The sequence below is a fragment of the Sander lucioperca genome, chromosome 9 (assembly GCF_008315115.2).
Source record: "Sander lucioperca isolate FBNREF2018 chromosome 9, SLUC_FBN_1.2, whole genome shotgun sequence".
NCBI lineage: Eukaryota > Metazoa > Chordata > Actinopteri > Perciformes > Percidae > Sander > Sander lucioperca.
Genome location: NC_050181.1, coordinates 42,047,808 through 42,102,807, shown reverse-complemented (window position 1 = coordinate 42,102,807; position 55,000 = coordinate 42,047,808). Strand labels below are relative to the sequence as shown.

Below are 55,000 nucleotides of genomic sequence, written 5' to 3'. Positions count from 1 at the left end.
ATCTAATATATGTCAGTAAATGTATTTTTTAAAGAGTATAACTTTAATTATATTGTTTAAGATAATTAATAAGTGATTTTTAAAGGCAATTGTATTTTATATGATGGTACATTTGTCTTTTAGTGGAAGATATATTTATACATGAAGACACAGAGATACTGAATATATTACAATAAATATAACTTATGCATAATAATAACAGCACAAACATATATTTATATGTATCTCAGCGTACTTTAAATATAAATAGTATTTGATGATTAACATAATCTGAACATTTTATTGTAATTGTTTATAAAAGGTAAAATTGTTGTGAAAAAATGATGAAATTACTGATATATTGATTTGTTTCTTAAGCAATTAGAGTAAAATATAAGGTGGTAAATATATATATTGTATGTAGCCTATTGTAGTAATTAAAATGATAATTGTATTTTATGAAAGATAAATATGTAATTTATTTTAATATGTAAGTTAACTCTACAACACATTTCCTTTGTGTGAAGGAACATTTTATAATTATTATGTTAATTTACAATCAGGGATCAAGATAGTCCGTTTATTATATTGCAGTTTTTATTTAAATTTGATATATCATAAAAACAACCCGTTCTCACTCCGAACTCGTAAAATAAGGACGTTTGGACAGTGGCTGTCAGCGTCTGAAGAGACGCTAAAAGCTCCTTCAGCGTGTTTGTAGAGAGCACCAGGGAGAGCAGCAGCTACATGGAGCTTGAATATGACTTAGCATTAAGAGAGACTACGGTAGAGAGTAGTATGAAAGACTGAAAATCTGCATAGGGAGGTTGGTTGGGGGGGGTGGATGGGTCAGACCACACAGGACTTTCACCCAGGAGACCGGGGATCGTGTCCCGCGTGTCACGTTTCCTAAACCCAACCGTCCCGTTCTTGTCCCGCGTGTCCTGGAAACGTAAGCCCACCCACCATCTTTTCCTAAACCTAACTGGTCAAAAATGGGCCGCATAGTCCCGACCCAGCACGTTTAGATAAAACACGTTTAGATCTGACACTAAAGGAGACTTTTATCATCAATAACAACGCCAAAGGAACCTGACCAAGCGTCTGGATTTTAGGAGATGGGAGTGAGAATCTGTTGAATAAAAATCATTCACGGTTTAATGTTAAGAATTTTTTTGATGTAAAAATGATTTCTACTCGTTCAAAGTCAATCTTTATTGGCTCCTATACAAATAGTTTTTCATTAGTGGTTATCAAATAAGGACAAAGACTCAAATAAATAGTTATATTTGATCTTTATATAAAATGTATAAACACATCATGAACAGAGTCATAGATGAGTTAAAGTTCATACTGAAAGTGGAGGCTGTTATTTAAAATAAAAACTATCAAATCTAATAACAATTACTTAACTTACCAGAGAGACAGTGATTTCTATCTGTTTTTGACCACATACATTTAAAATATAAATTATTTAAATCTTTTTTGTTGTTGTTATATTTACTTGCCCCGGGCCATGGGGCAACACTTATTGTTGAACATTTTATTGTAGTTGTGTATAAACGTGAACATTGTTGTTAAAAATGATATGACATTTTTTATGAATTGTGTAGTTTCAATATATATTAAAATATATTTTATAAATTGTAATAATTCAAAATTGCTCAAGTATTAAATGTGAAAGTAAATGTTATTTATTATAATATAGAAATATAATTAAAGGAAAATGTCATCACTATATTATGTTAGTAATAATAATTATAGTGAATAGACTTTGTACATTAATCCATAATGTGTGTCCATAATTGTCTTTAGTCTCCATATAAGACGTGCTGACATGAGATGATCCGTGTGTTTGATATGAAGGTGAATACAGTATATGTAGTGAACTTTGTGCTGTATTGATGAGTAGTTTAGTGATCAGAGTCCATGTAGTTTCCAGGATCAGACTGAATGCAGTGCTGTAAGCTGCTGTTGACTGTGTGAATGTGTGTCTGTGCTGCTTGTTGCTGCTGTCAAACTTCAGATGAGCCGGTAGTGAAGCCCGTGGTGAGCGTGTACCCAGCAGCATCCAGAGCCCACCTGGAGGGGAAGAGCTCCCTGCTGTGTCTGGCCTCAGCCATGTTTCCTCCTCTGGTCCAGTTCTCCTGGAAAAGACGAAAGGAGAATGGTCCTCTGGAGGATCTGCTCCCTGATGAGGGAGAGCAGCTGGAGATCAGAGAGTCAGGACGCACCGCCTCCATCTTGCTGATCCATCAGCAAGTTAACAGCACATATAAATACCACTGTGAGGTCCAACATGAGGGGGGACCAGTGGAGGCCCAAACAGAACAAGGTTTGGTGACTGTGTTCAGTACTGATTACGTTTAAATGAACAGAATACAAAAGAATTCTTTATTGTCATTGTACAGGATACAATTAAATTGGATGGAATTCCTCTTGGTGCTTTGCAAAGAAATAAAATAGAATTTAAAAACATTAAAAAAAATAAGAATATACAAGCAATATAGTGTGCAGCTGTTCCTAAAAATATCCTAAAAGACAATATTCTGACTAATCTGTTTACATAGCTAAATAAAGAGAATATTCCACTAATATTCCCGTTTACATGCAGCCGTGCAAAATAGGATTTTTGTTCCAGCGGTGGTGGACTTGTTGGATTATGTGAACACAGCCTCCCTCTTTCATTCCTTTAACCAGCTTCTTGAAAAAGTCGGCATCTCTACAGCAGCCTTGCAAACAGGCCTCAAAATTAACTTTTTCGTTCACCAGCCAAATGGCTAGTGAACGTTCAAGTATTACCAGCCACTCAATAGATTACCATCAGGTTTTTTGGCTGGTGAGTGAAGCAAATCTACCAGCCACTTGCATTTTTCACCAGCATTTGGCTGGTAAACGGTGCTAATTTTGAACCCTGCTTGCAAACTGTTGTTTTTGTACAACAACCATAGCAACGCACAGAGCTGACCCTAATGAAGGCTTGGTGACTGTGTTCAGCAGTGATTCAGCTTCATGTGGAGATGCTGTCAAAGAGAGCAGAGGAGTAGATGACTGACATTTGTCACTGCAACTCCAAACATTTCACTGCTTTTCTGTTTCAGAGGTTCCAGCTCCAGCAGCCTCCTGTCCTCCAGAGAGAGATCCACCAGACCAGCTAGCTCTGGAGGAAGCTGACTGTAAGATCACCTGCTCACTCTCCTTCAATAACCTTTTACACTTCAGCTTCTGTTTTCAATGTCAACACTTACAGTCACTGTCCTGGCTCCATAACTGAAAAGCTTGGTAGAGATTTGACTTGTTTGTTTTTAATAGGGGCCTTTGAACTTTCATGTAAATTGTAGCCGACCCCCGTCTTTATGTGAAGGTGGTTGTCCCGTCTGGAAACGTCCAAGTTATACTGATGAAAATCTGAAGATGTTCTGATGAAAAATATATAGTAGAACATACTGAAACTGTGTGTGTGTGTGTGTGTGTGTGTGTGTGTGTGTGTGTGTGTGTGTGTGTGTGTCAGTGTCCTTCCAGTTTCAGTGCAGGGTGAAGTTGTTCTGTCTGCTGTACACACAGCTGATAGTGAAGAGTCTGGTGTACTGCTGTGGACTCTCTCTGCTGATGATCCTCAGAAACAAGGGACCGTCCACCAACTGAACACATGCTGACTGACTGTTTTCTGCTCGACTTTTCTCACCATCAAATCTCATCAATTCATCTCATTTATCACTTTAATCACTATTCACAAATATCAATTATGACGTGTTGTAGTTGTCATCCTAACCGTATAAATACATATATATCTTAACAGTTACTAAGTTTAAATTCTGTTGTGTTGATACTTGAGTTTATTTCTACTTTTAATTATGACTTGTATAATGATAGATCAGCCGTCTGGTAGATATTTCATAGTTCATAGTATTTTTTCTGTTCTTGTGTTTCTCTTTAATACATTATTCAGAGTGTGGCAGCTTTTTCATTTTTTTCAGTGTAACATTCTTAATGAACGTAAATGAGCATAAATAAAAGTTTCTGTTTTTTTCATCCTTGTTTTTTGGATTTCATTCAAATAATTAGAATCAGAATCATTGTCATTGGACAGCTAACCAAAGATAACAAATATATGTAACCAGTTGTTGTTTACTAATCAGTAGGTGTGGTTGTTCCACACTGGAGTCTTCTCGAGGAAAAGATAGAAATAGCAGATAGAAAACATTTATATTACTACACTGTGTTTATTTGTGCCTGTAGATTTCTCCTAAATTCAGAAAAAGTTAACATTAGATGATGCCTTGTTTGCATATTTAAACATTCAATTTCATAAAACTTGTAATACAAAAACTAATCATCTTAATGTAGGTAATCAACTGGGGAGGTTTCATGGTGATATCTGTTAGTTAAAATATTAACACTTATTTACCTGTAGAGTCTTTCAAATGTCTTCATTTTATAATCCATATCTTTAAAGGTTTTGTTCTCAGACGCTGAGCCAGAAATCTCCACTTCAGTAGAACTTACATAAACCAAACTTTACACTTTCATTCCTATCTTTATTCCAACATTTTTTTACGCAGGGCTTTGTTCAGATATCATTAAGTCTGACTTGTACAACATTGTATGTATGCAAATAAGCACATATTTAATAAGAAGATGCCTTATTTGCATTGCAGACATTAACCACTGAGACATCAGATCAGGAAACACTCATGTGAGTTGTTTGTCATGTTTGTATGAGGACTTTCATCAAATCCAAGTGTAAACTGTAAAGTTCACCTCTGATGGCTAAAATCCCCATAAATAAAGTCCATGGACGTGACCTCCAGGTGGGTCATCATTGTTGCTCTCTGGGCTCAGTTAAACTGTGTGTGGGTAGAGGGCTCAGTGGAAAAAAGGCTTCCAGACCACAAGAGAAAAGACACACAGCTGCAGAGAGGAAGAGGAGTTCCTGAGTGTTTCCAGCAGCAGCAGATATGAATCTGTTCTCAGTGGTTATTAGAAATCATAAAAAACTGTTGACAGCGAATCACCACTTCCTTTCCTGCAGCAGACGGGCTGTGTGGGTTTCTGCTCTGCAGCCTTTCTCACATTAACAACACAATGACAGTTACAACCATCCACTCTGGTTAAAGGATCATTCCAGGAACTTGAGTTTGAGTTCAGCTCTCAGTATTCACTCTCTCAGCTTGGATCTGTTATTAATCTGAGAAAGAAACAGCTCAAATCAAAAACAAAAATAAAATGTAGTGAATAAAAAACAACCATGTGCAGTATATACAAAACCACAAACATCACATGAATTATATTTCTGTTTATTTTTAAGAATAAAGCACAGAAAAGCTAAAATAAAAATGGGAATAAAAGTTTACAAGTCTTTTTCTTATTTTCCCCTTAAATCATGAATAATTGTAAACTAAAACTCTGATTCCTAAAACAGTGGATATTATGAATAAGAATGTGTAGTAATACATCATTATTATACATACACATAAACGTTTAAGAAGTCGACCGCAGTATTTTCCAAAAATAAGCGGTACATCTGTTATCATTGATCAGAGCGACAGAACACAAACCACAGAGACAAACAAGTCATCTTGTTGTTTCACCCCCTCAAAAAAACATCTGCATCTCTAACAGCAGAACTAGAGCGTCCATGTTAACATGTTAACATCAAACAACCTATCGCTGCACCGCCGTAACTCAAGCTTCTGAAAACACAATCATAATTTACATAACCAACCATACAGGTTGATTTCATCTTAAAGGAGCTTGCACACTGCTCCAACAAATACCAACAAACTCCAACATTCTAAAGTTGGTCGCTGTTGGCAACTAGAATGTTGGTAGTCTTTAGAATGTTCATGAACCAACTGCCAGTCCACACGGCCCAGACAGTAACAGACAAGACTGACTTTGGTCACCTAGTCCTACCTTTTCTTATTTGAGTTTTAGTGTAATATAACATGGATGAAATGGAGATCTTGTTGAATGTGGCTGAAGTAGTTCTGGTCTACCTGGCCTGTAAAGCTGCTAGCCGTGTACAGGAGAGACGGCAACCAAGACGAGCCAGGAGGAGACTGTGGTGTAAACCTTGGATATTGTGACATGTGAAACAGGGTGTCTATCCTAACTTGTGTCAAGAACTTCGCTCAGAAGATACTCCAGCTTTTGGGAATTTTGCCTGTTTTGCACCTCAAGGTTTTGAGGAATTACTCACTATGGTTACTCCACTAATTGCCAGAAAAAACACCCATTTTAGAGACAGCATTTCCAGCTGTTTGAATGTTGCCGTTTGTTGTAAAATGGGCGACATTGGTCCGACTTTCTCCAACTCCACCAGACCAGACTGGACATAAACTCTAACGACTCCATCCAACAAACGCCAACAAACACAGACGGCCGGCCCACACTGACCCAACTGTTGGAGTTTGTTGGAGTTTGTTGGAGCAGTGTGCAGGCTCCTTAAGGGGAGAAAATGTAACTAATAGATATCACCATGAACTTTCCCCATTTGATTACATTATTTAGGAAATTAATATTTGTATTACACGTTTTCTGAAATTTCAGAAATATCTTTTGGTAGATTTAGGAGAAATCTACAGACACAAATAAACAAAGTGTAGAAAAATAAATGTTTTCTTTCCACTAATCTGAAAGAAGACATGTTAACACATTTTAGATTGTCCTCATGTCATTTTGAATACATTTGCCATATTTTTCTTTTCTTATTTTATTTTGTTGTAATAAATATCCGTTCGTCTTTGTGAGCTACCTATGTTAACTCTTAACCTCTGTGTTATGTTGTGTAATGTAATTTAGTTTTTCAGATTATTTTTTGGGGGGTTCTTTCCTTGATATACTCACCCATGTCCCTGTGTGTTCCTCTCTGTATACGTGTTTACTGCTGTCTGGGTTGTATTAAAATTGTATTTTATGTCATTTAAACTGTATGTATGTCTAATGTATTCATGTTCTAGCCCTCTTTCCCTTTCCCTAAGTGGCTTAGCCACTTGTCAGGCCTCCATTGTTAATAAGAACCTGTTCTTAATGACTTACCTAAAAAAATAAAGATAACATGCAAAAAATAAAAAGGTATGTTGTTTTATACTTGTTAGAGTTTGTTATGTTTCCTTCCTTTTCCTGTATCTGTCATAAAATATTTTAATATTGTCTGAATTATAGTTTTTTTGGACCCCAGGAAGACTAGCTGGTTGTCTAGGTGACAGCTAATGGGGCTCCTTATAATAACCAATAAAATGATGATGACCTCTGTCTCCTCCTGTTGTTACTTTGACACTGCTGTCCTCTGGTGGCTGCAGAGACTCACTGCTTCAAACTACAGGTCTTGTGTTTCTTTATTTGTGTTTTTCTTGTCTCTTTTTGTTGTTTCTTGTATGCAGTGTTGCAGAAAGTATTCTGATCCTTTACTGCAGTAAAAGTAATGTACAAATACACTGTTACAGTAAAAGTCCTGCATTGAAAATGTTCCTTCAGTGAAAGTCTGTGAGTATAATAGTAAAGTTAGTTAGTTAGCTAATGGACATTTTGAGCCTCACTAGTTAACTAGATGATGATAAAGAGTAAATAGTGAGAGGTGTTGTTCAACTAGTGAGACGAGATGTCTAACTAGTGCTGACAAAGACTGAAATCGTTGAGGAAACTGACGTCTGATATCAAGAATATGAAATAAATGCTTGAGTGCATTTATTTAATATTTTTACCCTTGGTGTTGAAATGGTACAAATGTGTTCTCTCTTTTATGTTGTATCCTTAAATTAGTGGAAAGGTACAGTTCTGGCCTCCTAAATAACAATATTGTACTGTTAGGGGAACATTTTAAATAGTAAACCTGTAAGTACAGAAATGTTCTTGTCTTGTATCTCCATTTCTGAGTGTGTTTAAGAGGCCTAGTGTCAGGATTTGTGCAGGCTTGGACCCAAAAATGAAGAGAGTTAAGACGAGGAGGCAGAGTAAGGTTTCGAAGGTTTATTAAATTAAAATAGCGACAACAAAAAGTGAAGCAAGCAGGTCTAAAACTGGCAAAAAGAAAATCACAAAACACTAGGAACAAAACTACAGACACAGGAAAAGACACGTAATGACAATGATCAGACAAAGAGAGCACAGAGACTAAATACACAAGATAACGAGGGTAGTAACAAGGTACAGGTGACATGAGGGATCATGAACAGGTGGACAGACAATCACAAAGGAGGTAAAACACACAAGGCAGGAAGTAGAACAAGACATGACACAGGATGCCCGTTGGTGCATGCGCGAGCGGCGACACGGTCTTCTGCACGTCCTGTCAGCTGTGTTTTGTTTGTTTATATAATTGTTTTACAATCCGTCGGAATATCGACGATTAAATTAAGTTTTTAGACAGATGATCGTTTAGGGTTCAGAATGAAGCTGAACCCAGCCATCCTGCTGGTGATCTTGATCACTTTTTTAACCAATCATGCCAAACAAGCCGCCGGTTACAACTACCTGGAAGCCTGAATCACCTACACACGAGACTTTCTGTTAAATCTTAAATCCCCTGCAACGCGTTTTCATCCCAACGACACATCATTGCTTCCATCTGACTGTGTCAGGGGCAACAACCCCAAAGCAAGGAAACGCGGCAGAAAAGGAGGAATCCGGGAACGAGTGAAAAGACAACAACAGACAATCACTTCCATCTGTTATGCTCGGCAATGTCCAAAGCCTAAGGAATAAGGCAGAGGAGTTGCGGGCCTGCACTCAGCACCTCAGCGACTACCGGCAATCCTGCCTTATTTGCTTGACAGAAAGCTGGCTCACTGAGGTGGACCCTGACTCGTTGGTCGATCTAGAGGGCTATACGCTGGTGAGGATGGACCGCAACCTGAACTCCGGGAAAAGGAAAGGTTGAGGTGTGTGTGTGTGTGTTTATCAACAATAAATATTGTAATCCTGGTCATATTACGATGAAGCATCAGATCTGCACGAAGGACATTGAACTACTAACGCTCTGCCTAAGGCCTTATCACCTGCCTAGGGAAATACACCAAATCAGACTGTTGTTGTGTATATTGCGCCCTCCGCCGACTCATCAGCCGCTGCCACTACGATTCAGGAACTTGTAGCTGAAGCGGAGGAGGAGGCCCCCGACGCAGCCAATTTTGTGATGGGTGACTTCAATTTATGCAGTCTAAAGGAACATTTACCTACGTACCAACAATATGTCACCTGTTCTACGCGTAATGAAGCTTGCCTAGACCATTGCTATGGAAACATCCTTTTATTCTAAGGCTTTGCCTGGTTTAGGGAATTCGGACCATAATATGATTAAGCTGATGCCTTCCTATGTGTCCCAACTACGGTGTGAGAAAGCAACAAAGGTGGAGGTCAAATGCTGGTCTGCTGCTGCGACTGAGTCTCTTCAGGACTGCCTGGAGTGCACAGACTGGAATGTAGATACTGACGGGACTGACAACATCAATGATGCAGCGTTCGCTATTTCGGGGTATGTACAATTCTGTGAGGACACAATCATCCCCCGAAAGACTATTAAGATGTTTCCAAATAACAAGCCCTGGGTCGTTAGAGAAAAAAAACATCTGTTTAAATCAGGAGGAAGTAGAGAAGAGAAAAAGATTAAAAGCAAGATCAATGACTGCAAAGCAGAATACAAACATAAGTTAGAAAGCTTTTTCAAAAATGATGTTAGGAGAGCCTGGCAGGGAGTCCAATCTATTACAGGATACAAGCCCAAGAAGCACCTTATGGTAACAGAGAATGACTTTAACATGGCAAATCAATTAAACGATTTGTATTGTAGATCTGACACATATGATTTTAAAGCAGAACAGAATGAGGCCATCACAGCAGGAAGAGGCATGAAGGGTGTGGATATTGACATCTCTATGGATGATGTCAAATCTTATTTTAGACGTGTAAATTCTCGTAAAACTTGTGGACCTGATGGAATCAGCTGTCGGACATTAAAGGTGTGTGCTGATCAGCTGGCACAGCCCTTCCATAGGTTGTTTCAGCTGTCACTAGATACTGGTGTTGTTCCCAGTTTATGGAAAAAAATCCCTAATAGTTCCTGTGCCTAAAAACAACAGACCTAAGGAACTCAATGATCTGCACCCTGTTGGAAAAATTGGAAAATTGGTGCATTTGGGAGTAAATCCCCAATTGATCTCTCATTATAACTTCTTGACGGACCGCAGTCAGATTTAACTCGTGTATATCATCCTTAAAAACTATAAACACATGGGCCACCACAAGGGTGCGTTCTGTCGCCTATTTTATACACATTGTACACCAATAATTGTCAAGCCTCCTCTTCAGCCCACACTTATTTTAAATATGCTGGTGACACAGCACTGGTTGGCTTTTTAAAATCTGACATTTCTTCTGTGAATAAATTCCAGAGGAATTACAGGGTTTCACTCAGTGGTGTTCTGATAATTTTCTTGAAATAAATGTGAAGAAAACAAAAGAGATGGTTATAGATTTTAGCAAAAATAGAACTAAGATCAATGGTGAACTACTAGAGAGAGTCTCAACCTACAAATATTTGGGAGTTGAAATTGACTCTAAATTAACTTTTAATGAATGTGCACTGAATAAAACTAAGAAAATGCACCAGCGGATGTTTTTCCTTAGGAAACTAAACACTTTTAGATTAGACAGACACATCCTTGTAATGTTTTATGAAAGTATCCTCCAGAGTGTTCTGTCTTTTGGCCTCATCTGTGTGCTTGGTAACATGCATGTTAAGGACCAAAAGAGATTGCAGCGAATGATCAAGATGGCCAGTAGGATCATCGGTATTCACCAGGTGTCGGCAGCTCAGCTGTACAACGAGCTTATCTTAAAAAAGACTGACCAAATCCTTAATGACCCCACTCACCCTCTTCACCATAAATTTATGAGAAGCAATAGGTCAGCTGGTAGAATTGTACAACAGAGAATTAGAACAGAAAGGTGCAGTAAATCATTTGTTCCTACAGCGATCAGACTGTATAATGACCAAGAACATCGCAGGCACTTTAATCCCACACTGGCACTTTAACTGGATGGTAGATCTCAATTATTTTGATAATCACTCCTAGTTATTATTTTTAAAAATTTTTAGCTACCTGATAATATTAGTCTTTTTCTTTGCGTATCATAAACGTCAGATGTCGGATTGTCTTTTTGTAGTATTGTTTATTTTATTTTTGTATTGTTATTGTTGACTTCTGTCATTGTCATTTCTGTAGTGTTGTTATTCTCTTCTCTATACATGCTTATTGGCTTGTCTGTGGTGTCTATATGTTTAGAGAATATGTTGTGACGAGGACGCGTAATGAATGAGCACATGAATTTCCCCTTGTGGGATAATGAAGTTTACCTTGATCAGGAGAAACAGACATGATGAAGTAAAACAGGAAACTGAAGCATGAAAACATACACAAGGATGGAAGTAGGAAAACAAAAGAGAGAACACAGAAAGAACACGGGGAAAACATAACCATGAACAAATAACAAGGAAACAGGAACACAGGGAATGAATTAACAAAATAAAACAGGAAAAACACAACTATGACACCTAGTCTGAAGCAGTTGTGTGTTTTTACAAAGTCAGAGTCAAAGTTTGATTCCTGACAGCAGCAGCAGCAATATTTGGTCCATTAATTGACTAGTCAATCAATAGAAAATCAATCTGCAACTATTTTCAAAATCAATTGATTGCTTTAGTAATTTTCAAGCACAAATGCAAAACAAAGTCTCAAATTTGAGTTTGTTTTACAGTAAACTGAATAAACAGAATATTTTAAGTCATGGAGACATCTTTCTCTTTTCATCTGATGGTTTATAGACCAAATCAGCAGATTAATTGATAAAGAAAGTAATCTTTGCTTTGTCACATGTGATGGTCAGGGCCACGCTGAATCTGCAGACGCAGAGTTCTGCTGATTTTTCACAGATTTTAACCCTTGTGTTGTCTTCCCCCGTCGACTACTACTGAAAAAATTCCAACGTTTTGGTCGTCTTTTGCAACACCTTTGTCACTTTTTTTTCGAACTTTATATTAATATTTTTATGTGCTTTTTTGACATTTTTTTTTAAACTCTTCCTATTTTTTTGCCACTTTTACCGATGTTCTTGTTATTTTTTTCGAAGTTTTTGTCACTTTTCGGGACGTTTTTGTCACGTTTTACTGTGCTTTTTTTAAATTCTTCTCATACGGTTTTCAACCTTCTATTATCAATGTTTCTTTAAATGCTATAAAATTGAATAAAACACCCAAATTCAGTTAAAGTAGTGAACTGATCATTTATTTAACTCGTGAAGAACGGTGTATGGAACCATCCAGGTTATTTTGTTTTAAAATTTGGTTGAAAGAAACCCACATTTCTGATATAGAAACTTTTTGAAAATGGGTCAAATTTGACCCGAGAACAACAGGAGAGTTAAACACATTAAAGAAAATAAAATAAAACTCAGAATGTTATCACATCTCCAACACAAGCAGAAAAACTGAAAAAATAAATAAGTAAAAATCCACAGATTGTGTTTGGGTCTGCTGATGGTAAACTGAATCTAGTTTAGATTTATTTTACTGCATTCTTACATCCTATAAAATAATTGAATGGAAACAGATGAAGTTAAGAATCAGAATCAGAAGGAGATTAATTGCCAGGTAAGACAAAATATTCAAATATTAATATGAAATAAACAAACAATAAATACAGAAACAAATAAAACATAAATATAACTATATAACATTAAGTCAGTGAGTGTCAGCCCATAAGTAGAAAGAACTATCAGTATTAGGAGCAGCAGCAGCCACAGTAGTAGTAGTAATACCTGGTAATAGTAGTATTTGGGATAGGTCTCAGGTTGGTAAATTGTCTCCACGTTTCCTTCACCTGCTTTCCTTCCTTCCCATCACACGGAGGAAACATGGGAGAGATGAGAGGAGAGAGAGAACAAGGAAATGTGTTTTAGAGGGATGAGACGTCCTTTCCTCTAAAGAGTAACGTGAATTTGTCAGCTGTTTGGGTGGAGTTAGCAGCGACTTTCAGCTGCACGGCTTCCAGGAAGGCTGCTCTCTGTATCATCGCTCATAGCTCCACGATGATCCCTCCTCGATGCTCGCTCCTCAGGGCAGAAATAAGAGCTTTGAGACGGTCTTCATGAAGGAGAACCAGAACAACTTCTGGTTCCAGCGAGGAGCGAGGAGATATCAAATAAGAGACTTGGGATTCACCCTTACAGTAAAGGCTGTGTGTGTGAATCAGTTTGTTGTTGCAGACACTAGGGGGCAGCAGTGTGAAGGAAATGTTCTACTCAGTAACAACAGTAGTTTCATTCAGATACTTTACTGCAGTAAAAGTACTGATACCACACAGTACAAATACTCTGTTACAGTAAAAGTCCTGCATTGAAAATGTTCCTTCAGTGAAAGTCTGTAAGTATCATCAGTGAAATGTAGTTTTGAAAGTTAAAATGTCCCCTGTGACTGTTTTAATATTATATATTAGATTATTGATACTCAGCATTAATGTAAAAGCAGGATTTTACTGTTGGAGTTGGTTGAGCTGGAGCTCATTCTGAACTTTTAACTGATGATTATTTTCATTCTGGATTCATCTGCTGATTATTTTCTTCATTAATTGATTGATTGGTTTGTAAAAATAGTGAGAAATGTTCATCAGAAATTACCCAGAACCCAAAGTGACTCCTTCACAATGTTTGTTCTGTCAAACCAACAGTCCAGACCTCACAATTATTACTGATACATTAACAGTATTAACTATAATTAACTATATCAAAATAAATCAAAGTTAAACATAAATTAAAAAAATAGTTAAACTAAGTAAGAAATAAATTCAAATTATTTAAAATAATCGAATTATGAAATAAATAAAATTGTTAATGAAATCAATTATACATAAATTAATAAACATATTTGAATTGTTCATCCTGAAATTTAACATTTTTACTAATATGTTAACTTTATTAACATTAATAAAAGGTTTTTAAATGAAAAATCAGATGAAATGCTCCACCTGTTGTTAAACTCAGACAGCAGCCTTATCTGTCTGCTGCAGGGGCTGATGGGAGATGTGAGGAGCTGTTAGAAACCACGTGGTCCTCGTCTGATCTCACAGCTCGTCCTTGTTTGGCCTCAGCTGCATCAGAGCTCCACTTCTCCCCAGGTTCACCAGAGGAAACACCACTGAACTAAATGCTTTTCCTCCCAGCTGCTGCTCTGTGCTGTCTGTGTTCAGGTGAGTGTTTCCAGCCAATCAGGAGCCAACAAACTCCACCTTTAACAAACACTGGCTCACACTCACCTTCATCTACCTGTCTGTTTCTCTACAGCGCTGGCTGCCATGGCAACACAGCTGATTCAGGATGATTTAACATTGACCAGGAGAGTTGGTGGAAACGTCTCCTTCAGCTGTCGAGGCACTGAGCAGTGTGACTATAATGATTATATATTCTGGTACCAGAAGAGAGACACAGAAACATTCACATTGATTCTTGCTATCCATAGACGTGATGGTACTGTTTATTCAGGTTTCAATCATCCTCAGAAAGATGATTTCTCAGCTGTGAATAACCAGAACGGCTGTGAGTTGCAGATCCAGAAAGTTAAACTCGATCATTCAGCCACCTACTACTGCTCCTGTTGGAAGGTTGTTCCCCACAGTGAGAAAGTCTCCCTGCAGCCTGAACAAAAACCTCCAGATGAACAGATGTCAAACAGTGTTTGTGACAGGAAGAGATCAGTAAACCACAGCCCAGGTTCACATATTTCACCTCCATCTCAGCCAGAGTCACAAACAGTGTTGGGCAGTAACGCATTACTAAGTAATCTATTACTGTTATATTATTAGGATACTTTCCCCAGTAATGAGTAGTGTAAGGGATTACAATTTCCAAAACAGTAATTATATTACAGTTATTAATCCAGTTAGAAAGTAATATAGTAATATAACAACAACAAACAATAACTAATTAGTTTTGATACTAAGTAATATGTAAGGTAATATTACTTTTTTAAGTAGTAATAAGTAACAAGTAACTGATTCCACTTCCTGAGTAAGTTGTCTAACACTGGTCACAAACACACTGAACTGAGCTGAACTTTCTTTTCTTAACGCTCAGAAACCTAAGGTCATTTTTACAGTTCATTATCCGTCTGGTTTTTTTTTCTAAAAAACCTTGTAAAACATCAACCCTGTTGTCTACACTCAATTTATGAATACAATTTTTTTTCTGGGCTGGGCTATTAGAATATTTGTGCTGCAGTGAGGTCACTTGAATGTAAAAAAAGGTTGTATGACCTTAAAGTGCCCATATTATGAAAAAAAACACTTTTTTTGGGAATTAGGGTGTTCTTTTGTGTCTCTGGTGCTTCATACAAACTTTGAAAAAAATCCACCCATGCTGTTTAGAGTGAGATACGGTTTCTGAATGTGTCCTGCCTTCAGTCTCTGGGTGAGCTGTTCAAAATCGGCACGGCTTGTGATGTCACAAGCCGAAACGAGCAGGCTAACCGCAACCATTAGCTCGTAGCGTTAGCATTAGCATGCTAACGCTAGCATGCTACCTCGTTCTCAATAGCAAAGCACTGCTACTACACACACAAGTTCACCATAATCTACAAAAGAACTACTTACATGTGCGCCCTCATTTAGAAGTCTCCCAGCTAATCCTGCCTTGTAACTGACCAAAGTTGTAGAAACAGCCTTTCTTTTACTGTCTATGGAGCTAGCTAGCTGACATGATCTACATCTGAGCTACTGCACATGTGCAGTGCAATCAAAGATAGTACAGAAGAAGAAGAAGAAAAGAGGTCTCACTCTGTAGCTAAAACAGAGACCAGCTGAAAAGAGGATCTGCAGCAGTGAGAGAGAGCGGTGCAGTACAACAACAATATGGTGTTTTTTGAAAATTAAACCATGTAAACCTATTCTGGTACAACCTTAAAATACAATCATGAACCTGAAAATGAGCATAATATGGCTGCTTTAAAGACAAATAAATAAATAAAACGGAACATGAATCTCACAGATATATATTGATATCACAGCCAATCTCCTGTCTACATCAGTTCCCATATGTATTAGGAGTCACACTGTGAAGAAATAAACATTATAACTTATACAGTTGACTAAATATATACATTTTTTCAAAAAAAGTCCAGATGCTTTTGCCCTCATGACATTCACTTATGCCAATAATCAAATAATAATGTCATATTTATTGAAATCACACACAGCAATGTTCTAAAACAGTTCTCCTATATATTTGGAGTCATGCAGTGCAAAAATAACCATAATGAACATTATAACTCATGTAAGAGGACAAACTATTTACTTTTCTTCAAAAAAGGCCCAAATTTATGCCAAATCTCAAAACAATCTTCCCTGTAGAACGGTAATTAGACTGGAGTGATCCATCTTTCACTCTATAGTCTTTGTTCTCGCTCGGATTCGCTGGAGCGATCTATCTTTCATCTCCATATACTCTTTGTATGACGGACCTGCCTTCCCATTGGTTGAAAGACGTCAACACAATCTCGCAAAGCATCATGGGATATTCAAAATGGCAGCTAGCATCGAGCTAGCGGCAAAAATGACGGAAAATTGATAAATTATGGACATCAAGTGGATAAATCTTGGATATAAGAGTTTGGATTTATTGCTGAACAACGAAAAGAGGCACAACTTCCAGGCTGGATAGAAAACCTTCTGTAAAGGCTACAAAGACTCCAAAGACACCCCCGTGATGGCTAACTCCTTAGCTTTTAGCAGCAAAAATCGCTAAGTTTCTACATTAAACCGTAATCAAATTATCTAAATATTAATCAGAGGTGCCGTTTTGTGTCGTCTACGACGCGGTCGGGTTCTGAGGGTTTTAAGTTCAGCAATTATTTAAAAAGTAGGATGATCACAACCATAGGCGCCGACACCGTGGAGCACCCAGGGAAAATACTGAGCACCCAGTGCCAGACTGCCAGTAGGCTATATTCATTTAAAATTAAACATTGCAGTTGGTGCTAAGTGGAGCGTCTGTCATAGTGTGCCTAGGCTACTAGACAGGTGGCATTGATTCTTAATTCACCACGAAGCTGATCACGGTTACGTGTCAGTTAAACTTCTCATCTCCAATCCTATCTGTATCTGTGAGAAGTGGAGCTGTCCTGAGATGAAAGTCTACTTTACAGCTTCATTATCGACTTAATATTCCAGTCCATTTCTAAGGTTCTGAAATGCAAACATTTTTTGACTACTTTTTTTTTAAAGGGCGTGCGCCCGTGAGCACCCACGGAGGAAAACATAAATCGGCGCCTATGCCCACAACTCTTTCTACTTCAGATAAAAACAGACTACATTACAGTACACAGACATTATAAATGTATAGTAATGGATGTTAGGCGCTCCCCCCCCTGCTCTCTTTTTCCTCTGTTCATCTCAGATGTTCCTGATGTCTGAGTGAGGGTGGCCCCTCCCCTGGATATAAGAGAGGCTGGGAGACAGAAATCTGTCTCTGACACTGGAGCAGCTGATCACCGTTGGTTTCTCTTCTCTTCTTTTGGGTTTCTTTGCTTTGAGGATGGAGGTCTGGTAGTCTAGTTTTCTCAGCTTTGTTTCTGTTAGTTAGTTACTACTTTTTAGTTTGGGGGGGGGGTTCTGGGTCTGACGGCCCTTGATGGGTTTAATCAATAATAGTTAATTTGTGAATACATCTTAATTTACTTTAACTAATCCTCAGGTTTGGTGTTATTCGATATGTTGACGGTCACATTTAAGTTGTGTTTGTTTGCTGTGGCCGTAACATATTTGGGGGCTCGTCAAACGGTCAGGTGTGTAGATCTCTAGAGTGTGGTTGTGATTTGGTGAATACCTTGGTTGTGGCGTTGTGTGATGAGGCCTTCCTGAAGGGTGTGTTGTCAGTAACTACACTGCAAGACACAGACATTATACATTTATAGTAATGGAGAATATAAAAATGTGAGCTGATGATGTTACTGGATAAAAACGTATCAAAGTCAGTAGGATTCATCCTCTGAGGAACATGAACGTCTGAACCAACGATCCACAGAGACACTCTGCTAGTGGGTCTAAAAAGGACATAAAAGAAGAGACAGTCATGAGTGGATTTGGTGAAAGTCCTATTTCAGCAGGCAGTCCTTTTTACATCATTTGAAGTTGGAAAAAAAGGTAATAAATTGTAATATATCGCAGAATATTGCAATATGTTAAAACTACAATAACATTGTATCGTGACATAAGTCATATCATGAGGTGATTGCCACCCCTACTAGTTAATACATAGAACATTAATCAGCAACTATTTAGCTTATTTATTTCAATCAGTTAACTCAAAAGGTTTATGAACATATTTGTTATCGTGTTTAACATGTTTTATTGTGATTTTCTGCCACCATAAAAACCAACGATCAGCAGAACCATCAATGAGGTTAATTTGTGATTCTTTGCTCATTTAGTCCAAACTTATTAATTTAATTCCACTTGAATTCTTGTCATGGAAATGTATCTGTACCAAACTCTTGCATAGTAAACTGGGTTTGGACATCATATGTTTTTAGAAACATATAAAGAGGATGGATGAATTACAAAAAATTGTTAAACATGAATTTAAGTTTTTCTTAACGTTGCTGCTTTCTGATTAAGTCAGTAAAGCTTTATTTAAAGAACATTTCTGACAGATATAATCATAATGTGCTTTACATAAAAACATACAAGATAATACATATTAAAAACTAAGAAACACAAAACAAAGTGAAGTACAAGTAAAAAAGTAATTCATAAAGTGCAGACAGACAGTTTAACTGCTGTACTTCCCCAGATGTTGTCTTTATAATCATTTTTTTGTTTGTCAAAGAGGACACTATGCTGCGAGATCTAATGGATCGATACCCACATTGTTGAGTGTATGAACAGAGATTGATGTCTGAGAGAATCTATTGATTGCATTAAACAAAAGTCATTTTATCACTTGGCTTGTTTTTTATTGGCATTCGAAATCTGCAGAAACCTAAACAATTGTGGAAGACAAATCAAAACGATAGATGGGCTCAAATGTTTATATCGACATGTGATTTATTGGCACAAATTATTCATGTTTGGTCTGTAGTGTGTGTGATGGTGAACAGACTGAACTTTAATTTCAGCATCTGATCTTTTGCATCTGTTTCTGTCCACAGGAGAGACTCTCAGTCCTGCAGAGGACACAGAGACACTGAGGAACCAAAGGGGACCCTAAACCCAGGATAAAGAGGTTGAGTGAATGTGGTGTTGAAGGTGTGGAGGTGGCTCAGTGAGTCAGAGGAGACTGTGTAGAAGGACAGAGAGCCAGCAGGACAGTCCACATACACTGCTACTCTGTTAGAGACAGAAGAGGGAGTGAGGGCTGTTCTTCTGTTATTGTGCCAGACAGAGTAATTATCACCATCAGAGCACCTCAGACTCCAGGACTGATCGTTCCATCCAAACCCACAGTCTTCACTGTCTCCTCTCCTTCTGATTCCTCTGTAACTCACTGATATATGAACCCATCCTCTAATCTCGACCTCCCAGTAACAGCGACCAGTCAGACCATTTCTACACAGCAGCTGTTCCCAGGAGTCAAATCTGTCTGGATGATCAGGATATGACTGATCCTCTCCAACATATGTCACCTTCCTGTTGTTGTCAGACAGTTTGAGGTTTTTGTATAGTGTGTTTGTGTCCAGTTCCAGTTCACAGACATCTGATGGAGGGAACAAGACACAATACAGCTGCAGGTTATCATCTGTTGATTTATTAACAACTTTAATGACAATTACTGAAATAAATCCTTTCAACTGTCATTTCTTATTCAGCTGTGAATGATGTTTAATAAACTTTATCTTCAACAATCCAGTTATAAGAATTCATTCAGTTTATAAAGACATCTGATGGTGATATACAGATTTACTAGCCTGGAAATCCAGACCCAAATCCAAAAGATTAAGGGTATGGCACTGAGTAATGAAAATGGCCCAACTCGAGGGGCGGCACCAAGCATGCATTGAAAATCTCACTGCATGCAATTGGATAACACTACGACCAATCACAACAATACACGCAGTGACGTATCCAAAGCCCCATACGCTTAGCTACCAGAGGAGCTAACTGGTAGATTAAACTGTCGCCTCTGGCCCACCTATATCAAATACACCGATGTGATTGTCGCAGCACAACTACCAGGGCATAGTTAATGACCATCATTACTGAATGCCAGAGTGACTCGCTGATCAAATTCAAATTGTGCTCTCGCGAGAACTCTGGATTTCCAGGGTACAGATTTACAGAAGCTGGCTTGACTGTAAAATAATAAAATATATGTATTAGATTACTTTGTTTAGTTTGTTGTGTTTGTGAATTTAAAATTGATTGATTAAATTCTAAAAGCTTTCCAGCCACACTGACAAAAAACAGATCCTGACTGAAACTCTGGAGAAATTCATCATCATACTTCAGTCAAGAAAATGTAAAAATCTAGTGTAACATGCAGCTGAGTTCTCATGAATCAAACTTTAAACACACTCACACTTCCTCAGACCAGGTCTCAACCACTGCAGTCCACCATGGTCCGTCCTGCAGGAAGAAACAAAGTCAGAATCAACTTCATACACCTTCACTCAGATCCTCCATTAAACATGTACCAGAGTTCATCAGTTAGTGACAAAGAAACAGTGTGAGAGCTGCTGTGGTCTGTCCACCTGTCCATACCTGAGAGTGTCCAGTCTCCAGTTTGGATCCTTAAGTCCAGCTGACAGTAGCTTCACTCCTGAGTCTCCTGGATTATTGTAGCTCAGGTCCAGCACTCTCAGATGGGAGGGGTTGGAGAACAGCGCTGAGGCTATAGAAGTAGAGCCTTCCTCTGAGACCAGACAGCCTGAAAGACTATACATACATGCAATCACGCACACAGTCATTTTAAACTTTCTAGATTAAAACAATTAATGTTAGTCATTCACATCCGTCCAACCGTAACTCCTGCATAGTACATTCAACATAGCTGTGAATACTCACTATGTTGAAGCTGAGAGTCTGCAGTGTAAGCATGTAATCATTGTTTGAGTTCAAATCCAGAGCCAACATATAATGTTGTCATTGTCCAAATACATTCTGACCTAACTGTATATCCAAGTCGTTGAAATGTTTTATAAAAATATTGATAGTTCTGTGATATTATATCCAAACACCACAAAAAGATTTCCTGTACTGAGATCAGTTCGCCAGGGCTGCCCTATTTCACCGTTCTTGTTCCTACTGGTGGTTGAATTACTGTCATTACATATTCGACATAATCCTATTATTAAAGGTTTGTCTATTTTTGGTAAGGAAATTAGAATTACTCAACTAGCGGATGATACGGCTCTCTTTTTGAGTGACAAACATCAGATTGAATATGCTATATCCCTAATTGACCAATTTTCAGCTGCTTCGGGTTTAACACTTAACAAGTCTAAATGTGAAATTTTATGTCTGTATCAGACTGAAGAGGATAAAATGAAGAGGATAAAATGTTTAATATACCTGTTAAGAAATGTGTATAATATTTAGGTATTCATATCAGCAAGGACCACAAGGAACGTCAACAACTAAATTTTTCGTCTAAACTGAAGAAAACTAAAACAATACTGAATTTATGGCTTCAAAGAGACATTTCTATTCTAGGAAGGATTCTTTGGACTAAAGCAGAAGGGATTTCAAGATTTGTCTACCCTGCCCTCTCTCTCAATGTCCATGATTCAACATGTAAAGATATAAATTCCATATTTACGAATTTTGTATGGAAAAACAGACACCATCATTTAAAAAAAGCGGTGCTCTCTGGCTGTAAGGATGAAGGTGGATTTGAACTTCTGGACTTTTTGGACTTGAATTACACCTTTAAGGTGAAATGGCTGAAGGAATGTTTGAGAGCACCAGAGTCTTTATGGTATTTTATCCCCAATAACATTTTTAATAGTGTAGGAGGTCTTAAATTTGTATTGAAATGTAACTACAATATTACAAGATTGCCGTTAAAACTATCCCAATTTTATCAACAAGCTCTTTTGGCCTGGAAACTGTGTCCTTCTCACAACTTTTCTCCACACAAGTCTATCTTATGGAATAATGAATGCATCACTAAAGGGAACAAGTCACTCTATTTGCAAAAATGGATCAATAGAGATATTATCTTCATAAAAGATCTTTTTGATTGTAATGGTCAATTACTTAATTAAGAATCTTTTCTCAGAGAGAAAGCATTCCCAATAACGTTCAAGGAATATAATTCAGTTTTCAAATCTATACCTAATGGCATATTAGAATGAATGAAAAGTTATAAAAAACAAAATGAAGTTACTGGATTTAATTTTACTCTTTATATAAACGGTATGGATATTATGAGCAGCACTTGTACTAATAAGCACATTAGAAAATGCTTTCTAAATTTAAAGAAAATAACACCTCGTGGGAAATGTTTCTGGAATTCTCATTTTACTGATGTTAACTGGCTTGTTCCCTTTAGATATTGTATCACAAACAAAGTTAGGGAATTACATTTGAAAATATTACATAATATATACCCTACAAACCTATTTGTCTCGAAATTCATGCCTGTTGATAATTATTGTAGTTTTTGTAAAACAGAAGAAGAGTCGTTAACCCATCTTTTTTATGGTTGTTCATTTTGTATTGCATTTTGGAAAAGCTTTGAAGATTATATGGTATCTAAAACAAAACATTCAATCACACTTGAAGGGAAACATATTATTACCTATTTTGAAAGTAAAGATAGAAAGTTATGTAATATTGTAAATCTCTTTATTTTACTAGGTAAGTTTCATATTCATAAGGCTAAATCTTCTAGTTCAAAACCATGCTTCAAATTATTCCAGGTTGAATTTGAGATGTACTTTGAGTCTCTTAAGTTGGTGTCCAATAAGAAATCTATATTAATATCTGATGTTTAAATACTCCTGCTGTCTACACTATTGATTTTTGGAAGTCTGTCCTCTTTGTACTTTTATTTCCTTTTGTTTAATTTATTATTTTCATTTTTACTTCGATATTATAATTTGTATATATTTTTGTATTTTATTTGTATATACATTGCAATGACTGAACCTTTGTAATCTACATTTTGAAATAAAGTTTAAATAAATAAAAAAAATAAATAAAAAAAACTGTATATCCAAGTCAAGTTTATGTACTGTGAACCAATACATTACAATGTTTACAAGCTCCTGATTTGGCTCTCTCAGACTAGAGGACTTCTAAACCTGATTGACTCTTTTAATATTGTTTAGTCAGTCCACTAAATAATTAACATACAAAGAAAATAACATCTCAGAATAACTGAACACTAACCTAAGAGTTTCCAGTCTGCAGTGTGGACTCTTCAGTCCAGCCGACAGCAGCTTCACTCCTGAATCCTGCAGCTCGTTGTTGCTCAGGTCCAGCTCTCTCAGACTAGAGGACTGGGAGCTGAGAACTGAGGACAGAGCTTCACAGCTTCTCTCTGACAGGTTACAGCCACTCAGTCTGAAGAGGAATCAGCAATACAATTACAAACTAAAGTATTTTTTTCTTAATAAAGAAAAGCTCCATTTAATCTGGATACTTGTGTGTGCACGTACAGAGCTTTGTTGGAGGCTTTGACCACTGGCAGCAGCCTCAGAAGAGCCTCCTCTGAAGCAGAGTATTTCTTCAGGTCAAACACGTCCAGATCTTTTTCTGATGACAGTAAGATGAAGACCAGAGCTGACCACTGAGCAGGAGACAGTTTATCTATTGAGAGACTTCCTGTACTCAGGGACTTTTGGATCTGCTCCACTAGAGAACGATCATTCAGTTCATTCAGACAGTGGAACAGATTGATGCTTCTCTCTGCAGACAGATTCTCACTGATCTTTTTCTTGATGTACTCAACTGTTTTCTGATTGGTCTGTGAGCAACTTTCTGTCTGTGTTAGCAGACCTCGTAGGAGAGTCTGATTGGTCTGCAGTGAAAGACCCAGGAGGAAGCGGAGGAACAAGTCCAGGTGTCCATTTGGACTCTGTAAGGCCTTGTCCACAGCACTCTGGTAAAAACATGTTGATTTGTCTCTGAACACTTCAGACCACTGGATGGTTGTTTGTTCTTCTGACAGCAGGTTGACTCCAGAGTTGGTGAATGTCAGATGGACATGAAGAGCAGCCAGAAACTCCTGAACACTCAGATGGACGAAGCAGAACACCTTGTCCTGGTACAGTCCTCTCTCCTCTTTAAAGATCTGTGTGAACACTCCTGAGTACTTTGAGGCTGCTGTGATATCGATCCCACACTCTGTCAGGTCTGATTCATAGAAGATCAAGTTGCCTTTCTGCAGCTGCTCAAAAGCCAGTTTTCCCAGAGACTCGATCATCTTCCTGCTCTCTGGACTCCAGTGTGGATCTGTCTCAGCTCCTCCGTCATACTTGATGTTCTTCACTTTGGACTGAACCACCAGGAAGTGGATGTACATCTCAGTCAGGGTCTTGGGCAGCTCTCCTCCCTCTCTGGTCTTCAACACGTCCTCCAGAACTGTAGCAGTGATCCAGCAGAAGATTGGGATGTGGCACATGATGTGGAGGCTTCGTGATGTCCTGATGTGGGAGATGATTCTGCTGGCCTGCTCCTCATCTCTGAATCTCTTTCTGAAGTACTCCTCCTTCTGTTGGTCAGTGAACCCTCTGACCTCTGTTACCATGTCAACACACTCAGGAGGGATCTGATTGGCTGCTGCAGGTCGTGTGGTTATCCAGAGACGAGCAGAGGGAAGCAGTTTCCCCCTGATGAGGTTTGTCAGCAGCACATCCACTGAGGTGGACTCTGTAACATCAGTCAGGATCTTAGTGTTGTGGAAGTCCAGAGGAAGTCGATACTCATCCAGACCGTCAAAGATGAACACAACCTCTTCAAACCTGCTGATTCCTGCTTCTTTGGTTTCACTAAAGAAGCGATCAACAAGTTCCACCAAGCTGTACTTTTCCTCTTTCAGCACATTCAGCTCTCTGAAAGTGAATGGAAATGTGAACTGGATGTCCTGGTTGGCTTTGTCTTCAGCCCAGTCCAGAGTGAACTTCTGTGTTAAGACTGTTTTCCCGATGCCAGCCACTCCCTTTGTCATCACTGTTCTGATTGGTTCATCTCTTCCAGGTGGGGGTTTGAAGATGTCTTCTTGTCTGATTGTTGTTTCTGGTCTGTCTGGTTTCCTGGATGCTGTTTCAATCTGTCTGACCTCATGTTCATCATTGACCCCTGCAGTCCCTCCCTTTGTGATGTAGATCTCTGTGAACATCTCATTCAGAAGGGTTGGGTTTCCTGCTTTAGCAATCCCCTCAAACACACACTGGAACTTCTTCTGCAGCTTAGATTTGAGTTTACGTTTACCACCTGCAGCAGGATTTACTAAATAAACACAAAGAACAACAACAAAGAAGATCAATATGTCAAAGAACATATTTAAACATTTCCCCAGAGAATGAGTATATGAATATATTTTGGTCCATCTCTGGAGACATTAGTAAACGTCCCATTTATTCAGCATGTTAAATCTTTAGAGAAATCCTCTTACTGCTCTGCAGACGGTCAGCCAGCTCCTCCTGCTTCATTCTCCTCAGGAAGTGCAGTGTGATCTTCAGAAATGCCTCTCTGCTACTCCTCCTCTGCTCTTCATCCTCATCGTCCAACACCTCCTCATCCTCCCTCTGACTCTCTGAGCATTCTTGGTAATCTGGACTCAGAACCTTCTGGATCTTCTTCAGCTCGTTCTTCACAAAAGCGATGATGTCCTTCTCCAGCAGCTGGAACAGAAGATTATATGAATGACAAATCAAACTGAAATCATGGAAGCAAACATCAGATCCATGTTGGAGAGACTGACAATCCAATGGTCTAAAAAGAGCAGCATGGAGATGATTGTGAACAGAATAGATGTAAAAGTAGTAGTTGTACATGTACAGACCATAAATATGGAGTCCAGGTGTGTTTGATGCTGCTGGGCAGACAGACCACTGGGAACCTCTGAGCTCTCCTGGTCCACTCTGTGGAGGAATTAGGAAGAATTAACTCACATTATGTCTGTCCACACAGAGACAAACACAAGGTAAAGGTCCATGAAGTGATGTTTGGGTGTTGCACAGTGAATAAGAGGACTCCATGTAGTGGTAAACATTTACTAGTCCTGCTGATTATCAGTTTGAAATCCTCACCTTTGGTCAAAAGAGTGGCTTCCATCTTTGAAGACTAGAGGTTCACCCATAGACTCATCACTCTTCATGGTCACACAGCTGGGTTCAGGTTCTTCCAGATTCCTCCTGATAGAAACACAAAATAAATTCTGCACTTCACCCACAACACACGGAGACAAAACCTGTCAGTGGTTTAATACATCGTCTGTACAGTATATTTGTATCCAGGTAGTTCTTGTTAACATTGTCTATGCTCTATGATCAATATTTCATTGAGACATTTTTTAAAGCTGTATTCAGTGCAGTGTGCAGCACAGGCTTGAATATGATGCTGTGGGGTGACTATAATGGTGGAATAATAATGCTAATGTCTAATAAGGATAATATATGCGAGGACTTCCAGATGCACGTTTACCGTGAAGCAATAAAATAATAAACGTTTTCAGACTCCCTCCAGTTGTGTTTAAACAAATATGTATAAAAAGAAAATCAAAGACATAAAATAGGGCAGTTAAGGTAAAATATAGTATATATTGTAGAAGACAGGTGTACACAAAAAAATAAACAACGTGAATAAACTGTAATTTTACATTTTACTATTTGTTGTAAACTTTGAGACTGAGACTGAGTTAAAGTGATTTGACAGGACACATGCCGTCACCGTCCATTAAAAGACTTTTTAAAAACATCTAAAACCCGGAGATCTCACAATAAATAAAAACACATCATTTTGTTTTCATCATCAGTTTGAAATCCTCACCTTTGATCAACAGAGTGGCGTCCATCTTTGAAGACTAGAGGTTCACCCATAGACTCGTCACTCTTCAAGGACACACAGCTTGGTCCAGGGATATGTCCAGGTCCAGGTCCAGGTCCAGGTTCAGGTCCAGGTCTGTGCTGCTTCTCTGGGCTGAAACACAACACACACAGAGCTTTGAGTGTGAATAATGATGGTGGAGTGATCTGAGTGGTGGACAGTTAGAGATGGTCCTCTCACCTCTGAGCTTTGGTCTGACTGTCATGTTCCCCACACAGAGTGGCTTTAGAGGGAGGGACTCCCTCCTCTCTGTCCTCACACTGACTCATAGCAGAGTCCACACCTTCACCTGGAGAGGAAACACTGAGAGCAGCAGTCCAATCATTCATCAGCACATCATCACTCATTTATCCCTCACATCATTTCTCCTGGAAAAAAAGCCAAATATCAGCAGCTGGTCCTCTGATTGGCTGCTTCTCTCTGTTTCATATCAGTGTCAGTTGAATCCTTTTAGCTTGTTGGACTGTTGCTCAGACTAAAGAAGCAGTTAGAAAACATGACTGAACTCTGGGAACTACTGAGGGCCTTTTCTCATCACTTTATCACATTTCATTCACTCAACACAGAGAACTGATCAACACATGGATCAATAGTGGTTTGTTACAGACCCTTTGCACGTGACGTCGCGCTCCACTTGCACGAATTATGAACCCCATGATGGACGGCGGAAGAGCTATGCTGTAGACGGACGGCAAGCTAAACGCGTACGTTTTCGTTCAGCCTGGTCGCACAGAATTCTGCAAATCTTAACATAGGCTACAGCGAATATAATAACAGATAAGAAGATGGCTAGATGTTAAAATTATGTGTGGTTACTACTGATCATAGACACTCCGTGATTTACTGCATGGATGAACGTGTGATATATAATTAATGACTGCACTTTCCAGAGCTGGGATGTGTTCAGGCATCCATCAAGAAGTTGCATCAGCACACCCAGTGAACAATGGTATGTGTGTAGCCACGACCGACCATGTCCTCTAAAAACATGGGCTACGTGTTATTAAATCTTTACTTAAGTAAAGAATAGATGTTAATACAAAATAAACCCTAGACTGATGTCTTATCTTTGCCATTATGAGGTACCTCCCCCCACCGTTAGCGTAGCATCGCGTACCTCTAACCCAGCCAGCTACAAAGAACTGGTTAGCATCCACACTTTTAAAAGCTTTGAGATCAGCACCAGTATATGGGGATACCCCGTTTAACACATAGTGGTCCAGATCGTGTGGACTGAAGTTGGGCAGACTCAGCGATTTAATGAGGTCCGTGAAAGCGGAGGGATGAAGAATTGAGGGTTGGTATCCAATCTTGCTATCTCCAACTTCTCCAAATACTGCTCTTTGTGAGCACCTACCAGATGCCCTACCTCGACCAATAACAGCACGACAACTTGTTGTTCAATAGAAGAAGCCATGAAGCCATAAATACAGTTTATTTAATGTTATGTATTTCAAACTAATTGAAACTATGAAACTTTCAGCACGTCTACTACACTGTTAAGCTGTTGTAGCAGACGTTTTTATAAAAATAGGCTAACGATTGGGTCATAACCACGAGACTTACTGTCTCATAGTAGAGGAATTACCGTATAGTACAGGAGAAGCTCTCAGGCAGTTTGGACTTCCATTAGCTGTTGAAGTTTAATTACTAATGTTAACTAGCATTTTAGTTAGCAATAATTAGCCTGTGTCTATGTTATCTCCTTACATATACCTACGCTCTCCGTCTCTGCTAGATTGGGAATGATTGAGATTTCTCTTGGCGCAGCTACCAGAAGACTTTCAGACAGGTTGCTCACGTCACATTTAAGTTGGTTCTCTCAGTTGCAGTAACGCTCAGCGCTCACCGGAAAAGTGCTTCTAATATCCTTCACTGGTCTCTGTCCAGAACAACGGGACCTGTTGGTCCAGTTTATATACTGTCTATGGTGATTACCGATGAGTTTGCCGTCCATCATGGCATCATCACGTGGTCGTGGTCACGTGTTTGCAAAGGGTCTATAAGATAAGATGCTGCTGGTTCTCATTGGTTAGTGGTGAGGACGAACCAGAGCAGAGGAAGCCGCCATCAGCTGCTGTACTTCTATCAGTCCACTAGATGGCCTCATGGAGCTGTTTGGAGGATTTTATTGCTTCATAGAAATCAGAGCTGAATGTCACTTTGTGTGGCCAAAGTCAAAAAAATTACCTCCTATGTCCTTTCCTAACCACTTCTCCTTAACCCCAATAGTAAACATCATGAGGTCAAGGAACGATGTGAAGCAGAATTCAAAAGGAATTAGGAAAAGACAACGGCGGAGCTGAGAGAATCTGACTGCCCTGACACAGCTACGTAACTATATTACTGACGTGGGTCTGCCGGTAAAACTACACTGTTCCAAAGATGGACACAGAAAGCACATCTGGATACTTCACCCCGTGTGTTCTCACCATGTTGTTTCATGCTGGCTCTATAAATGTGGACAACACCGTGGAAATATTACTTTATCTCTGTTTTTAATTTTACATGTTATTCTGCATTAATTATGTCTTTTAATGTGAAACACTCACTGCATGTCATTTACTTATTATAAAGCATGGAGCTGGGCCTGCCTCTAGCTCACCAAGTAAGAGCGTTCGCCCCATGTTGGCTGAGTCCTGCAGCCGCCTGGGTTCGAATCCGACCTGTGGCCCTTTGCTGCGTGTCATCCCCCATCTCTCTCCCCCTTTCACATCTATCCACTGTCACTAAATAAAGGGAAAAGCCCCAAAAAATAATCTTTAAAATAAAAAAAAAAATAAAGCATGGAGCTGTAGGCTGTTTCTTGTATGAAAGGTGTTCTGCAAATAGTTTATTATCACGCTCACCCTCCTGTCTGCTCATATTTATCCACATGAATCCTGATTAGTATGATTGTATGAAAACAGAAAATTCAAACAGCTCTTATCATGGCAGCCACTTAACTACTTCCAGGTCATTTCACTCCGTTAGGAACCTTCCTAAACAAAAAGGACTATTGGACCGCAGCCCTGGATGATTCAAAAGACGAAACCAGAGAAGCTGCAGAAATCAGCTGGAGGAGGTGGAGTTACTCACTGGGACCACTGGAGGTCCTCCCTCCAACTATTCTACTCCTGTCTGATACGCTTTTCCTTCTCTCTTTTCTTCCTTATCTCTTTCTCTCCTCGTCCCCTCCTCCCTCATTTCCCCTCCCTCCCTTCTGTAAACTGGTTTTCCTTCGTTCCACCACTGACTAAAGTCAACTCACCTTTAGACTTTAATTTAGACTTGAGTTGTTTTTACAGTGAAGACTGGAAGCACACAAGGGAACATGTTTTAACATGTCATCTCTCCTGCTCAGCTCCTCTTTAACACAGAAAAACCTGAAGAGAAAAGTACAACAGAAAAAGTGTCGCTGATTAGTGTGCACCGTAAAAAGATCATGTTAAAAAACAAGTTCCCATTAAATTACAGTAACATCTAAAACATTCTTCTACAGATAGTGGGTGTGGAGAAATCTACAGACGGATAAAGTGTAATAAAATAAATGTTTTCTTTCCAATAGTCTCAAAGAAGACATGTTATGGAAGATAAATAGCACAACATCTATAGATTGAAAAACTGGTTTTGCCTGAAGTGTAAAACAAACTTGACTTTAACAAGAGGTCAGAAGAGATGATTTTACATGCTGATCCTATAAAGTGATCCCTGCTGAGTCCTAGTGCTCGCCCGCCTGCTACCTTCCCCTCCACATCAATAAGAGTCCTGACAGACGAGATTGCTTTCCCCTCCTCCGTCTCTCCTCTCTTCCCTCTTTCCTCTCCACCCACACTCTCTCTCTCCCCTCCCCTCATCTCCCCCTCCCTCCCTTCTGTAAACTGGTTTTCCTTTGTTCTACCACTGACTGAAGTCAACTCACCTTTATACTGTAATTTGGACCTCTGGGTCCGTTTCAGAAAGCAGATTTAGTGAAAACTCTGAGTTTGTTAACTCTGAGATGAGGGAAACTCTGGGTTTTCTGTTAATCAAACCTGAGAGAGAAGGGTAACTCCAGCCCGTTTCAGAAAGAGAGGTAACTTAACCTCAGAGTCAGTTACTATGGTAACTGACTCTGTGAACCTAGGTCGGGAGCAGGTTTTCTTCTCTCAGTTTCCTCCCTCTGACACAGCGCGCATTCATTTCCTCATTCATTCATTCAGTCTGTATCAGGCGCATGTTAGTTTGTTATCTGCATGAATAAAAAAAACAGTGTTGGTTTATTAACCGTGTTATTTCCTTTTGTCGACGATCCCGTTGATGAAGAAGCTGTATTACTTTGCAGGGAGTTAAACATACGTCGGGAGATGATATAGAGGACCCGACTATAGATGCATTTTCGTTTCCAGATAACTACCTGTTTGAGCCGTATCGCTTTTCTTCCCAGTCTATCAGTTATGTAGCCTACATAAACCTTATCCGTCCTCATATCACTAACGTCCCCCATCGTGGACATGCTCTACATCCCATTCTTTGTGTCACATAACATTTTTTTTCAAACGGCAGTTTTCTTTACAACATTGGTGATGCGGAACATTTTAGTAAAGCTACTGTAGCAAAGTGCCATCAGAAGAGTGTGAGTCGCTCTGAAACGTGTTTTAAACGTTTTTGTAGTGTTCCCTGGACACAAACCAGTAAGAGCCATTAAAAAGGAGTTCCCCAGTACTGCAGGTGAATGATGTAAACCCTTTGAAATATAAGATTATGAATTATAATCCTGTTAATGATGGTGCTGCAGCCTCAGAATGGGATTAGTAGGCGTAGTACTTTTATAGATTATAGGTTCAATACCATTTCACCAGTAATATTATACTTATGATTAAATATGATATTAATACACTATGTTGGAACTTACACATTTACTCTAGCAGCAATTTTCTCCCACGCAAATTCGCTCTCTTTTCCTGCAGCCGCTGTGTTGCTTTTTTAACGAAATATAAATTGAAACTCGCTGTATGTGCGCATGAGTATTTCCGCCGACCAGTTTGTTTGTGGTTGTTACCATGGTGAATCGTAGTATCATGGCTCCATTCATGCTGCCTTTTTATAGTGGGGGTGCATGCGCTTACCTCTCAGTGAACCTACTCTGAGTTGATTGAACCAACTCAAATCAGGGTTAGACTCAGAGTTTGTTAAACCTGAAATGGGCCCCAGTTGTTTTTACAGCAAAGACTCAAAGCACAGAAGGAAACATGTTTTAAAATGTCGTCTGACATGTTATGGAAGATAGTCTAAAATCTATAGCTCTAAAAAACTGTTTTGCCTGAAGTGTCTGTCTTTCAGCAATCACACGTTCACCATCAATTCAACCACAACAATCAAAGACGTCATCTCAACCAATCACAGCTCCACTTACTGAACTTTCAGCCATGAACTTCATCAGTGTGCAGCTCTCTTCTGTCCTCAGCAGGTCTGTGTAGAAAAGGAGTGACGCAGTTTCTTATCATTAACCAGAGTGTGTGTGTGTGTGTGTGTGTGTGTGTGTGTCCTCACTTCACTATGAAAGTATGCATTCTGACTGGTTGGACCACTAGTGGAGCCAGAAAAAAGTAATGTGGGTGTGCATCAGAAAAACTGGGTGTGTCACATTTGATAACGTGTCCACCTGCAGGAGGAATCAACGAGCCACGTCCTCACTGGCCATCCAAAAGGAAACACCAAGATTTATTTTGATCCTGTTTGAATTGAGCCAGCTGCAGGTAATTACTGACAATTACTGAAAGAAAATCATTTAAACTTTCATTTCATATTCAGCTGTGAATGATGTTTAACAAACTTTAACTTCAACAATCCAGTTATAACAATTCATTCAGTTTATAAATATATCTGATGGTGATTTACAGATTCACAGCTGTGTAGACTGAAAACACACAATCACAACAAACAATGTTTTATTATTAAGAGTCTGTCTCTCAGCCCGTTTTCCATTTCCACCAGAGGCCTGTACTACGAATCAAGATCAACATGTCCTGGATTTCTTTCAGTGATCCGGCTTCACCTAACCTAACAACCGTGGTCCCGCATAACCTGTATCACGACGCTGGTTATCAACTAGTTCAGTCAACCCAGGTTTTTCCAATCTAGAGACGTGCGCGTTCACATAAAAGAGGCGTGTTTGCGCAGCATGACCAATCGCAAACATCTACCAGAGCTGCATCTTTTAAACAAGAAGAACAAACTATAATTCTACATAAATATGAAGAACACAGACACGGTTTTACAGGCAAAACACAGGAAGGAAAGCTGGCAAAAAAGCCAACGCTGTTATGCGTAAATCACAACGCTTAGCTTATCAATATCCAGTGGTGTAGTCTACGTGATAGTAAGCTCCAGGATTTCCATATACCCACTTAAAAATGCCCAATGACACGTAACAACATACTTTCCATTATATGTTTGATATATTTGGAATTGTCATCTGTGCTTTTTTCTTCACATAGGCTCAATGGAGGTATTTCACCATAAATTGGTGCATAAAAGTATCTGAATGCAGGAAATGAAGTCGTTGATGCTTAAAACTTCCCTGGGGGAGGACACCCAGACCCCCCACTATGATATGCCCCCCTCCTCCCCCAATGGCAGATTCTGGCCAATATACAGTACAGTACACCCACTACAATACATTAGACTAAACTGGTCACTTCCCCATCAGTCAGGCACAAGATCTGACCATATATAATTACACTTTTGCTTTCCATAAACTGTCGTTGCTTTAGGCTTTTATTTCAGTTGCAACCCCAGCAGTGGTGCGCGATCGTGAGAGAAAATTAAAAAAAACATAAAAACATAATTTAAACCGATGTGCGCATTGGCAACACACGGCTAAAGAAGGCAACAAATAGCCTATACGTAAATCCCTCCGCTGAAAATCTATATCTTTCATAAAAAATACCCATCAGGGAATGTTAACGGGGTGTCGGTCTCTAAATGTTTTAACTTTTATGAGCGCACCTCTCTCTCTCTCTCTCTCTCTCTCTCTCTCCGCCCACCGAGCTCCAGCTGATCTTCTAAGAACGGTGACGCCGTTATCAGTCGAGTATTGATTGGTCAGTAGGCGGTGCTTTAACACCGGTTGATCTCTAATCTCCAACATAACCTGCTCCCGACCAGGTTAGGTGTTCAGCATAAGTTACCACAGCGATTGAACCCGATCACAAGTGATCCACCTTCGTAGTACAGAAAACCCTGGGTTGATCCTGAAGTTAGCTCGTTAACGCCAAATCTCGCTTCGTAGTCCAGGCCTCAGGTCACCTACCCTGGAAATCCAGAGTGGTTGCGAAAGCACAATCTGGCATTCAGTAATGATGCTCATTAAAGGGGGGGTTCAGAATTTTGGACATATGACCTCATTTCCAAGTTAGCCAGTGTGTTATTTATCAGTGGAGACTGTTTTCAACACTTTTCATCCAGTCCTTCCAGTTGCAAAGTTCGCTGGTGCTAGGCTAGCGCAAGTCAACAGACTCCACAGTACACCCTAGGCAAATAAATTATAACGCCAGGCTATCGATGTAAATGTCTGTTGACAGAATAATGATAGAATTAAAACTACCCTTGCATCGCATTGCAATAGTTATACTTTGTTCCCTGTAGTTGGTAGCATAGGCTACAGCAGCGGCGGAGTGATATTACCTAGGCTACCGAGAAAGCCGGTTTACATGACAAAGTTTATTTACCTGCCGCTGTGAGCTCCAACTAATCCACTCTGCCAGGCTATAGCCTGTGGAACATAACGTTACCGGTACATGAAAGCACACGGGCTAGCAATTTGCATGGAAACTGTCCGAGCTTACATGACGTTTCTGTCAGCAATTACCTAAAGTTAGCGGTTAGCCCAGCCAGGTATCTACCAAGAGTGTAGCTATACCATTAGCTAACGTTGTCACTCTCCACAATGCATTCAACAGTAACGTTATCTCCACTAACGTTGTCAGTCTCAATCTATCAGTAGCAGCTAGGCTAACGTTATGAAAGGGGCTAGCTTTATTAGCTAGAGTAGCCTACTGAAAGTTATTACCTGTTCATCAGTAGCTGTTGGTGCATCTAGAAAGACGGATGGAACCGCATTCGTTGTCAGTGACTTGTGGTCCTTTAGATTGCGGGGGTTTTCAAAGTTGTCTGGTCTAAAATGATCACTACACATTTGCCACTTGAGTAGGGGCTTGATGTCCAAGCCAGCAGCTACTAGGGGCGTTTCCCAATACCAAGAATGCAAAGAACGGACTTGTGTTCTTGGGGAGAACGTTCTTGCTAGTTGTACCTGGAAGAATGAACTTGCAAGTTCACAAGCACAGAAAACACTGTTAAGAGTTTGAGACGATGCGTACTTCCTGTTATTGCTCAACCCCCCCAGCACAGAGGCTACCAGCAGGGCTCCAAAATAACAGCTAGAAATAAAAACCACAACAATATAACCACTTTATATTAAAACAATCTCCGGACAAGAAAACCTCACAATGTTACAACTATTGCAATAATATTGAAAAATAAATCTTATTGAGCTTTAATTTTATTGTTTATGGTTTAGCTCAAACACTCCTTACTTATTCAAAAGAGTGGAACGTGATCCCTACTATTATTAGTGTATAAGTTTAAGTCAGTTTAAATTAAAAAATAAGTAGGCATGCACTGGTGTGTCCTATGTGTTCATGATCGACGCGTATATCTCTCTCCCCCTTGTGTGTGTGTGTGTGTGTGTGTGTGTGTGTGTGTGTGTGTGTGTGTGTGTGTGTGTGTGTGTGTGTGTGTGTGTGTGTGTGCTTGTGGAGTTTAACTCTGAAAAGACAGTTAACCACAGGTTCCCATTAATCTTATGATGGACATGTGTTGTGATATTTAAACAAACGATCCGTCAACGGCGAAATAAAAGCCTCTTATTTACGGGACCGGTCTAAAAGACCTCCGGCTTCCAGCGGGGTCTCTGAGCGTGACTGGCTGAGCGATGAGCTAGAGGCCGGGGCAGGCGCAAGCTGGCGGCCGCCTCACTTCACGGAGCTCCAAAAACTCCGAAAACCTTGGAGCAAATTGTCAATTCGGCAAAGATTTTCGCAAGACTGCCTATATTCGAAATCTAAACCGTTCATTTTTCGCCTAAAATGTGGTCAGAAGTTAATTTGGTGATGAATAAGATGGCGAAAATTGTTAAAATTGTCCCGTTTTTGGGCTGTCTATGTACCGGAAACCCGACCATCATTGAATGCCGAAATGAATGTTGGGATACGGGTGCAGCGAAGTTCATACAAGTTACCAACCAATGCATCCTCGGTAAAATGGGCGTGTCAAGAACATTTCCAGGAATCTTAACTGTTCTTGGTGAAATGCGAACTTGTGTATTGGGACAGTACTTGGACAACACGAGATGACGTTTCACAGGGACACAAGAACACAAGTCAATAGAAGAACACAGATTGAGAAACGCCCTAGGTTTCCCGACTGGAGTGCGCTTCTCTGTTTACTTTTTGGCGCAGTACTACTAACCGGAGCTTAGTAAAATTCCGCTGCTGCTGAGAAACTAGTCCCTCAAAATGTAATGCGATCATTGAGATGCAAGGGTAGTTTTATTTCTAACATTATTTTATCAACAGACATTTACATCGATAGTCTGGCATTATAATTTATTTGCCTCGGGTGTACTGTGGAGTGTGTAAGACTGCTTTTAATGGCAGGCTAGCAGATACTGTTGACTTGCGCTAGCCTAGCACCAGTGAATTCTGCAACTGTAAGGACTGGATGAAAAGTGTTGAAAACTGTCTCCACTGATAAATAACACAGCAGCTAACTTGGAAATGAGGTCCTATGTCCAAAATTCTGAACCACCCCTTTAACTATGCCGAGCTGCACCAATCACATCGGTGTATCTGATATAGGCGGGCCAGAAGCGAGCTAAACAGATGACGACAGTTTAATCTACCAGTTAGCTCCTCTGGTAGCTAAGAGATTAATCTACCAGTTAGCTCCTCTGGTAGCTAAGCCTATGGGGCTCTGGATATGTCACCCTGTGTATTGTTGTGATTTGTCGTACTGTTATCCAATTGTGTGCAGTGAGATTTTCAAATGCATGCTTGGTGTCGCCCCTCGAGTTGGGCCAGTTTCATTACTCAGTGCCAGACCCTTAATCTTTTGGATTTGGGTCTGGATTTCCACGCTACTGATCACCTGCAGCTGGCTCTAAAACCATGTGTAGGCTGGTCTGAAGTCAGTGTGACGTACCAGTTTATGTGTGAAAGTATTTGTGGTATTTGCGCATATGTGTTGTACATCTGGTCCAGGGCTCCATTCAGGGAGGAACTGGAAGGTATATCCACCTCAACACACTTTATTCTACATCTTTTAGATATCAACTATGTCATGTTGTGTTTATGGCTAGTAGTTGAACAATGATTTATTAAAAACATCTGGAGAAGAAAACTGAAGGAACACATCAATTTATATCTGTCAGACTTGTGAAGTACAAGTTTACAAGCAGCACTTGAAGATAAACATTTAGTGCTAGAAATTCAATGGCTTTTCGATTTCAAAATCCGATGAAACAGATTTACTTCCATAGCGAACGGCCGGGGGATTTATTATGCTATCAAGGCTGCTGCTCTGCACTTGTGTACTGATATCACGAGATACTCTTTACCTCGACCAGAAATATCTTAATCTTGCGTAATCTCGTATGTAACGATTTCCCGGTCAAACAAACCAACAACATGAATACTAAGGAATATAGCCACTAATAAAGGTTATTTCTATATTATTATTATTAAACACTATCTTTTAAAGAAAGACCTCTGAGACAAAGCCACATGTCCCCACGTGTGCCTAGGATCACTTCTCAGACAAAGGGATGAGGCCACAGGCCTGAAGCCTTTCTCAAACAAAGAGAATTAGGCCTGCATGGAACTGTGAAAGCCTGGGGGGGGTCACACCTCTATGAGAGAAAATGGCTGGCGGTCTTAAAACTACAGACGTGTAGTTTCACACCTTCAAGAACTCTGATTTCCCATTGGCCGGGGGACCCTGAACGCAACAGGGGTCTGCGACCAGGTGACCTGAGCTATAAATACCCTGAGCACCCAAAAACCTTTGCCATCCACTGTGAGCTAACGCCAATACAGGGTGCTCTTCCCCGTCTTCCGCTGCTGGCTAACGCTGCTACAGGGTGCACGCAAATGTTTGCACTCTAACTAAATTGTTTTATTTCCCCGAAGAGTGAACAATTTCAGTGTTCTGGAAACACCCTGGATTCTGAAGAAAACACGCATCGGCGTGTCATCTCATCAGAAGAGGAAACAACGCTTTTCTTCTCAAGTCGACTGAACTTGTTCTCACTAGTGATGGGCGAATGAAGCCTTGTGAAGCCTCTGAAGCTTCTTCCTGATTGTATCGCAAAATGATCCGAAGCATCAAAGCATCAAAAACAACAGAGTGACATCTGGTGGTCAGTCAGAAATGACAGCGGCTATGACCTCGACACATTCGAACAAAGCTACAACATGAACACAGGAGAGACAGAATGGACACATGCATATGGCATGACACGACTGAACTTGAATTAAATTACATGAACATGACATGACTGAATTAAAAATATAAAGCCTATGTTTGAATATAACATAATATAATAATATAAATTACTGTGATTAGGATTTGAATGTAAGTATGTTTAATTAGGCTAAATATGGATTCAATAAACTGCAGCAACAATTCCATCTTCTACCGCTACGTAGAATTATGTACAGGTGTATGTAAGTAGGCTAATTTCCATTAAAAGGCTAATCAAATAAATTGTAAGCCACACTCATAAACCCCGCGATGTTCCAGTGAATTGTAACGGGCCGTTGGTAAGCACCAGCGACATGAATCCATGAATCCAGCCAACCCTTCTGGAGTTTCAGTGATGTTTGAAGCTTCGGACGTCATCAGTCACGTGCTTATTTCAATTCGATACGAGCTCCAACACTGCTTCCAACCAGTGTGCTTTGCGGGAGTGATACAAGCTTCGGTGCCTCGGTGTCAAACGTCCCATCACTAGTTCTCACTGCCAGTAAAGGGAAACAAGTTTACCCGCGACTCACTGACGAGTGAACCGGACCCGTTTGTTTACTGTGGAGAATTTATGGACAAAACGAACAAGAACACACAGTAAGTGGCTTAAGTTTCTGGGCAAAGAAATATAGGTGTGTTTATTAACGTTAGTAACTGCTAATGCTGCAACTGTGTTACGACATTGAATGTGATTGATTAATAAGTGCTACTGGTGCACATCCGATTATTTCTGGATCTGATTGTGACCATAAGTCCAATTCATTGCTGTGAAAGTACTACTGATCATGGTACATTGTTGACATTGTGTTAAATACTGTAGCTTATTGAAACTGTGATGCTACATTGCTATATCCCGCCACGGAGAACTTAGTTACTGTACTAAGCGAGATAATGAACCTTCTGTTTGTCATTTGGAGCATAGCACCGCGACACAACGAGACCGCTGCCCTGTGTCTATGTAGACATAGGGACCTGTTATTATCTCTGCGAACAGTCAGCTGTTAGCAGACCAGAGGCCATATAATAAACATTTCCCCTTGTCAGACAACTTCTCAGACCCCTGCCATAACGTCACGTTAGGCCAGAGTCATAAGTGAAAGAGAGGAGTGATTATTATTAAAACCTCAGAAATCAAGATCCCAAGTGTTTTTCTTTCTCTACACTACTCATTACTGGGGAAAGTATCCTAATAATATAACAGTAATAGATTACTTAGTAATGCGTTACTGCCCAACACTGTTTGTGACTCTGGCTGAGATGGAGGTGAAATATGTGAACCTGGGCTGTGGTTTACTGATCTCTTCCTGTCACAAACACTGTTTGACATCTGTTCATCTGGAGGTTTTTGTTCAGGCTGCAGGGAGACTTTCTCACTGTGGAGATCAACCTTCACACAGGAGCAGTAGTAGGTGGCTGAATGATCGAGTTTAACTTTCTGGATCTGCAACTCCCAGCTGTTCGTTTCATTCACAGCTGAGAAATCATCTTTCTGAGTATGATTGTAACTCTCTTTCTCTATGACACCATTATCCCTCCTAATATACAGAATCAGTGTGAATGTTTCTGTGTCTCTCTTCTGGTACCAGAATACTTCATTATAGTCACACTGCTCAGTGCCTCGACAGCTGAAGGAGACGTTTCCACCAACTCTCCTGGTCAATGTTAAATCATCCTGAATCAGCTGTGTTGCCATGGCAGCCAGCGCTGTAGAGAAACAGACAGGTAGATGAAGGTGAGTGTGAGCCAGTGTTTGTTAAAGGTGGAGTTTGTTGGCTCCTGATTGGCTGGAAACACTCACCTGAACACAGACAGCACAGAGCAGCAGCTGGGAGGAAAAGCATTTAGTTCAGTGGTGTTTCCTCTGGTGAACCTGGGGAGAAGTGGAGCTCTGATGCAGCTGAGGCCAAACAAGGACGAGCTGTGAGATCAGACGAGGACCACGTGGTTTCTAACAGCTCCTCACATCTCCCATCAGCCCCTGCAGCAGACAGATAAGGCTGCTGTCTGAGTTTAACAACAGGTGGAGCATTTTATCTGATAAAATTATAAAAAATTCAGAAAATGAATGTGAAACTATTTTGATGGTTGAAGTCATTTTTACTATAAAACCCTTTTATTAATGTCAATAGAGTTAATGTAATAGTAGAAATGTTCAAATATGTTTATTAATTTCTTTTTATTAATTTGAATTAGTTTTTTTTTTTTAATAAATTGAATTTATATCTTAATTTATATTTTTGTATTTTCTTGTCATAATTTCAATATTTTTTGGGGTCAATTTTAACTTAATTTTAATATTTTTTTTAATTTATGTCTAGTATCTTTGATTTATTTTGATATAGTTAATAATAGTTAATACTGTTAATGTATCAGTAATAATTGTGAGGTCTGGACTGTTGGTTTGACAGAACAAACATTGTGAAGGAGTCACTATGGCTACGTTCACACCACAAGTCTTAATGCTTAATTTGGATTCTTTGCTCAGATCTGATTTTTTGTTTGGCTGTTCACATGACCTTTTAAAATGTGGCCTATATCAGATTCCAGTGTGAACTGTTTGTGGTGTTTGTGTAATGGCAGCCGTAACATTAATGAGCAGGAGCTGAGGAGGAGAAGGATGAAGAGAAAGAGAGACAAACTGGATATTAATTATAGTAAAAGTCACATCAAATCCGCCTTGGTTGTTCACACTGTGGCCGCATTGAAAGAAATCAGACCTGGGTCAGATTCAGGACCACATATGGAAGTGGTCTAAATCTGATTTGAAAGAATCAGATCTGGGTAAGATTTGAGTGTTCACACTACTTCTGAAGAAGTCTGACCTGGTCACATGACCCCTAAAAAAATCAGATTTGGGCCACTTTTGCCTGCAGTCTGAACGTAGCCTTTGGGCTCTGGGTAATTTGTGATGAACACTATTACTACAAACCAATTAATCAATTAATGAAGAAAATAATCAGCAGATGAATCCAGAATGAAAATAATCATCAGTTAAAAGTTCAGAATGAGCTCCAGCTCAACCAACTCCAACAGTAAAATCCTGCTTTTACATTAATGCTGAGTATCAATAATCTAATATATAATATTAAAACAGTCACAGGGGACATTTTAACTTTCAAAACTACATTTCACTGATGATACTTACAGACTTTCACTGAAGGAACATTTTCAATGCAGGACTTTTACTGTAACAGAGTATTTGTACTGTGTGGTATCAGTACTTTTACTGCAGTAAAGTATCTGAATGAAACTACTGTTGTTACTGTCAACAGTTTTTTATGATTTCTAATAACCACTGAGAACAGATTCATATCTGCTGCTGCTGGAAACACTCAGGAACTCCTCTTCCTCTCTGCAGCTGTGTGTCTTTTCTCTTGTGGTCTGGAAGCCTTTTTTCCACTGAGCCCTCTACCCACACACAGTTTAACTGAGCCCAGAGAGCAACAATGATGACCCACCTGGAGGTCACGTCCATGGACTTTATTTATGAGGATTTTAGCCATCAAAGGTGAACTTTACAGTTTACACTTGGATTTGATGAAAGTCCTCATACAAACATGTCGAACAACTCCAAAACAACTCATTGAGTGTTTTCATATCTGATGTCTCATTGGTTAATGTCTGCAATGCAAATAAGGCATCTTCTTATTAAGTAATTTATTTTCATACTGTACGTACAATGTTGTACAAGTCAGACTCTGAATGATATCTGAACAAAGCCCGGTGTAAAACAAACTTCAGGATACAGATAGGAATGAAAGTGTAAAGTTTGGTTTATGTAAGTTCTACTGAAGTGGAGATTTCTGAGTATTAGAACAAAACCTTTAAAGATAAGGATTTAAAAATGTTGACATGTTGATTACTCTACAGATAAATAAGTGTTAATATTTTAACTAATAGATATGACCATGAAACCTCCCCAGCTGATTATCGACATTAAGACAATTAGTTTTTTGTAATAATAGTTTTCTGAAATTTAGTGTTTAAATATGCAAAGAAGACATTATGTAATGTTAACTTTTGCTGATTTTAGGAGAATTCTACTGTCACAAATAAACAAAGTGTAGTAAAATAAACAATTTCTTTCTGCTAGTCTTGAAGAAGACATGTTACGGAAGATAAAAAGCCCAAAATCCAGTTGTAGCTTCAAAACAGCTCGCCCTGCTGTTTGTTCATGAGTTAAAACAACAGTGTCATCAGCGTAGAGCTTTACTCTAGATTTTTTTAAGATAATTTAAAAGCCAGTAAAAATCTCTATGGACATTTCTTGTGCCTCACACATGCACGACCTCAGTGACTGTTAAGGCCTTTTTTTTTTTTAAATGTTATGATTACAAAAACCTGTGTCCCATACACCGCACGACCGTAGGTGTTACGAAGAAACTCAACAGAACAGATGTGTCCTCGAGAAGACTCCAGCATGGAACACCCACACCTCCTGATTTGTGTATAACAACTTTGTGCATATTTATTTGTTATCTTCGGTTTGCTGCTTCTATTCATATCTTCCAACTCACTAATAGGTCCAATAATGTTGATTGTGATTCTGATTATTTAAATGAAATCCATAAAACAAGGATGTTTATATAACACAGAAACTTTTATTTGTTTATTTACGTTAATTATGAGTGTTACATTGAAAGAATTTGACATAGCTGCCAAACTCTGCATAGTAATTAACTTTCACTGAAGGAACATTTTCAATGCAGGACTTTTAGTGTAACAGAGTAGTTGTACTGTGTGGTATCAGTGAATGAAACTACTTTTGTTACTGAGTAGAACATTTCCTTCACACTGCTGCCCCCTAGTGTCTGCAGCAACAAACTGATTCACACACACAGCCTTTACTGTAAGGGTGAATCCCAAGTCTCTTATTTGATATCTCCTCGCTCCTCGCTGGAACCAGAAGTTGTTCTGGTTCTCCTTCATGAAGACCGTCTCAAAGCTCTTATTTCTGCCCAGAGGAGCGAAGATGGAGGAGGGATCTCTGAGGAGCTATATGTAAGAATACTAAGGCTGCATCGAGACCCTTATTTGATATCTCCTTGCTCCTCAGCTGAACTGGAAGATGTTCTGTCCGTCCTCAATGAAGGCCGTCTCAAAGCTCTTATTTCTGCCCTGAGGAGCGAGCATCGAGGAGGGATCATCGTGGAGCTATGAGCGATGATACAGAGAGCAGTCTTCCTGGAAGCCGTGCAGCTGAAAGTCGCTGCTAACTCCACCCAAACAGCTGACAAATTCACGTTACTCTTTAGAGGAAAGGACGTCTCATCCCTCTAAAACACATTTCCTTGTTCTCTCTCTCCTCTCATCTCTCCCATGTTTCCTCCGTGTGATGGGCAGGAAGGAAAGCAGGTGAAGGAAACGTGGAGACAATTTACCAACCTGAGACCTATCCCAAATACTACTATTACCAGGCATTACTACTACTACTGTGGCTGCTGCTGCTCCTAATACTGATAGTTCTTTCTACTTATGGGCTGACACTCACTGACTTAATGTTATATAGTTATATGTACGTTTTATTTGTTTCTGTATTTATAGTTTGTTTATTTCATATTAATATTTGAACATGTTTTTATATACGCACCATCAACCAAAATAAATTCCTAGTAAGTGCTACTTACCTGCCAATTAATCTCCTTCTGATTGTGATTCTTAACTTCATCTGTTTCCATTCAATTATTTTATAGGATGTAAGAATGCAGTAAAATAAATCTGAACTAGATTCAGTTTACCATCAGCAGACCCAAACACATGGAATTTTTCTTGTCTTTTTTACTGTTTATTTTCTGCTTGGGTTGGAGATGTGATAACATTCTGAGTTTTATTTTCTTTTCTTTAATGTGTTTAAAATCTGTTAAAAATCAGCAGAACTCTGCATCTGCAGATTCAGCGTGGCCCTGACGATCACATGTGACAAAGCAAAGATTACTTTCTTCATCAATTAATCTGCTGATTTGGTCTATAAACCATCAGATGAAAAGAGAAAGATGTCTCCATGACTTAAAATATTCTGTTTATTCAGTTTATTGTAAAACAAATTTGTTGCTGAGGCCAAACAAGGACGAGCTATGAGATCAGACGAGGACCACGTGGTTTCTAACAGCTCCTCACATCTCCCATCAGCCCCTGCAGCAGACAGATAAGGCTGCTGTCTGACAACAGGCCTTTTTCACTGCAGACATTTTGACTTCATTTGTCATAGAAGGAAAAGCACAAGTGTAACATGAAGGATGGCTCTGTTGTGTTCAAGTGTTCCCGTAAACCATGATGGTGAGACAGCCAACAGGAACAATACAGGACCCTGAAACTGAAGCAGATAAATGGAATTCAGACATTTATTATTCACACTAATAACATGTCAAAATGTCTTGTATATAATAACAATAATAAGAAGGATTGGACAAAGAAAAAATGCAAACAACAAGGTTAAAGCAATAAAATCAATTATTAAAACAATGAGCAATACAAAATAAATATATAAAATGGAGAGAACATCACATTAAAGTTAGTCTGTGAAGTTTGTGTTTTAAGAAGGGATTTAAAAGACTTTACTGATTCTGATTCTGTGAGCTTTGTCTCCTTAAGGCTGATTTATGCTTCTGCGTCGAATCGACGGCGTACCCTCGCAGACCCCTCTGCGTCACCGCGAACATCCCTTCGAGACCTTCGCCGTAGCGCGACGTGCACCTCCAAAAATGTGTAACTTTGCGTCGAGGCGACGCAGACCGCAAGGGCTGTGATTGGTCAACTGGTCCTGTGTGTTGATAGTCAGTGTTTCCAGCAGCCTACTGTGGGGAGTAGCAACATGCTAGTTCACTGACATAAGGTTTGCAAATAAACTCAGACATATTTTCTGGTTTCAGTAACTAGGTCAATGGATTTTACTGGGTCTATTTCTCGATACTTTTTACAAAATCTAAGGGACCGTTGGGTATTTATGGAATGGACCACCGGAGGAAAATAGGGGAGGGTCATGTCTTTTTATTTTCTGCTGAGGGGAGGGTCATCCAGCATTTTTTAGTCTTTTTAGTCTTTTTTATTCATGAAAGGAGCAAAATTTCAAAGTGGCTTGTTTGGTGCATATTTATCCATGTAGCCCTCAGTCTCGGCCCCCTAGCAGATGGTCTGACCCCATACGAGGAGTTTGCTGGGGGGGCAGGAGGAGCACTGCCCCCTGGTGTCTGAGACGGGTAATTGCATTGTTTAAAAAATTAGTGGAATAATGATGTCTGGCATGACCAGATATTAAATAAATATCTTAAATAACACAAAACAACTAACTGGTGGTAGGTAATACATCTGATTTCATATACTGCTTTAGTAAAAAAATATGACCTGGCTGACGATGGGAGCAGCAGGACGCAAAAAACAAAACTTACTGTTGCACTAGTCTGGACATCTTGCCGTGCCAACCTTGTAATACAGGTTCCCTAAATGCCATGTATATACATGTGATGTCAGCTTACTAATTGATTGCGGGTTTTGTGTAGATTTGGACTTTTATAAGTTTATTCCACTTTGTTTAAACGGTGAAGTGGAGAGGCCTCGTTCACCTGTTTGGAGCTGGCTGGTGAATGTGACGCTCGTCTCGGCCTTGCTGGATCCACCGGGACTCTGGTTGTGGATCTACTGATCGCTGTGGATTACTTTTTTTTTGTGTCATTGGATTACGGCAAAATACGGATCTTTTTTCTCAACGTGTTTTAACGTTTTATGGTGAGACTGCGCTTGGTTTCTGTGTTTGGAGATCATCTCAACAGACTGGAGGTCCAACACTGATTGTTTATTGTTACATTTTAGTTGAATTTAAGCGTCTGTCTATTGCGTTCCAAAACAGCCGTGCCGCTGGATTTCATAAGGGCGAATTGTTAAATTGTTAAATTGTTACTGTTACGGCCCCTCCTCAGCATTGCAGGGGAGGTTCCTCCTGCAGGCAGAGGAGGGTCGTTAGTGATTGGAGCCACCTGGGCTCAGGGTATTTAAACTGCTTCTAACCACTCTTCTCTCTCTCTGCTCCTCCAGGTATGATCCTGTTTTGTTTGTTCTTTTATAGTTTTACTTAGTTTTCACTCAGTCATTTTCATACACACACACACACACACACACACAACCACACAGATTTACTCATTCATGCACTTGACATACACCTGACATTATGACGTTCTCATACTTCATTCCTTTTTCTTTGTTTAAAGTTAATAGTTTAAAATATCTTGTTTGGCCTATACTTGTTGTTGGTGTCTCCTCATTCTTTGCCACAGGCTGTGAGCCGGCTTGTGACAGTTACAATGTAACTTAAAAACTTTAAAAATAAAAATATGTGTTTTGGAATATAATGTTCAGCTTCGGCAGCTTTACCTATGTGCTAAAATATACAATGACGAAGCCTAGTGACGAGTCCATAGCAACCAGTGTTGAATTGGTTATTTCCCAGCGTCCTTTGCTGAATGGTCTCAATGTTTTATTGTTTTATTTCATATGAATACTAGTTTACTAGATGAGTAACTTAGTATTTGAAGTAATGCAGTAATGCATGAAGTGTGCATTTAGTTTCCATGCTTATTAAGTTTTCACAACAATGTTAGTGAGTAAATCTACTGAAATGGCCACCACACCATAACAGAGGAGTGGGATGTGTAAGATGAGAATGTAGAGGTTAACTCCTGTATGTCATGGCTGTATAAATCAAATGGTGTCTGTACTTCTTTGATAAGAGCAAACTTGCACGTGAGGGGGGGGTTATTCATCTTTTTCAAGTCATTTTGGAGGGTCATAGGATATTATTACTGACGAGGAGAGGGTCACGTGTTTTTAGGTTAGAGGCCACAAAACTCTTCTGGTGGCACCTTAATTAAATAAACAACAGTCCTTAAGCAAGAAAAGGCCAAACAAATAAGATTAATATTTTATCATGACAGTCTATGGGGTTTGCCATTCTGAGTACTATTTCGGTGGTGAGCGACACAGACACAGGCGACACCGCCCCCCCCCCCCTAGCATTATGGTGGTGAAATGCACCACGATGCAAAGCAACCCCGACGCAGAACTCCAAAAGGGTCTCAACTCCGTAGGAGCGACGGCGTAGCGACGGCGTGGAGTTGATGCAGAATCATAAAACAGCCTTTAGGAAGGTCGTTCCAAAGTGGAGGGGTCCTGAAGGTCAAAGGTCACCTTTAGATTCAAGTCTGGACTTTGGAGCGACCACAAGGGAGACCTGAGGATCTCAGGCTGGAAACTGGCTCTTATGGGGTCAACATCTCCGCTGTATAGCTTGGAGCCAGACCCAGACCAGCTTTAAAAGTGATCAGTTCAATCTTAAAATCAATTCTAAATCAAACAGGAAGCAAACAGACAGAAGCCAGATTGTAGTGATGTGATGTCTGTTATAACCAGTGAGAAGATTATGTGTAATAAAAATGTCTTTCTGTAGTCTGACCTGAATTATTAGTATATTCTTGGTATACAGTGCTGCTCATAAGTTTAGGAACCCATGCTAAAGTTGACTAAAAGAGGAATAAAAAAAATAATCTTAATGCCTTAATTAACAAAATTAGCATAAGTATACACACCCCTATGTTTTATTTTATTTTTAAAGGCCAGTTATTTCATGGATCCAGGATACTATGCATCCTGATACAGTTCCCTTGGCCTATGAAATTAAAATACCCCACATCATCACATCCCCTTCACCATACCTAGAGATTGGCATGGGGTACTTTCCATAAAACCATCTCTCAATGCAAATCAAACAAGCAATTAATAAAACATATTATAAAGTACCATCTCCCCCAACAAACAGCAGCTTCTTTGCTTATTTAATGCTTTCAGACAATGTTTTCTCCTTTAACTCCTTTAAATAGAATAACAAGTCAAACCAAAGCAGACAGATGTCAGTCTGTTCCTTTAAGAAGATTAAGGAACAGTTATGACACATTTAATATTATTTTAAGGGATGTTTGTGCTATTTAAATGCTGTAACTCTGAACAGTTTGATCATTGTCACCATGAAGAACTGTTGGAAGAATGACGACATACTGCAGCTGTATCAGCAGACAAACATGTCTGACATCACATGTCTCTTCATGCTCTTAGATCGCTGTCACAACAATAAAGAAGCTCTTCCAACATGGCCGTGGGACACATTTCAAACTCAACTTTATCTCACGGGGGGTTTCTGTGTTTGCTGCCGGGGCTGACAGTAACCACCAAAGAGAAAGAGTGTCACCCTGTGGTTAGTCAGAGAAGTGCAAGGGTATCCAGGTGATGCTGATGATGATGGTCGCCATGACGACATGATGATGCTCTTACCTCTTGTTTTTACTGGCAAAGAAAAAACAGTGATATCTCGTGGATAAAAAAACACACAACAGTCAATGACAAGTATTACTGGTATAGTTGTTGTTATATCAGTTCAATTAAAATACTATTTCTACTGCAGCTGATACAATACAGTAAACTTTACTCTCACAAATATTACCAGTACTTCTACTAGCTCTGATAGAAAGCTGAAGTTCTCAGAGACTCAACCTTTTGTCTGTTCCTCAATCTGGGGGAAGACCAGAGACTGGAATGATTAATGAAGGTTGTATTGTGACGTTAGCAGTACAGGTTGTAACAGTGTGTTGTTGTAGACACTAGAGGGCAGCAGTGTGAAGGTTTTATTCTTCACAGCAGCAGCACAGAATAGATAGTCTGACGTCATCAGACTCATACATATATATATATATATATATTATTCAGAACCATATAGATATGGACAGTATGTACAGCTGTGTGCAGTGTGGTAACAGTACCATTGTAGTGCAGAAACAGTAACATAAGAGTAGTGAGTATGTGCAGCATGAGTAGTATGAAGAGCAGTAGATATAGCTGAGTGATACGAGTCGACTTTCACCACAAAGGACCTTTTTCACAGCAGACATGTTGACTTGTCATAGTAGGAAAAGCACAGCTGAAATTGATAACCTTAACGATGGCTCAGTTCCATCAAGTGTCCCAGTAAGATATTTCAGTGAGTCAGCATGAACAACACCAGGGCCTCTCCTAACTGGAATGCAGCCATCATTAATGGGTTTGAAGACACCTGTGCTTTTCCTACTATGACATGTCAACATGTCTGCCGTGAAAAAAGGTCTCTCTGTCATTGTGTACTGCATAGGTTATGTGGAAAAGGTATATATCTACACAAGTACTGAAATATATACTGTAGTATGAGGTGATAAGTACAGATTCAAAGTGAGGGCTGCAGAGTAAAAAAACTCTTGGAACAACATGAAGATTATGTATAATGTATTAATTCTTCTACAAAAGTCTCAAATATTATTCAACCATGACGATGAATTCCCCGTAACCTAAACAAAGAGATTATTTCAACCCAAACAGGATCTTTCCCTGAAACTAACCAAGTCTTGTTGGTGTCTAACCAAACCTGAACTATAGTGGTCTCACATCATTAAACAGATTCATTCTTCACAGACACATGGTGTTTCATCAGATCATAAAACACTTCTGTGTCGTTTTAAAGGTCAGTTACAGAATACATATTCTGTCATTTCATTTGGAGGACTTGTTGGCCCCACCTCTGTCTGAATACCACCAGTTTCAGATACAGCGAGTGTTTTTACAGGCAGAAGCACAGCTGTGGTGGTTTATCAGTTTCTCGTTTTGTGGCTGACCTCAACATGGAGGAAGTTAAAAGTTAAAGTCAGAGTTAGAAACCACGTGGTCCTCGTCTGATCTCACAGCTCGTCCTTGTTTGGCCTCAGCTGCATCAGAGCTCCACTTCTCCCCAGGTTCACCAGAGGAAACACCACTGAACTAAATGCTTTTCCTCCCAGCTGCTGCTCTGTGCTGTCTGTGTTCAGGTGAGTGTTTCCAGCCAATCAGGAGCCAACAAACTCCACCTTTAACAAACACTGGCTCACACTCACCTTCATCTACCTGTCTGTTTCTCTACAGCGCTGGCTGCCATGGCAACACAGCTGATTCAGGAGGATTTAACATTGACCAGGAGAGTTGGTGGAAAAGTCTCCTTCAGCTGTCGAGGCACTGAGCAGTGTTACACTGATTATATATTCTGGTACCAGAAGAGAGACACAGAAACATTGACAGTTATTCTTGATATTGACAAGAGTAATGGTAACATAGACAAGAGTTACTCTGTCCATCCTCAGAAAGATGATTTCTCTGCTGTGAATAAACAGAATGGCTGGGAGTTGCAGATCCAGAAAGTTAAACTCAATCATTCAGCCACCTACTACTGCTGCTGTCTGAAGCTTGTTCCCCACAGTGAGAAAGTCTCCCTGCAGCCTGAACAAAAACCTCCAGATGAACAGATGTCAAACAGTGTTTGTGACAGGAAGAGATCAGTAAACCACAGCCCAGGTTCACATATTTCACCTCCATCTCAGCCAGAGTCACAAACAGTGTTGGGCAGTAACGCATTACTAAGTAATCTATTACTGTTATATTATTAGGATACTTTCCCCAGTAATGAGTAGTGTAAGGGATTACAATTTACAAAACAGTAATTATATTACAGTTATTCATCCAGTTAGAAAGTAATATAGTAATATAACAAGTACAATAACTAATTAGTTTGATACTAAGTAATATGTAAGGTAATATTACTTTTTTAAGTAGTAATAAGTAACAAGTAACTGATTCCACTTCCTGAGTAAGTTGTCTAACACTGGTCACAAACACACTGAACTGAGCTGAACTTTCTTTTCTTAACATCACAGAGAAACAATAATAAAAGATCTGAAACAGAAAACTATACAAATAATTAAATTAACTAGAAAATGCATTTCTGAATTCTAGAATGCTGAATAGCTAAATTTCTAAAGCTAAACTGGATTAATAGCTTAAATCCATAAGAAGAAGGTGAAGTAGTGAGGATAGATGGAAAAGTATGAATGATTTTAATTAGCATGAAAAAAAAAGTGGAAAAACAAATAATGTATAAAAGATGTGGAATATTTAAAGGTTTTTGAAAAGCTGATGCTAAACTGAATTGTTGGCTTTAAAAGTTCAACGATGCCAAACGATGTAGAACATTTTGAGGTCTGAATTTATTTTCTAACTGAAATCATGAATAAGTATGGAAGACTTACAAATACTGTGAGAAACATTGACGAAAATGCAGAAATATGAAAGAAATTGTTTGAAAAATCTCAAATGCATTTCACTGCACTGCTGAAAAACTTGGAAGTTGAAACATAAGTTGTCAGTTGGAAGCTGAACTGCATTACCTTAATAAGCTAAGAGTTGAAATACAGCTAATCTTTTAATACTGTCAACAGTGGACGTTCAAATAAATTGACTAAAAAGGCTGTAAGTATATATACTTTGTATTATTATCAGACATATCCATGTTGCATAGAACAAACAAGCATGACCCTAAAGAGCTGAGAGATGAATATATTGCCTGAAAAGAAGCGGGCTATATATATTGATGACATCACTAATGACACTGTGTGTGTGTGTGTGTGTGTGTGTGTGTGTGTGTGTGTGTGTCTGACAAAAGTGTCTGACAACATCATCGATATCGGGACGTTACTTTTTGTCTGAAGACAGCGGTGTGGAGACAGGAACCCCACTCGAGAAAAAGGCCTTCAGGATGTCTGTTGATTCGGAGTAGGCTACAGAAATCATAGACTCCTGTTATCTAAAGGATTGTCAGTGTCATGGCTCAATATCTAAAAGATTTTGACAATGTGGATGAAATTGTTATAATTGGATGGCCCCCTGTATTAATTTGAGCCAGAGTAGGCTATGTATGGATGAAGAATAGGCTACGGATGAAGAGTGGACGAGGGGAGAGAGAGGGGCTGCAGCTGCTCAGTGTTTCGTGCGGTCATTAGTCTATAATACATCCGTGGTTTTGTGTTAACTAAAAGATTTCCAATAAAAACAACGGTTCGTATTTGCTCATGGTTCACAGCCCTGTAGATTAGAGGGGGAAATCCTCTGACGTGGTAACACAGCGTTGTGTCCGAGGTAAATCACTGGACACATCCAGACCACAGATATCTGGCAGCAACAGGTCCCACTCCTGAAAACATATTCTTTGGGAATATAGGGGCACAGCACCCACGGGAGCACTACCAATATCCCGAGCCCCGCAGCCCTCCAGCCGCTGCTTCACCCTTCTCCTCTCTCTCTCTCTTCATCCGTAACGTTGTACTCTGGCTCATGTGAATACAGGTGGCCATCCAATTATAAAAACTTCATCCACATTGTCTAAATCTTTTAAATATTGAACCATGGCACTGACAAACCTTTAGATAACAGGAGCCTATGATTTCTGTAGCCTACTCCGAAACATCTGACATCCTGAAGGCCTTTTTCTCGAGTTGCGTTCCTCGTAATTGCAATCCCGCTCAATACTGGACCAAATTCAAATATTTTTGGTCACATCAGTCTATTAGACGCAAATGCATGGGGAAATGAGGTCCAGGTGGAAAAAAAGGTAGTTACCTTTAAACATATGTAAGATATAAGCAATTTAAAACGTTCAAATGGGAGTTTCACAGAAAGGACTGAGTGAGGTTGAGCGTACTCAAAAGAAGTCAAGGTTTCCTTAAAGTGTCTTTTTTGGAATAAGGATAAAACATCAGATGAGGTCTAAAGGCTGAAGAGTTGATCTATAACAACTTTTATTTAGGGTTAGCCCTGTGTGTGTGTGTGTGTGTGTGTGTGTGTGTGTGTGTGTGTGTGTGTGTGTGTGTGTGTGTGTGTGTGTGATGTTCTGTTAATGTTCACATTACTGTCTGTAATTGCAATTTGACTGTCTGGTATAAATGCTGAGTCATCCTTACTAATCAGTGGCCATGTTTGTAAACACAGCGGAGACCCTTTGATCTCTGTAATCAGCTAACGACCGTATCACCTGCTGTTAGACTGCTGCCATTAACGGACACTGAGAGCGACCTGTGAAAAGAAGGGACAGACAGCCTAAAGTTTAGGTGGCATCAGTGAAATGTCCTCATCGTGAGCACCACAAGGCCTGTGCGAACATATTGGTATATAATTTGTGTAGATAAAAATAAAACAAAATCTGAAATCGCAGATTGAAAATACTCTTTGTTTGCGTTTTGGCTCAAGAGAGAATGAGGATAAATAACATTATGGTCAATGAGCCAGAAGGCAAAGCTCTCAATCTACCGGTCAGTTTTCGTTCCTACCCTCACCTATGGTCATGAAGGCTGGGTCATGACCGAAAGAACGAGATCCAGGGTACAAGCGGCCGAAATGGGTTTCCTCAGGAGGGTGGCTGGCGTCTCCCTTAGAGATAGGGTGAGAAGCTCAGTCATCCGTGAGGAGTTCGGAGTAGAGCCGCTGCTCCTTCGCGTCGAAAGGAGCCAGTTGAGGTGGTTCGGGCATCTGGTAAGGATGCCCCCTGGGCGCCTCCCTAGGGAGGTGTTCCAGGCACGTCCAGCTGGGAGGAGGCCTCGGGGAAGACCCAGGACTAGGTGGAGGGATTATATCTCCAACCTGGCCTGGGAACGCCTCGGGATCCCCCAGTCGGAGCTGGTTAATGTGGCTCGGGAAAGGGAAGTTTGGGGTCCCCTGCTGGAGCTGCTCCCCCCGCGACCCGTTACCGGATAAGCGGAAGAAGATGGATGGATGGATGGTCAATGAGAGATTTACAGACCATCTTGTCACTCTGAGGCAGATAATTCAAAAACTATACATCCTATAGCTGAACACATTAGCTGAAAGACGACATGAATACCTACGTTTAATGTATAAATTGTCTATGACAAGTAAAAATTGTGGGCTTATTCTTTTTTTTATTATTATTATTATTTTTCTTCTTCCGTACTTTTTTGTCTTCAACTACTTCAGCATACTTTCAGCTAGAAAAAAATATTATATATATTATATTAAATTAATAATACAAATAAATGTATGTACATGTGATAAAAATATGAATAATTCCTATTGAAAAGCAGTTCCTGATTACAATCACTTAGACAAAATTGGCAAAATGATGAAACCAAAAACAAGCTTCAACATTTAAAGATTAAAATCATTTCTAACATCACATGTTGGAACTAGGGCTGTAACGATATACGTTATGATCCACGAAACTGTTTCGCGGAGTAAGAAGGCAGAATCGCGACAAACTCCTTCAATCTCCCAGAGTTATCCTTCCCGTCCAGATCCAATGCTACCACATCTTTAAATTATTATCCCCCTTTTGTCAGGTAAATTTAGCTAACTGTAAACGGCTAAAATCGAGGTGGATTGTTGCTGGCTGGCTGCTAGCTGGCTGGGGGCTGACTGTGGATGTCCCGGGGGCTGTTGTCAGCTCTCATCCCGACTGAAGCCTTGCAGCGCCGGGAGAGTGAGGCAGACAGACAGGGGTGTGCTAGCTGGCTAAATTACCATTAGATTAGTCGTCTATCTATACAGTTAACCTT

At 39.6% G+C, this 55,000-nt stretch overlaps 1 protein-coding gene, 1 long non-coding RNA gene and 3 gene segments (V, D, J or C); 4 read left to right on the top strand and 1 right to left on the bottom strand.

The window, feature by feature from the left end:
- Positions 1-1,719: 1,719 nt before the first annotated feature.
- LOC116045106 lies at positions 1,720-4,008 on the top strand. The segment is given in 3 exon segments: positions 1,720-2,314; positions 3,081-3,155; positions 3,491-4,008. Coding segments are annotated over 3 exon segments (558 nt in total).
- A 10,009-nt stretch (positions 4,009-14,017) lies between these two features.
- LOC118495924 lies at positions 14,018-14,932 on the top strand. The segment is given in 2 exon segments: positions 14,018-14,222; positions 14,317-14,932. Coding segments are annotated over 2 exon segments (561 nt in total).
- A 2,727-nt stretch (positions 14,933-17,659) lies between these two features.
- Positions 17,660-17,943, top strand: LOC118495925. Its single transcript, XR_004898381.1, has 2 exons — positions 17,660-17,718; positions 17,810-17,943. It is a non-coding gene; the product is annotated as an uncharacterized LOC118495925 (long non-coding RNA).
- Positions 17,944-18,751: 808 nt separating this feature from the next.
- LOC116036172 (NLR family CARD domain-containing protein 3-like) lies at positions 18,752-32,463 on the bottom strand. Its single transcript, XM_031279660.2, has 13 exons — positions 32,388-32,463; positions 30,268-30,382; positions 27,198-27,320; positions 26,961-27,110; positions 26,222-26,326; positions 25,975-26,053; positions 25,585-25,813; positions 23,627-25,418; positions 23,358-23,531; positions 20,724-20,897; positions 20,542-20,588; positions 19,064-19,719; positions 18,752-18,965 (listed from the first exon to the last, which is right to left on the bottom strand). Exons 3-12 carry the CDS (start codon positions 27,284-27,286, stop codon positions 19,184-19,186), a joined length of 3,375 nt encoding a protein of 1,124 aa, XP_031135520.2. The 5' UTR covers positions 27,287-27,320; positions 30,268-30,382; positions 32,388-32,463; the 3' UTR covers positions 18,752-18,965; positions 19,064-19,183.
- A 17,801-nt stretch (positions 32,464-50,264) lies between these two features.
- On the top strand, positions 50,265-51,284 carry LOC118495923. The segment is given in 2 exon segments: positions 50,265-50,434; positions 50,529-51,284. Coding segments are annotated over 2 exon segments (561 nt in total).
- The last annotated feature ends 3,716 nt before the right edge of the window (positions 51,285-55,000 follow it).

Bases quoted from the DNA above. Each gene is read 5' to 3' on its own strand.
- LOC116036172 (XM_031279660.2), bottom strand. From the start codon at position 27,286: ATGAGTCAGTGTGAGGACAGAGAGGAGGGAGTCCCTCCCTCTAAAGCC. The intron at 26,054-26,221 runs GTGAGGATTTCA...ATTCCTCCACAG, and splicing joins AGCCACTCTTTTGACCAAAG to AGTGGACCAGGAGAGCTCAG. The intron at 25,419-25,584 runs GTAAGAGGATTT...GTGTTTATTTAG, and splicing joins GGCTGACCGTCTGCAGAGCA to TAAATCCTGCTGCAGGTGGT.